The sequence below is a fragment of the Anarhichas minor genome, unplaced genomic scaffold (assembly GCF_050575085.1).
Source record: "Anarhichas minor isolate MPS153535 unplaced genomic scaffold, ASM5057508v1 ptg000018l, whole genome shotgun sequence".
Lineage (NCBI taxonomy): Eukaryota > Metazoa > Chordata > Actinopteri > Perciformes > Anarhichadidae > Anarhichas > Anarhichas minor.
This window is the reverse complement of record NW_027466464.1, coordinates 1613462-1683755: the sequence shown is the minus strand read 5'-3', so window position 1 is coordinate 1683755 and position 70294 is coordinate 1613462.

The window sequence follows — 70294 nt, the reverse complement described above, 5'->3', positions numbered from 1 at the left end:
ACCCATGACGACACATTTTGAAAGTTGGCGCTAGAGTCCCGAAAGTCCGTTTGTGGACTCCTGGCATGCCTTTGCGACCGTTTTAGAAGTTTGGTGGCTTTAGCGGCTTCCTCTGTTCATGGCTGTCATTGACACCCATTGCTTTGGGCTGGCGGCCTCGTGCCGGCCAGGGTTGATCAGGTACCCATGACGACACATTTTGAAAGTTGGCGCTAGAGTCCCGAAAGTCTGTTTGTGCACTCCTGGCATGCCTTCGCACCCGTGTGCGAAGTTTGGTGGCTTTAGCGGCTTCCTCTGGTTATGGCTGTCTAGATACCCATTGCTTTGGGCTGGTGGCCTTGTGCCGGCCAGGGTTGGTCAGGTACCCATGACGACACATTTTGAAAGTTGGCGCTGGAGTCCCGAAAGTCCGTGTGTGCACTCCTGGCATGCCTTCACGCCCGTGTGCGAAGTTTGGTGGCTTTAGCGGCTTCCTCTGGTTATGGCTGTCTAGATACCCATTGCTTTGGGCTGGTGGCCTTGTGCCGGCCAGGGTTGGTCAGGTACCCATGACGACACATTTTGAAAGTTGGCGCTAGAGTCCCGAAAGTCCGTTTGTGGACTCCTGGCATGCCTTTGCGACCGTTTTAGAAGTTTGGTGGCTATAGCGGCTTCCTCTGTTCATGGCTGTCATTGATACCCATTCCTTTGGGCTGGTGGCCTCGTGCTGTCCAGGGTTGATCAGGTACCCATGACGACACATTTTGAAAGTTAGCGCTGGAGTCCCGAAAGTCCGTTTGTGCACTCCTGGCATGCCTTTGCGCCCGTTTTCGAAGTTTGGTGGCTTTAGCGGCTTCCTCTGTTTATGGCTGTCATTGACACCCATTGCTTTGGGCTGGCGGCCTCGGGCCGGCCAGGTTGGTCAGGTACCCATGATGACACATTTTGAAAATAGGCGCTGGAGTCCCGAAAGTCCGTGTGTGGACTCCTGGCATGCCGTTGCGCCCGTTTTCGAAGTTTGGTGGCTTTAGCGGCTTCCTCTGTTTATGGCTGTCATTGATACCCATTGCTTTGGGCTGGGGGCCTCGGGCCGGCCAGGTACCCATGACGACACATTTTGAAAGTTGGCGCTGGAGTCCCGAAAGTCCGTGTGTGCACTCCTGTCATGCCTACATGCCGGTGTGCGAAGTTTGGTAACTTTAGCGGCTTCCTCTGGTTATGGCTGTCATTGACACCCATTGCTTTGGGCTGGTGGCCTCGTGCCGGCCAGGTACCCATGACGACACATTTTGAAAGTTGGCGCTAGAGTCCCGAAAGTCCGTGTGTGGACTCCTGGCATGCCTTCATGACATTGTGCCAAGTTTGGTGGCTTTAGCGGTTTCCTCTGGTTATGGCTGTCATTGACACCCATTGCTTTGGGCTGGTGGCCTCGTGCCGGCCAGGTACCCATGACGACACATTTTGAAAGTTGGCGCTAGAGTCCCGAAAGTCCGTGTGTGGACTCCTGGCATGCCTTCATGACATTGTGCCAAGTTTGGTGGCTTTAGCGGTTTCCTCTGGTTATGGCTGTCATTGACACCCATTGCTTTGGGCTGGTTGCCTTGTGCCGGCCAGGGTTGGTCAGGTACCCATGACGACACATTTTGAAAGTTTGCGCTAGAGTCCCGAAAGTCCGTTTGTGCACTCCTGGCATACCGTCGCGCCCGTTTTCGAAGTTTGGTGGCTTTAGCGGCTTCCTCTGTTTATGGCTGTCATTGATACCCATTGCTTTGGGCTGGGGGCCTCGGGCCGGCCAGGTACCCATGACGACACATTTTGAAAGTTGGCGCTGGAGTCCCGAAAGTCCGTGTGTGCACTCCTGGCATGCCTTCGCGCCCGTGTGCGAAGTTTGGTGGCTTTAGCGGCTTCCTCTGGTTATGGCTGTCATTGATACCCATTGCTTTGGGCTGGTGGCCTTGTGCCGGCCAGGGTTGGTCAGGTACCCATGACGACACATTTTGAAAGTTGGCGCTAGAGTCCCGAAAGTCCGTTTGTGGACTCCTGGCATGCCTTTGCGACCGTTTTAGAAGTTTGGTGGCTTTAGCGGCTTCCTCTGTTCATGGCTGTCATTGACACCCATTGCTTTGGGCTGGCGGCCTCGTGCCGGCCAGGGTTGATCAGGTACCCATGACGACACATTTTGAAAGTTGGCGCTAGAGTCCCGAAAGTCTGTTTGTGCACTCCTGGCATGCCTTCGCACCCGTGTGCGAAGTTTGGTGGCTTTAGCGGCTTCCTCTGGTTATGGCTGTCTAGATACCCATTGCTTTGGGCTGGTGGCCTTGTGCCGGCCAGGGTTGGTCAGGTACCCATGACGACACATTTTGAAAGTTGGCGCTGGAGTCCCGAAAGTCCGTGTGTGCACTCCTGGCATGCCTTCACGCCCGTGTGCGAAGTTTGGTGGCTTTAGCGGCTTCCTCTGGTTATGGCTGTCTAGATACCCATTGCTTTGGGCTGGTGGCCTTGTGCCGGCCAGGGTTGGTCAGGTACCCATGACGACACATTTTGAAAGTTGGCGCTAGAGTCCCGAAAGTCCGTTTGTGGACTCCTGGCATGCCTTTGCGACCGTTTTAGAAGTTTGGTGGCTATAGCGGCTTCCTCTGTTCATGGCTGTCATTGATACCCATTCCTTTGGGCTGGTGGCCTCGTGCTGTCCAGGGTTGATCAGGTACCCATGACGACACATTTTGAAAGTTAGCGCTGGAGTCCCGAAAGTCCGTTTGTGCACTCCTGGCATGCCTTTGCGCCCGTTTTCGAAGTTTGGTGGCTTTAGCGGCTTCCTCTGTTTATGGCTGTCATTGACACCCATTGCTTTGGGCTGGCGGCCTCGGGCCGGCCAGGTTGGTCAGGTACCCATGATGACACATTTTGAAAATAGGCGCTGGAGTCCCGAAAGTCCGTGTGTGGACTCCTGGCATGCCGTTGCGCCCGTTTTCGAAGTTTGGTGGCTTTAGCGGCTTCCTCTGTTTATGGCTGTCATTGATACCCATTGCTTTGGGCTGGGGGCCTCGGGCCGGCCAGGTACCCATGACGACACATTTTGAAAGTTGGCGCTGGAGTCCCGAAAGTCCGTGTGTGCACTCCTGTCATGCCTACATGCCGGTGTGCGAAGTTTGGTAACTTTAGCGGCTTCCTCTGGTTATGGCTGTCATTGACACCCATTGCTTTGGGCTGGTGGCCTCGTGCCGGCCAGGTACCCATGACGACACATTTTGAAAGTTGGCGCTAGAGTCCCGAAAGTCCGTGTGTGGACTCCTGGCATGCCTTCATGACATTGTGCCAAGTTTGGTGGCTTTAGCGGTTTCCTCTGGTTATGGCTGTCATTGACACCCATTGCTTTGGGCTGGTGGCCTCGTGCCGGCCAGGTACCCATGACGACACATTTTGAAAGTTGGCGCTAGAGTCCCGAAAGTCCGTTTGTGCACTCCTGGCATGCCTTCATGACATTGTGCCAAGTTTGGTGGCTTTAGCGGCTTCCTCTGTTTATGGCTGTCATTGACACCCATTGCTTTGGGCTGGCGGCCTCGGGCCGGCCAGGTTGGTCAGGTAACCATGACGACACATTTTGAAAGTTGGCGCTGGAGTCCCGAAAGTCCGTTTGTGGACTCCTGGCATGCCTTTGCGACCGTTTTAGAAGTTTGGTGGCTTTAGCGGCTTCCTCTGGTTATGGCTGTCATTGACACCCATTGCTTTGGGCTGGCGGCCTCGTGCCGGCCAGGGTTGATCAGGTACCCATGACGACATATTTTGAAAGTTGGCGCTAGAGTCCCGAAAGTCCATGTGTGCACTCCTGGCATGCCTTCGCGCCCGTGTGCGAAGTTTGGTGGCTTTAGCGGCTTCCTCTGGTTATGGCTGTCATTGATACCCATTGCTTTGGGCTGGTGGCCTTGTGCCGGCCAGGGTTGGTCAGGTACCCATGACGACACATTTTGAAAGTTGGCGCTAGAGTCCCGAAAGTCCGTTTGTGGACTCCTGGCATGCCTTTGCGACCGTTTTAGAAGTTTGGTGGCTTTAGCGGCTTCCTCTGTTCATGGCTGTCATTGACACCCATTGCTTTGGGCTGGCGGCCTCGTGCCGGCCAGGGTTGATCAGGTACCCATGACGACACATTTTGAAAGTAGGCGCTGGAGTCCCGAAAGTCCGTGTGTGGACTCCTGGCATGCCTTCATGACATTGTGCCAAGTTTGGTGGCTTTAGCGGCTTCCTCTGGTTATGGCTGTCATTGACACCCATTACTTTGGGCTGGTGGCCTCGTGCCGGCCAGGTACCCATGACGACACATTTTGAAAGTTGGCGCTAGAGTCCCGAAAGTCCGTTTGTGCACTCCTGGCATGCCTTCATGACATTGTGCCAAGTTTGGTGGCTTTAGCGGCTTCGTCTGTTCATGGCTGTCATTGATACCCATTGCTTTGGGCTGGTGGCCTCGTGCCGGCCAGGGTTGGTCAGGTACCCATGATGACACATTTTGAAAGTTGGCGCTAGAGTCCCGAAAGTCCGTTTGTGCACTCCTGGCATGCCTTCACGCCCGTTTTCGAAGTTTGGTGGCTTTAGCGGCTTCCTCTGTTTATGGCTGTCATTGACACCCATTGCTTTGGGCTGGCGGCCTCGGGCCGGCCAGGTTGGTCAGGTAACCATGACGACACATTTTGAAAGTTGGTGCTGGAGTCCCGAAAGTCCGTGTGTGCACTCCTGGCATGACTTCGCGCCCGTGTGCAAAGTTTGGTGGCTTTAGCGGCTTCCTCTGGTTATGGCTGTCATTGACACCCATTGCTTTGGGCTGGGGGCCTCGGGCCGGCCAGGTTGGTCAGGTACCCATGACGACACATTTTGAAAGTAGGCGCTGGAGTCCCGAAAGTCCGTGTGTGGACTGCTGGCATGCCTTCATGACATTGTGCCAACTTTGGTGGCTTTAGCGGCTTCCTCTGGTTATGGCTGTCATTGACACCCATTGCTTTGGGCTGGTGGCCTCGTGCCGGCGAGGTACCCATGACGACACATTTTGAAAGTTGGCGCTAGAGTCCCGAAAGTCCGTTTGTGGACTCCTGGCATGCCTTTGCGACCGTTTTAGAAGTTTGGTGGCTTTAGCGGCTTCCTCTGTTCATGGCTGTCATTGACACCCATTGCTTTGGGCTGGCGGCCTCGTGCCGGCCAGGGTTGATCAGGTACCCATGACGACACATTTTGAAAGTTGGCGCTAGAGTCCCGAAAGTCTGTTTGTGCACTCCTGGCATGCCTTCGCACCCGTTTTCAAAGTTTGGTGGCTTTAGCGGCTTCCTCTGTTTATGGCTTTCATTGACACCCATTGCTTTGGGCTGGCGGCCTCGGGCCGGCCAGGTTGGTCAGGTAACCATGACGACACATTTTGAAAGTTGGCGCTGGAGTCCCGAAAGTCCGTGTGTGCACTCCTGGCATGCCTTCACGCCCGTGTGCGAAGTTTGGTGGCTTTAGCGGCTTCCTCTGGTTATGGCTGTCTAGATACCCATTGCTTTGGGCTGGTGGCCTTGTGCCGGCCAGGGTTGGTCAGGTACCCATGACGACACATTTTGAAAGTTGGCGCTAGAGTCCCGAAAGTCCGTTTGTGCACTCCTGGCATGCCTTCACGCCCGTTTTCGAAGTTTGGTGGCTTTAGCGGCTTCCTCTGTTTATGGCTGTCATTGACACCCATTGCTTTGGGCTGGCGGCCTCGGGCCGGCCAGGTTGGTCAGGTAACCATGACGACACATTTTGAAAGTTGGTGCTGGAGTCCCGAAAGTCCGTGTGTGCACTCCTGGCATGACTTCGCGCCCGTGTGCAAAGTTTGGTGGCTTTAGCGGCTTCCTCTGGTTATGGCTGTCATTGACACCCATTGCTTTGGGCTGGGGGCCTCGGGCCGGCCAGGTTGGTCAGGTACCCATGACGACACATTTTGAAAGTAGGCGCTGGAGTCCCGAAAGTCCGTGTGTGGACTCCTGGCATGCCTTCATGACATTGTGCCAACTTTGGTGGCTTTAGCGGCTTCCTCTGGTTATGGCTGTCATTGACACCCATTGCTTTGGGCTGGTGGCCTCGTGCCGGCGAGGTACCCATGACGACACATTTTGAAAGTTGGCGCTAGAGTCCCGAAAGTCCGTTTGTGGACTCCTGGCATGCCTTTGCGACCGTTTTAGAAGTTTGGTGGCTTTAGCGGCTTCCTCTGTTCATGGCTGTCATTGACACCCATTGCTTTGGGCTGGCGGCCTCGTGCCGGCCAGGGTTGATCAGGTACCCATGACGACACATTTTGAAAGTTGGCGCTAGAGTCCCGAAAGTCTGTTTGTGCACTCCTGGCATGCCTTCGCACCCGTTTTCAAAGTTTGGTGGCTTTAGCGGCTTCCTCTGTTTATGGCTTTCATTGACACCTATTGCTTTGGGCTGGCGGCCTCGGGCCGGCCAGATTGGTCAGGTAACCATGACGACACATTTTGAAAGTTGGCGCTGGAGTCCCGAAAGTCCGTGTGTGCACTCCTGGCATGCCTTCACGCCCGTGTGCGAAGTTTGGTGGCTTTAGCGGCTTCCTCTGGTTATGGCTGTCTAGATACCCATTGCTTTGGGCTGGTGGCCTTGTGCCGGCCAGGGTTGGTCAGGTACCCATGACGACACATTTTGAAAGTTGGCGCTAGAGTCCCGAAAGTCCGTTTGTGGACTCCTGGCATGCCTTTGCGACCGTTTTAGAAGTTTGGTGGCTATAGCGGCTTCCTCTGTTCATGGCTGTCATTGACACCCATTGCTTTGGGCTGGCGGCCTCGTGCCGGCCAGGGTTGATCAGGTACCCATGACGACACATTTTGAAAGTTGGCGCTAGAGTCCCGAAAGTCTGTTTGTGCACTCCTGGCATGCCTTCACACCCGTTTTCAAAGTTTGGTGGCTTTAGCGGCTTCCTCTGTTTATGGCTTTCATTGACACCCATTGCTTTGGGCTGGCGGCCTCGGGCCGGCCAGGTTGGTCAGGTAACCATGACGACACATTTTGAAAGTTGGCGCTGGAGTCCCGAAAGTCCGTGTGTGCACTCCTGGCATGCCTTCACGCCCGTGTGCGAAGTTTGGTGGCTTTAGCGGCTTCCTCTGGTTATGGCTGTCTAGATACCCATTGCTTTGGGCTGGTGGCCTTGTGCCGGCCAGGGTTGGTCAGGTACCCATGACGACACATTTTGAAAGTTGGCGCTAGAGTCCCGAAAGTCCGTTTGTGGACTCCTGGCATGCCTTTGCGACCGTTTTAGAAGTTTGGTGGCTTTAGCGGCTTCCTCTGTTCATGGCTGTCATTGACACCCATTGCTTTGGGCTGGGGGCCTCGGGCCGGCCAGGTTCGTCAGGTACCCATGACGACACATTTTGAAAGTAGGCGCTGGAGTCCCGAAAGTCCGTGTGTGGACTCCTGGCATGCCTTCATGACATTGTGCCAACTTTGGTGGCTTTAGCGGCTTCCTCTGGTTATGGCTGTCATTGACACCCATTGCTTTGGGCTGGTGGCCTCGTGCCGGCGAGGTACCCATGACGACACATTTTGAAAGTTGGCGCTAGAGTCCCGAAAGTCCGTTTGTGGACTCCTGGCATGCCTTTGCGACCGTTTTAGAAGTTTGGTGGCTTTAGCGGCTTCCTCTGTTCATGGCTGTCATTGACACCCATTGCTTTGGGCTGGCGGCCTCGTGCCGGCCAGGGTTGATCAGGTACCCATGACGACACATTTTGAAAGTTGGCGCTAGAGTCCCGAAAGTCTGTTTGTGCACTCCTGGCATGCCTTCGCACCCGTTTTCAAAGTTTGGTGGCTTTAGCGGCTTCCTCTGTTAATGGCTTTCATTGACACCCATTGCTTTGGGCTGGCGGCCTCGGGCCGGCCAGGTTGGTCAGGTAACCATGACGACACATTTTGAAAGTTGGCGCTGGAGTCCCGAAAGTCCATGTGTGCACTCCTGGCATGCCTTCGCGCCCGTGTGCGAAGTTTGGTGGCTTTAGCGGCTTCCTCTGGTTATGGCTGTCATTGATACCCATTGCTTTGGGCTGGTGGCCTTGTGCCGGCCAGGGTTGGTCAGGTACCCATGACGACACATTTTGAAAGTTGGCGCTAGAGTCCCGAAAGTCCGTTTGTGGACTCCTGGCATGCCTTCATGACATTGTGCCAAGTTTGGTGGCTTTAGCGGCTTCCTCTGGTTATGGCTGTCATTGACACCCATTACTTTGGGCTGGTGGCCTCGTGCCGGCCAGGTACCCATGACGACACATTTTGAAAGTTGGCGCTAGAGTCCCGAAAGTCCGTTTGTGCACTCCTGGCATGCCTTCATGACATTGTGCCAAGTTTGGTGGCTTTAGCGGCTTCGTCTGTTTATGGCTGTCATTGATACCCATTGCTTTGGGCTGGTGGCCTCGTGCCAGCCAGGGTTGGTCAGGTACCCATGACGACACATTTTGAAAGTTGGCGCTAGAGTCCCGAAAGTCCGTTTGTGCACTCCTGGCATGCCTTCACGCCCGTTTTCGAAGTTTGGTGGCTTTAGCGGCTTCCTCTGTTTATGGCTGTCATTGACACCCATTGCTTTGGGCTGGCGGCCTCGGGCCGGCCAGGTTGGTCAGGTAACCATGACGACACATTTTGAAAGTTGGTGCTGGAGTCCCAAAAGTCCGTGTGTGCACTCCTGGCATGACTTCGCGCCCGTGTGCAAAGTTTGGTGGCTTTAGCGGCTTCCTCTGGTTATGGCTGTCATTGACACCCATTGCTTTGGGCTGGGGGCCTCGGGCCGGCCAGGTTGGTCAGGTACCCATGACGACACATTTTGAAAGTAGGCGCTGGAGTCCCGAAAGTCCGTGTGTGGACTCCTGGCATGCCTTCATGACATTGTGCCAACTTTGGTGGCTTTAGCGGCTTCCTCTGGTTATGGCTGTCATTGACACCCATTGCTTTGGGCTGGTGGCCTCGTGCCGGCCAGGGTTGGTCAGGTACCCATGACGACACATTTTGAAAGTTGGCGCTAGAGTCCCGAAAGTCTGTTTGTGCACTCCTGGCATGCCTTCGCACCCGTGTGCGAAGTTTGGTGGCTTTAGCGGCTTCCTCTGGTTATGGCTGTCTAGATACCCATTGCTTTGGGCTGGTGGCCTTGTGCCGGCCAGGGTTGGTCAGGTACCCATGACGACACATTTTGAAAGTTGGCGCTGGAGTCCCGAAAGTCCGTGTGTGCACTCCTGGCATGCCTTCACGCCCGTGTGCGAAGTTTGGTGGCTTTAGCGGCTTCCTCTGGTTATGGCTGTCTAGATACCCATTGCTTTGGGCTGGTGGCCTTGTGCCGGCCAGGGTTGGTCAGGTACCCATGACGACACATTTTGAAAGTTGGCGCTAGAGTCCCGAAAGTCCGTTTGTGGACTCCTGGCATGCCTTTGCGACCGTTTTAGAAGTTTGGTGGCTATAGCGGCTTCCTCTGTTCATGGCTGTCATTGATACCCATTCCTTTGGGCTGGTGGCCTCGTGCTGTCCAGGGTTGATCAGGTACCCATGACGACACATTTTGAAAGTTAGCGCTGGAGTCCCGAAAGTCCGTTTGTGCACTCCTGGCATGCCTTTGCGCCCGTTTTCGAAGTTTGGTGGCTTTAGCGGCTTCCTCTGTTTATGGCTGTCATTGACACCCATTGCTTTGGGCTGGCGGCCTCGGGCCGGCCAGGTTGGTCAGGTACCCATGATGACACATTTTGAAAGTAGGCGCTGGAGTCCCGAAAGTCCGTGTGTGGACTCCTGGCATGCCGTTGCGCCCGTTTTCGAAGTTTGGTGGCTTTAGCGGCTTCCTCTGTTTATGGCTGTCATTGATACCCATTGCTTTGGGCTGGGGGCCTCGGGCCGGCCAGGTACCCATGACGACACATTTTGAAAGTTGGCGCTGGAGTCCCGAAAGTCCGTGTGTGCACTCCTGGCATGCCTTCGCGCCCGTGTGCGAAGTTTGGTGGCTTTAGCGGCTTCCTCTGGTTATGGCTGTCATTGATACCCATTGCTTTGGGCTGGTTGCCTTGTGCCGGCCAGGGTTGGTCAGGTACCCATGACGACACATTTTGAAAGTTTGCGCTAGAGTCCCGAAAGTCCGTTTGTGCACTCCTGGCATACCGTCGCGCCCGTTTTCGAAGTTTGGTGGCTTTAGCGGCTTCCTCTGTTTATGGCTGTCATTGATACCCATTGCTTTGGGCTGGGGGCCTCGGGCCGGCCAGGTACCCATGACGACACATTTTGAAAGTTGGCGCTGGAGTCCCGAAAGTCCGTGTGTGCACTCCTGGCATGCCTTCGCGCCCGTGTGCGAAGTTTGGTGGCTTTAGCGGCTTCCTCTGGTTATGGCTGTCATTGATACCCATTGCTTTGGGCTGGTGGCCTTGTGCCGGCCAGGGTTGGTCAGGTACCCATGACGACACATTTTGAAAGTTGGCGCTAGAGTCCCGAAAGTCCGTTTGTGGACTCCTGGCATGCCTTTGCGACCGTTTTAGAAGTTTGGTGGCTTTAGCGGCTTCCTCTGTTCATGGCTGTCATTGACACCCATTGCTTTGGGCTGGCGGCCTCGTGCCGGCCAGGGTTGATCAGGTACCCATGACGACACATTTTGAAAGTTGGCGCTAGAGTCCCGAAAGTCTGTTTGTGCACTCCTGGCATGCCTTCGCACCCGTGTGCGAAGTTTGGTGGCTTTAGCGGCTTCCTCTGGTTATGGCTGTCATTGACACCCATTGCTTTGGGCTGGCGGCCTCGGGCCGGCCAGGTTGGTCAGGTACCCATGATGACACATTTTGAAAATAGGCGCTGGAGTCCCGAAAGTCCGTGTGTGGACTCCTGGCATGCCGTTGCGCCCGTTTTCGAAGTTTGGTGGCTTTAGCGGCTTCCTCTGTTTATGGCTGTCATTGATACCCATTGCTTTGGGCTGGGGGCCTCGGGCCGGCCAGGTACCCATGACGACACATTTTGAAAGTTGGCGCTGGAGTCCCGAAAGTCCGTGTGTGCACTCCTGTCATGCCTACATGCCGGTGTGCGAAGTTTGGTAACTTTAGCGGCTTCCTCTGGTTATGGCTGTCATTGACACCCATTGCTTTGGGCTGGTGGCCTCGTGCCGGCGAGGTACCCATGACGACACATTTTGAAAGTTGGCGCTAGAGTCCCGAAAGTCCGTTTGTGGACTCCTGGCATGCCTTTGCGACCGTTTTAGAAGTTTGGTGGCTTTAGCGGCTTCCTCTGTTCATGGCTGTCATTGACACCCATTGCTTTGGGCTGGCGGCCTCGTGCCGGCCAGGGTTGATCAGGTACCCATGACGACACATTTTGAAAGTTGGCGCTAGAGTCCCGAAAGTCCGTGTGTGGACTACTGGCATGCCTTCATGACATTGTGCCAAGTTTGGTGGCTTTAGCGGTTTCCTCTGGTTATGGCTGTCATTGACACCCATTGCTTTGGGCTGGTGGCCTCGTGCCGGCCAGGTACCCATGACGACACATTTTGAAAGTTGGCGCTAGAGTCCCGAAAGTCCGTTTGAGCACTCCTGGCATGCCTTCATGACATTGTGCCAAGTTTGGTGGCTTTAGCGGCTTCCTCTGTTTATGGCTGTCATTGACACCCATTGCTTTGGGCTGGCGGCCTCGGGCCGGCCAGGTTGGTCAGGTAACCATGACGACACATTTTGAAAGTTGGCGCTGGAGTCCCGAAAGTCCGTTTGTGGACTCCTGGCATGCCTTTGCGACCGTTTTAGAAGTTTGGTGGCTTTAGCGGCTTCCTCTGGTTATGGCTGTCATTGACACCCATTGCTTTGGGCTGGCGGCCTCGTGCCGGCCAGGGTTGATCAGGTACCCATGACGACATATTTTGAAAGTTGGCGCTAGAGTCCCGAAAGTCCGTTTGTGCACTCCTGGCATGCCTTCGCACCCGTTTTCAAAGTTTGGTGGCTTTAGCGGCTTCCTCTGTTGATGGCTGTCATTGACACCCATTGCTTTGGGCTGGCGGCCTCGGGCCGGCCAGGTTGGTCAGGTAACCATGACGACACATTTTGAAAGTTGGCGCTGGAGTCCTGAAAGTCCGTTTGTGCACTCCTGGCATGCCTTCATGACATTGTGCCAAGTTTGGTGGCTTTAGCGGCTTCCTCTGTTTATGGCTGTCATTGATACCCATTGCTTTGGGCTGGGGGCCTCGGGCCGGCCAGGTACCCATGACGACACATTTTGAAAGTTGGCGCTGGAGTCCCGAAAGTCCGTGTGTACACTCCTGGCATGCCTTCGCGCCCGTTTTCGAAGTTTGGTGGCTTTAGCGGCTTCCTCTGTTTATGGCTGTCATTGACACCCATTGCTTTGGGCTGGCGGCCTCGGGCCGGCCAGGTTGGTCAGGTAACCATGACGACACATTTTGAAAGTTGGTGCTGGAGTCCCGAAAGTCCGTGTGTGCACTCCTGGCATGACTTCGCGCCCGTGTGCAAAGTTTGGTGGCTTTAGCGGCTTCCTCTGGTTATGGCTGTCATTGACACCCATTGCTTTGGGCTGGGGGCCTCGGGCCGGCCAGGTTGGTCAGGTACCCATGACGACACATTTTGAAAGTAGGCGCTGGAGTCCCGAAAGTCCGTGTGTGGACTGCTGGCATGCCTTCATGACATTGTGCCAACTTTGGTGGCTTTAGCGGCTTCCTCTGGTTATGGCTGTCATTGACACCCATTGCTTTGGGCTGGTGGCCTCGTGCCGGCGAGGTACCCATGACGACACATTTTGAAAGTTGGCGCTAGAGTCCCGAAAGTCCGTTTGTGGACTCCTGGCATGCCTTTGCGACCGTTTTAGAAGTTTGGTGGCTTTAGCGGCTTCCTCTGTTCATGGCTGTCATTGACACCCATTGCTTTGGGCTGGCGGCCTCGTGCCGGCCAGGGTTGATCAGGTACCCATGACGACACATTTTGAAAGTTGGCGCTAGAGTCCCGAAAGTCTGTTTGTGCACTCCTGGCATGCCTTCGCACCCGTTTTCAAAGTTTGGTGGCTTTAGCGGCTTCCTCTGTTTATGGCTTTCATTGACACCCATTGCTTTGGGCTGGCGGCCTCGGGCCGGCCAGGTTGGTCAGGTAACCATGACGACACATTTTGAAAGTTGGCGCTGGAGTCCCGAAAGTCCGTGTGTGCACTCCTGGCATGCCTTCACGCCCGTGTGCGAAGTTTGGTGGCTTTAGCGGCTTCCTCTGGTTATGGCTGTCTAGATACCCATTGCTTTGGGCTGGTGGCCTTGTGCCGGCCAGGGTTGGTCAGGTACCCATGACGACACATTTTGAAAGTTGGCGCTAGAGTCCCGAAAGTCCGTTTGTGGAGTCCTGGCATGCCTTTGCGACCGTTTTAGAAGTTTGGTGGCTTTAGCGGCTTCCTCTGTTCATGGCTGTCATTGACACCCATTGCTTTGGGCTGGCGGCCTCGTGCCGGCCAGGGTTGATCAGGTACCCATGACGACACATTTTGAAAGTAGGCGCTGGAGTCCCGAAAGTCCGTGTGTGGACTCCTGGCATGCCTTCATGACATTGTGCCAAGTTTGGTGGCTTTAGCGGCTTCCTCTGGTTATGGCTGTCATTGACACCCATTACTTTGGGCTGGTGGCCTCGTACCGGCCAGGTACCCATGACGACACATTTTGAAAGTTGGCGCTAGAGTCCCGAAAGTCCGTTTGTGCACTCCTGGCATGCCTTCATGACATTGTGCCAAGTTTGGTGGCTTTAGCGGCTTCGTCTGTTTATGGCTGTCATTGATACCCATTGCTTTGGGCTGGTGGCCTCGTGCCGGCCAGGGTTGGTCAGGTACCCATGACGACACATTTTGAAAGTTGGCGCTAGAGTCCCGAAAGTCCGTTTGTGCACTCCTGGCATGCCTTCACGCCCGTTTTCGAAGTTTGGTGGCTTTAGCGGCTTCCTCTGTTTATGGCTGTCATTGACACCCATTGCTTTGGGCTGGCGGCCTCGGGCCGGCCAGGTTGGTCAGGTAACCATGACGACACATTTTGAAAGTTGGTGCTGGAGTCCCGAAAGTCCGTGTGTGCACTCCTGGCATGACTTCGCGCCCGTGTGCAAAGTTTGGTGGCTTTAGCGGCTTCCTCTGGTTATGGCTGTCATTGACACCCATTGCTTTGGGCTGGGGGCCTCGGGCCGGCCAGGTTGGTCAGGTACCCATGACGACACATTTTGAAAGTAGGCGCTGGAGTCCCGAAAGTCCGTGTGTGGACTCCTGGCATGCCTTCATGACATTGTGCCAACTTTGGTGGCTTTAGCGGCTTCCTCTGGTTATGGCTGTCATTGACACCCATTGCTTTGGGCTGGTGGCCTCGTGCCGGCGAGGTACCCATGACGACACATTTTGAAAGTTGGCGCTAGAGTCCCGAAAGTCCGTTTGTGGACTCCTGGCATGCCTTTGCGACCGTTTTAGAAGTTTGGTGGCTTTAGCGGCTTCCTCTGTTCATGGCTGTCATTGACACCCATTGCTTTGGGCTGGCGGCCTCGTGCCGGCCAGGGTTGATCAGGTACCCATGACGACACATTTTGAAAGTTGGCGCTAGAGTCCCGAAAGTCTGTTTGTGCACTCCTGGCATGCCTTCGCACCCGTTTTCAAAGTTTGGTGGCTTTAGCGGCTTCCTCTGTTTATGGCTTTCATTGACACCCATTGCTTTGGGCTGGCGGCCTCGGGCCGGCCAGATTGGTCAGGTAACCATGACGACACATTTTGAAAGTTGGCGCTGGAGTCCCGAAAGTCCGTGTGTGCACTCCTGGCATGCCTTCACGCCCGTGTGCGAAGTTTGGTGGCTTTAGCGGCTTCCTCTGGTTATGGCTGTCTAGATACCCATTGCTTTGGGCTGGTGGCCTTGTGCCGGCCAGGGTTGGTCAGGTACCCATGACGACACATTTTGAAAGTTGGCGCTAGAGTCCCGAAAGTCCGTTTGTGGACTCCTGGCATGCCTTTGCGACCGTTTTAGAAGTTTGGTGGCTATAGCGGCTTCCTCTGTTCATGGCTGTCATTGACACCCATTGCTTTGGGCTGGCGGCCTCGTGCCGGCCAGGGTTGATCAGGTACCCATGACGACACATTTTGAAAGTTGGCGCTAGAGTCCCGAAAGTCTGTTTGTGCACTCCTGGCATGCCTTCACACCCGTTTTCAAAGTTTGGTGGCTTTAGCGGCTTCCTCTGTTTATGGCTTTCATTGACACCCATTGCTTTGGGCTGGCGGCCTCGGGCCGGCCAGGTTGGTCAGGTAACCATGACGACACATTTTGAAAGTTGGCGCTGGAGTCCCGAAAGTCCGTGTGTGCACTCCTGGCATGCCTTCACGCCCGTGTGCGAAGTTTGGTGGCTTTAGCGGCTTCCTCTGGTTATGGCTGTCTAGATACCCATTGCTTTGGGCTGGTGGCCTTGTGCCGGCCAGGGTTGGTCAGGTACCCATGACGACACATTTTGAAAGTTGGCGCTAGAGTCCCGAAAGTCCGTTTGTGGACTCCTGGCATGCCTTTGCGACCGTTTTAGAAGTTTGGTGGCTTTAGCGGCTTCCTCTGTTCATGGCTGTCATTGACACCCATTGCTTTGGGCTGGCGGCCTCGTGCCGGCCAGGGTTGATCAGGTACCCATGACGACACATTTTGAAAGTAGGCGCTGGAGTCCCGAAAGTCCGTGTGTGGACTCCTGGCATGCCTTCATGACATTGTGCCAAGTTTGGTGGCTTTAGCGGCTTCCTCTGGTTATGGCTGTCATTGACACCCATTACTTTGGGCTGGTGGCCTCGTGCCGGCCAGGTACCCATGACGACACATTTTGAAAGTTGGCGCTAGAGTCCCGAAAGTCCGTTTGTGCACTCCTGGCATGCCTTCATGACATTGTGCCAAGTTTGGTGGCTTTAGCGGCTTCGTCTGTTTATGGCTGTCATTGATACCCATTGCTTTGGGCTGGTGGCCTCGTGCCGGCCAGGGTTGGTCAGGTACCCATGACGACACATTTTGAAAGTTGGCGCTAGAGTCCCGAAAGTCTGTTTGTGCACTCCTGGCATGCCTTCGCACCCGTTTTCAAAGTTTGGTGGCTTTAGCGGCTTCCTCTGTTTATGGCTTTCATTGACACCCATTGCTTTGGGCTGGCGGCCTCGGGCCGGCCAGGTTGGTCAGGTAACCATGACGACACATTTTGAAAGTTGGCGCTGGAGTCCCGAAAGTCCGTGTGTGCACTCCTGGCATGCCTTCACGCCCGTGTGCGAAGTTTGGTGGCTTTAGCGGCTTCCTCTGGTTATGGCTGTCTAGATACCCATTGCTTTGGGCTGGTGGCCTTGTGCCGGCCAGGGTTGGTCAGGTACCCATGACGACACATTTTGAAAGTTGGCGCTAGAGTCCCGAAAGTCCGTTTGTGGACTCCTGGCATGCCTTTGCGACCGTTTTAGAAGTTTGGTGGCTATAGCGGCTTCCTCTGTTCATGGCTGTCATTGATACCCATTCCTTTGGGCTGGTGGCCTCGTGCCGTCCAGGGTTGATCAGGTACCCATGACGACACATTTTGAAAGTTGGCGCTGGAGTCCCGAAAGTCCGTTTGTGCACTCCTGGCATGCCTTCATGACATTGTGCCAAGTTTGGTGGCTTAAGCGGCTTCCTCTGTTCATGGCTGTCATTTACACCCATTGCTTTGGGCTGGCGGCCTCGTGCCGGCCAGGGTTGATCAGGTACCCATGACGACACATTTTGAAAGTAGGCGCTGGAGTCCCGAAAGTCCGTGTGTGGACTCCTGGCATGCCTTCATGACATTGTGCCAAGTTTGGTGGCTTTAGCGGCTTCCTCTGGTTATGGCTGTCATTGACACCCATTACTTTGGGCTGGTGGCCTCGTGCCGGCCAGGTACCCATGACGACACATTTTGAAAGTTGGCGCTAGAGTCCCGAAAGTCCGTTTGTGCACTCCTGGCATGCCTTCATGACATTGTGCCAAGTTTGGTGGCTTTAGCGGCTTCGTCTGTTTATGGCTGTCATTGATACCCATTGCTTTGGGCTGGTGGCCTCGTGCCGGCCAGGGTTGGTCAGGTACCCATGACGACACATTTTGAAAGTTGGCGCTAGAGTCCCGAAAGTCTGTTTGTGCACTCCTGGCATGCCTTCGCACCCGTTTTCAAAGTTTGGTGGCTTTAGCGGCTTCCTCTGTTTATGGCTTTCATTGACACCCATTGCTTTGGGCTGGCGGCCTCGGGCCGGCCAGGTTGGTCAGGTAACCATGACGACACATTTTGAAAGTTGGCGCTGGAGTCCCGAAAGTCCGTGTGTGCACTCCTGGCATGCCTTCACGCCCGTGTGCGAAGTTTGGTGGCTTTAGCGGCTTCCTCTGGTTATGGCTGTCTAGATACCCATTGCTTTGGGCTGGTGGCCTTGTGCCGGCCAGGGTTGGTCAGGTACCCATGACGACACATTTTGAATGTTGGCGCTAGAGTCCCGAAAGTCCGTTTGTGGACTCCTGGCATGCCTTTGCGACCGTTTTAGAAGTTTGGTGGCTATAGCGGCTTCCTCTGTTCATGGCTGTCATTGATACCCATTCCTTTGGGCTGGTGGCCTCGTGCCGTCCAGGGTTGATCAGGTACCCATGACGACACATTTTGAAAGTTGGCGCTGGAGTCCCGAAAGTCCGTTTGTGCACTCCTGGCATGCCTTCATGACATTGTGCCAAGTTTGGTGGCTTTAGCGGCTTCGTCTGTTTATGGCTGTCATTGATACCCATTGCTTTGGGCTGGTGGCCTCGTGCCGGCCAGGGTTGGTCAGGTACCCATGACGACACATTTTGAAAGTTGGCGCTAGAGTCCCGAAAGTCCGTGTGTGGACTCCTGGCATGCCTTCATGACATTGTGCCAAGTTTGGTGGCTTTAGCGGTTTCCTCTGGTTATGGCTGTCATTGACACCCATTGCTTTGGGCTGGTGGCCTCGTGCCGGCCAGGTACCCATGACGACACATTTTGAAAGTTGGCGCTAGAGTCCCGAAAGTCCGTTTGTGCACTCCTGGCATGCCTTCATGACATTGTGCCAAGTTTGGTGGCTTTAGCGGCTTCCTCTGTTTATGGCTGTCATTGACACCCATTGCTTTGGGCTGGCGGCCTCGGGCCGGCCAGGTTGGTCAGGTAACCATGACGACACATTTTGAAAGTTGGCGCTGGAGTCCCGAAAGTCCGTTTGTGGACTCCTGGCATGCCTTTGCGACCGTTTAAGAAGTTTGGTGGCTTTAGCGGCTTCCTCTGGTTATGGCTGTCATTGACACCCATTGCTTTGGGCTGGCGGCCTCGGGCCGGCCAGGTTGGTCAGGTAACCATGACAACACATTTTGAAAGTTGGCGCTGGAGTCCCGAAAGTCCGTGTGTGCACTCCTGGCATGCCTTCACGCCCGTGTGCGAAGTTTGGTGGCTTTAGCGGCTTCCTCTGGTTATGGCTGTCTAGATACCCATTGCTTTGGGCTGGTGGCCTTGTGCCGGCCAGGGTTGGTCAGGTACCCATGACGACACATTTTGAAAGTTGGCGCTAGAGTCCCGAAAGTCCGTTTGTGGACTCCTGGCATGCCTTTGCGACCGTTTTAGAAGTTTGGTGGCTATAGCGGCTTCCTCTGTTCATGGCTGTCATTGATACCCATTCCTTTGGGCTGGTGGCCTCGTGCCGGCCAGGGTTGATCAGGTACCCATGACGACACATTTTGAAAGTTGGCGCTGGAGTCCCGAAAGTCCGTTTGTGCACTCCTGGCATGCCTTCATGACATTGTGCCAAGTTTGGTGGCTTAAGCGGCTTCGTCTGTTTATGGCTGTCATTGATACCCATTGCTTTGGGCTGGTGGCCTCGTGCCGGCCAGGGTTGGTCAGGTACCCATGACGACACATTTTGAAAGTAGGCGCTGGAGTCCCGAAAGTCCGTGTGTGGACTCCTGGCATGCCTTCATGACATTGTGCCAACTTTGGTGGCTTTAGCGGCTTCCTCTGGTTATGGCTGTCATTGACACCCATTACTTTGGGCTGGTGGCCTCGTGCCGGCCAGGTACCCATGACGACACATTTTGAAAGTTGGCGCTAGAGTCCCGAAAGTCCGTTTGTGCACTCCTGGCATGCCTTCATGACATTGTGCCAAGTTTGGTGGCTTTAGCGGCTTCGTCTGTTTATGGCTGTCATTGATACCCATTGCTTTGGGCTGGTGGCCTCGTGCCGGCCAGGGTTGGTCAGGTACCCATGACGACACATTTTGAAAGTTGGCGCTAGAGTCCCGAAAGTCTGTTTGTGCACTCCTGGCATGCCTTCGCACCCGTTTTCAAAGTTTGGTGGCTTTAGCGGCTTCCTCTGTTTATGGCTTTCATTGACACCCATTGCTTTGGGCTGGCGGCCTCGGGCCGGCCAGGTTGGTCAGGTAACCATGACGACACATTTTGAAAGTTGGCGCTGGAGTCCCGAAAGTCCGTGTGTGCACTCCTGGCATGCCTTCACGCCCGTGTGCGAAGTTTGGTGGCTTTAGCGGCTTCCTCTGGTTATGGCTGTCTAGATACCCATTGCTTTGGGCTGGTGGCCTTGTGCCGGCCAGGGTTGGTCAGGTACCCATGACGACACATTTTGAAAGTTGGCGCTAGAGTCCCGAAAGTCCGTTTGTGGACTCCTGGCATGCCTTTGCGACCGTTTTAGAAGTTTGGTGGCTATAGCGGCTTCCTCTGTTCATGGCTGTCATTGATACCCATTCCTTTGGGCTGGTGGCCTCGTGCCGTCCAGGGTTGATCAGGTACCCATGACGACACATTTTGAAAGTTGGCGCTGGAGTCCCGAAAGTCCGTTTGTGCACTCCTGGCATGCCTTCATGACATTGTGCCAAGTTTGGTGGCTTTAGCGGCTTCGTCTGTTTATGGCTGTCATTGATACCCATTGCTTTGGGCTGGTGGCCTCGTGCCGGCCAGGGTTGGTCAGGTACCCATGACGACACATTTTGAAAGTTGGCGCTAGAGTCCCGAAAGTCCGTGTGTGGACTCCTGGCATGCCTTCATGACATTGTGCCAAGTTTGGTGGCTTTAGCGGTTTCCTCTGGTTATGGCTGTCATTGACACCCATTGCTTTGGGCTGGTGGCCTCGTGCCGGCCAGGTACCCATGACGACACATTTTGAAAGTTGGCGCTAGAGTCCCGAAAGTCCGTTTGTGCACTCCTGGCATGCCTTCATGACATTGTGCCAAGTTTGGTGGCTTTAGCGGCTTCCTCTGTTTATGGCTGTCATTGACACCCATTGCTTTGGGCTGGCGGCCTCGGGCCGGCCAGGTTGGTCAGGTAACCATGACGACACATTTTGAAAGTTGGCGCTTGAGTCCCGAAAGTCCGTTTGTGGACTCCTGGCATGCCTTTGCGACCGTTTAAGAAGTTTGGTGGCTTTAGCGGCTTCCTCTGGTTATGGCTGTCATTGACACCCATTGCTTTGGGCTGGCGGCCTCGGGCCGGCCAGGTTGGTCAGGTAACCATGACAACACATTTTGAAAGTTGGCGCTGGAGTCCCGAAAGTCCGTGTGTGCACTCCTGGCATGCCTTCACGCCCGTGTGCGAAGTTTGGTGGCTTTAGCGGCTTCCTCTGGTTATGGCTGTCTAGATACCCATTGCTTTGGGCTGGTGGCCTTGTGCCGGCCAGGGTTGGTCAGGTACCCATGACGACACATTTTGAAAGTTGGCGCTAGAGTCCCGAAAGTCCGTTTGTGGACTCCTGGCATGCCTTTGCGACCGTTTTAGAAGTTTGGTGGCTATAGCGGCTTCCTCTGTTCATGGCTGTCATTGATACCCATTCCTTTGGGCTGGTGGCCTCGTGCCGGCCAGGGTTGATCAGGTACCCATGACGACACATTTTGAAAGTTGGCGCTGGAGTCCCGAAAGTCCGTTTGTGCACTCCTGGCATGCCTTCATGACATTGTGCCAAGTTTGGTGGCTTAAGCGGCTTCGTCTCTTTATGGCTGTCATTGATACCCATTGCTTTGGGCTGGTGGCCTCGTGCCGGCCAGGGTTGGTCAGGTACCCATGACGACACATTTTGAAAGTAGGCGCTGGAGTCCCGAAAGTCCGTGTGTGGACTCCTGGCATGCCTTCATGACATTGTGCCAACTTTGGTGGCTTTAGCGGCTTCCTCTGGTTATGGCTGTCATTGACACCCATTACTTTGGGCTGGTGGCCTCGTGCCGGCCAGGTACCCATGACGACACATTTTGAAAGTTGGCGCTAGAGTCCCGAAAGTCCGTTTGTGCACTCCTGGCATGCCTTCATGACATTGTGCCAAGTTTGGTGGCTTTAGCGGCTTCGTCTGTTTATGGCTGTCATTGATACCCATTGCTTTGGGCTGGTGGCCTCGTGCCGGCCAGGGTTGGTCAGGTACCCATGACGACACATTTTGAAAGTTGGCGCTAGAGTCCCGAAAGTCCGTTTGTGCACTCCTGGCATGCCTTCACGCCCGTTTTCGAAGTTTGGTGGCTTTAGCGGCTTCCTCTGTTTATGGCTGTCATTGACACCCATTGCTTTGGGCTGGCGGCCTCGGGCCGGCCAGGTTGGTCAGGTAACCATGACGACACATTTTGAAAGTTGGTGCTGGAGTCCCGAAAGTCCGTGTGTGCACTCCTGGCATGACTTCGCGCCCGTGTGCAAAGTTTGGTGGCTTTAGCGGCTTCCTCTGTTTATGGCTTTCATTGACACCCATTGCTTTGGGCTGGGGGCCTCGGGCCGGCCAGGTTGGTCAGGTACCCATGACGACACATTTTGAAAGTTGGCGCTGGAGTCCCGAAAGTCCGTGTGTGCACTCCTGGCATGCCTTCACGCCCGTGTGCGAAGTTTGGTGGCTTTAGCGGCTTCCTCTGGTTATGGCTGTCTAAATACCCATTGCTTTGGGCTGGTGGCCTTGTGCCGGCCAGGGTTGGTCAGGTACCCATGACGACACATTTTGAAAGTTGGCGCTAGAGTCCCGAAAGTCCGTTTGTGGACTCCTGGCATGCCTTTGCGACCGTTTTAGAAGTTTGGTGGCTATAGCGGCTTCCTCTGTTCATGGCTGTCATTGATACCCATTCCTTTGGGCTGGTGGCCTCGTGCCGTCCAGGGTTGATCAGGTACCCATGACGACACATTTTGAAAGTTGGCGCTGGAGTCCCGAAAGTCCGTTTGTGCACTCCTGGCATGCCTTCATGACATTGTGCCAAGTTTGGTGGCTTTAGCGGCTTCGTCTGTTTATGGCTGTCATTGATACCCATTGCTTTGGGCTGGTGGCCTCGTGCCGGCCAGGGTTGGTCAGGTACCCATGACGACACATTTTGAAAGTTGGCGCTAGAGTCCCGAAAGTCCGTGTGTGGACTCCTGGCATGCCTTCATGACATTGTGCCAAGTTTGGTGGCTTTAGCGGTTTCCTCTGGTTATGGCTGTCATTGACACCCATTGCTTTGGGCTGGTGGCCTCGTGCCGGCCAGGTACCCATGACGACACATTTTGAAAGTTGGCGCTAGAGTCCCGAAAGTCCGTTTGTGCACTCCTGGCATGCCTTCATGACATTGTGCCAAGTTTGGTGGCTTTAGCGGCTTCGTCTGTTTATGGCTGTCATTGATACCCATTGCTTTGGGCTGGTGGCCTCGTGCCGGCCAGGGTTGGTCAGGTACCCATGACGACACATTTTGAAAGTTGGCGCTAGAGTCCCGAAAGTCCGTTTGTGCACTCCTGGCATGCCTTCACGCCCGTTTTCGAAGTTTGGTGGCTTTAGCGGCTTCCTCTGTTTATGGCTGTCATTGACACCCATTGCTTTGGGCTGGCGGCCTCGGGCCGGCCAGGTTGGTCAGGTAACCATGACGACACATTTTGAAAGTTGGCGCTGGAGTCCCGAAAGTCCGTTTGTGGACTCCTGGCATGCCTTTGCGACCGTTTAAGAAGTTTGGTGGCTTTAGCGGCTTCCTCTGGTTATGGCTGTCATTGACACCCATTGCTTTGGGCTGGCGGCCTCGGGCCGGCCAGGTTGGTCAGGTAACCATGACGACACATTTTGAAAGTTGGCGCTGGAGTCCCGAAAGTCCGTGTGTGCACTCCTGGCATGCCTTCGCGCCCGTGTGCGAAGTTTGGTGGCTTTAGCGGCTTCCTCTGGTTTTGGCTGTCATTGATACCCATTGCTTTGGGCTGGTGGCCTTGTGCCGGCCAGGGTTGGTCAGGTACCCATGACGACACATTTTGAAAGTTGGCGCTAGAGTCCCGAAAGTCCGTTTGTGGACTCCTGGCATGCCTTTGCGACCGTTTTAGAAGTTTGGTGGCTTTAGCGGCTTCCTCTGTTCATGGCTGTCATTGACACCCATTGCTTTGGGCTGGCGGCCTCGTGCCGGCCAGGGTTGATCAGGTACCCATGACGACACATTTTGAAAGTAGGCGCTGGAGTCCCGAAAGTCCGTGTGTGGACTCCTGGCATGCCTTCATGACATTGTGCCAAGTTTGGTGGCTTTAGCGGCTTCCTCTGGTTATGGCTGTCATTGACACCCATTACTTTGGGCTGGTGGCCTCGTGCCGGCCAGGTACCCATGACGACACATTTTGAAAGTTGGCGCTAGAGTCCCGAAAGTCCGTTTGTGCACTCCTGGCATGCCTTCATGACATTGTGCCAAGTTTGGTGGCTTTAGCGGCTTCGTCTGTTTATGGCTGTCATTGATACCCATTGCTTTGGGCTGGTGGCCTCGTGCCAGCCAGGGTTGGTCAGGTACCCATGACGACACATTTTGAAAGTTGGCGCTAGAGTCCCGAAAGTCCGTTTGTGCACTCCTGGCATGCCTTCACGCCCGTTTTCGAAGTTTGGTGGCTTTAGCGGCTTCCTCTGTTTATGGCTGTCATTGACACCCATTGCTTTGGGCTGGCGGCCTCGGGCCGGCCAGGTTGGTCAGGTAACCATGACGACACATTTTGAAAGTTGGTGCTGGAGTCCCAAAAGTCCGTGTGTGCACTCCTGGCATGACTTCGCGCCCGTGTGCAAAGTTTGGTGGCTTTAGCGGCTTCCTCTGGTTATGGCTGTCATTGACACCCATTGCTTTGGGCTGGGGGCCTCGGGCCGGCCAGGTTGGTCAGGTACCCATGACGACACATTTTGAAAGTTGGCGCTAGAGTCCCGAAAGTCCGTTTGTGCACTCCTGGCATGCCTTCACGCCCGTTTTCGAAGTTTGGTGGCTTTAGCGGCTTCCTCTGTTTATGGCTGTCATTGACACCCATTGCTTTGGGCTGGCGGCCTCGGGCCGGCCAGGTTGGTCAGGTAACCATGACGACACATTTTGAAAGTTGGTGCTGGAGTCCCGAAAGTCCGTGTGTGCACTCCTGGCATGACTTCGCGCCCATGTGCAAAGTTTGGTGGCTTTAGCGGCTTCCTCTGGTTATGGCTGTCATTGACACCCATTGCTTTGGGCTGGGGGCCTCGGGCCGGCCAGGTTCGTCAGGTACCCATGACGACACATTTTGAAAGTAGGCGCTGGAGTCCCGAAAGTCCGTGTGTGCACTCCTGGCATGCCTTCATGCCCGTGTGCGAAGTTTGGTGGCTTTAGCGGCTTCCTCTGGTTATGGCTGTCTAGATACCCATTGCTTTGGGCTGGTGGCCTTGTGCCGGCCAGGGTTGGTCAGGTACCCATGACGACACATTTTGAAAGTTGGCGCTAGAGTCCCGAAAGTCCGTTTGTGGACTCCTGGCATGCCTTTGCGACCGTTTTAGAAGTTTGGTGGCTTTAGCGGCTTCCTCTGTTCATGGCTGTCATTGACACCCATTGCTTTGGGCTGGCGGCCTCGTGCCGGCCAGGGTTGATCAGGTACCCATGACGACATATTTTGAAAGTTGGCGCTAGAGTCCCGAAAGTCCATGTGTGCACTCCTGGCATGCCTTCGCGCCCGTGTGCGAAGTTTGGTGGCTTTAGCGGCTTCCTCTGGTTATGGCTGTCATTGATACCCATTGCTTTGGGCTGGTGGCCTTGTGCCGGCCAGGGTTGGTCAGGTACCCATGACGACACATTTTGAAAGTTGGCGCTGGAGTCCCGAAAGTCCGTTTGTGCACTCCTGGCATGCCTTCATGACATTGTGCCAAGTTTGGTGGCTTTAGCGGCTTCGTCTGTTTATGGCTGTCATTGATACCCATTGCTTTGGGCTGGTGGCCTCGTGCCGGCCAGGGTTGGTCAGGTACCCATGACGACACATTTTGAAAGTTGGCGCTAGAGTCCCGAAAGTCCGTGTGTGGACTCCTGGCATGCCTTCATGACATTGTGCCAAGTTTGGTGGCTTTAGCGGTTTCCTCTGGTTATGGCTGTCATTGACACCCATTGCTTTGGGCTGGTGGCCTCGTGCCGGCCAGGTACCCATGACGACACATTTTGAAAGTTGGCGCTAGAGTCCCGAAAGTCCGTTTGTGCACTCCTGGCATGCCTTCATGACATTGTGCCAAGTTTGGTGGCTTTAGCGGCTTCCTCTGTTTATGGCTGTCATTGACACCCATTGCTTTGGGCTGGCGGCCTCGGGCCGGCCAGGTTGGTCAGGTAACCATGACGACACATTTTGAAAGTTGGCGCTTGAGTCCCGAAAGTCCGTTTGTGGACTCCTGGCATGCCTTTGCGACCGTTTAAGAAGTTTGGTGGCTTTAGCGGCTTCCTCTGGTTATGGCTGTCATTGACACCCATTGCTTTGGGCTGGCGGCCTCGGGCCGGCCAGGTTGGTCAGGTAACCATGACAACACATTTTGAAAGTTGGCGCTGGAGTCCCGAAAGTCCGTGTGTGCACTCCTGGCATGCCTTCACGCCCGTGTGCGAAGTTTGGTGGCTTTAGCGGCTTCCTCTGGTTATGGCTGTCTAGATACCCATTGCTTTGGGCTGGTGGCCTTGTGCCGGCCAGGGTTGGTCAGGTACCCATGACGACACATTTTGAAAGTTGGCGCTAGAGTCCCGAAAGTCCGTTTGTGGACTCCTGGCATGCCTTTGCGACCGTTTTAGAAGTTTGGTGGCTATAGCGGCTTCCTCTGTTCATGGCTGTCATTGATACCCATTCCTTTGGGCTGGTGGCCTCGTGCCGGCCAGGGTTGATCAGGTACCCATGACGACACATTTTGAAAGTTGGCGCTGGAGTCCCGAAAGTCCGTTTGTGCACTCCTGGCATGCCTTCATGACATTGTGCCAAGTTTGGTGGCTTAAGCGGCTTCGTCTCTTTATGGCTATCATTGATACCCATTGCTTTGGGCTGGTGGCCTCGTGCCGGCCAGGGTTGGTCAGGTACCCATGACGACACATTTTGAAAGTAGGCGCTGGAGTCCCGAAAGTCCGTGTGTGGACTCCTGGCATGCCTTCATGACATTGTGCCAACTTTGGTGGCTTTAGCGGCTTCCTCTGGTTATGGCTGTCATTGACACCCATTACTTTGGGCTGGTGGCCTCGTGCCGGCCAGGTACCCATGACGACACATTTTGAAAGTTGGCGCTAGAGTCCCGAAAGTCCGTTTGTGCACTCCTGGCATGCCTTCATGACATTGTGCCAAGTTTGGTGGCTTTAGCGGCTTCGTCTGTTTATGGCTGTCATTGATACCCATTGCTTTGGGCTGGTGGCCTCGTGCCGGCCAGGGTTGGTCAGGTACCCATGACGACACATTTTGAAAGTTGGCGCTAGAGTCCCGAAAGTCCGTTTGTGCACTCCTGGCATGCCTTCACGCCCGTTTTCGAAGTTTGGTGGCTTTAGCGGCTTCCTCTGTTTATGGCTGTCATTGACACCCATTGCTTTGGGCTGGCGGCCTCGGGCCGGCCAGGTTGGTCAGGTAACCATGACGACACATTTTGAAAGTTGGTGCTGGAGTCCCGAAAGTCCGTGTGTGCACTCCTGGCATGACTTCGCGCCCGTGTGCAAAGTTTGGTGGCTTTAGCGGCTTCCTCTGTTTATGGCTTTCATTGACACCCATTGCTTTGGGCTGGGGGCCTCGGGCCGGCCAGGTTGGTCAGGTACCCATGACGACACATTTTGAAAGTTGGCGCTGGAGTCCCGAAAGTCCGTGTGTGCACTCCTGGCATGCCTTCACGCCCGTGTGCGAAGTTTGGTGGCTTTAGCGGCTTCCTCTGGTTATGGCTGTCTAAATACCCATTGCTTTGGGCTGGTGGCCTTGTGCCGGCCAGGGTTGGTCAGGTACCCATGACGACACATTTTGAAAGTTGGCGCTAGAGTCCCGAAAGTCCGTTTGTGGACTCCTGGCATGCCTTTGCGACCGTTTTAGAAGTTTGGTGGCTATAGCGGCTTCCTCTGTTCATGGCTGTCATTGATACCCATTCCTTTGGGCTGGTGGCCTCGTGCCGTCCAGGGTTGATCAGGTACCCATGACGACACATTTTGAAAGTTGGCGCTGGAGTCCCGAAAGTCCGTTTGTGCACTCCTGGCATGCCTTCATGACATTGTGCCAAGTTTGGTGGCTTTAGCGGCTTCGTCTGTTTATGGCTGTCATTGATACCCATTGCTTTGGGCTGGTGGCCTCGTGCCGGCCAGGGTTGGTCAGGTACCCATGACGACACATTTTGAAAGTTGGCGCTAGAGTCCCGAAAGTCCGTGTGTGGACTCCTGGCATGCCTTCATGACATTGTGCCAAGTTTGGTGGCTTTAGCGGTTTCCTCTGGTTATGGCTGTCATTGACACCCATTGCTTTGGGCTGGTGGCCTCGTGCCGGCCAGGTACCCATGACGACACATTTTGAAAGTTGGCGCTAGAGTCCCGAAAGTCCGTTTGTGCACTCCTGGCATGCCTTCATGACATTGTGCCAAGTTTGGTGGCTTTAGCGGCTTCGTCTGTTTATGGCTGTCATTGATACCCATTGCTTTGGGCTGGTGGCCTCGTGCCGGCCAGGGTTGGTCAGGTACCCATGACGACACATTTTGAAAGTTGGCGCTAGAGTCCCGAAAGTCCGTTTGTGCACTCCTGGCATGCCTTCACGCCCGTTTTCGAAGTTTGGTGGCTTTAGCGGCTTCCTCTGTTTATGGCTGTCATTGACACCCATTGCTTTGGGCTGGCGGCCTCGGGCCGGCCAGGTTGGTCAGGTAACCATGACGACACATTTTGAAAGTTGGCGCTGGAGTCCCGAAAGTCCGTTTGTGGACTCCTGGCATGCCTTTGCGACCGTTTAAGAAGTTTGGTGGCTTTAGCGGCTTCCTCTGGTTATGGCTGTCATTGACACCCATTGCTTTGGGCTGGCGGCCTCGGGCCGGCCAGGTTGGTCAGGTAACCATGACGACACATTTTGAAAGTTGGCGCTGGAGTCCCGAAAGTCCGTGTGTGCACTCCTGGCATGCCTTCACGCCCGTGTGCGAAGTTTGGTGGCTTTAGCGGCTTCCTCTGGTTATGGCTGTCTAGATACCCATTGCTTTGGGCTGGTGGCCTTGTGCCGGCCAGGGTTGGTCAGGTACCCATGACGACACATTTTGAAAGTTGGCGCTAGAGTCCCGAAAGTCCGTTTGTGGACTCCTGGCATGCCTTTGCGACCGTTTTAGAAGTTTGGTGGCTATAGCGGCTTCCTCTGTTCATGGCTGTCATTGATACCCATTCCTTTGGGCTGGTGGCCTCGTGCCGGCCAGGGTTGATCAGGTACCCATGACGACACATTTTGAAAGTTGGCGCTGGAGTCCCGAAAGTCCGTTTGTGCACTCCTGGCATGCCTTCATGACATTGTGCCAAGTTTGGTGGCTTAAGCGGCTTCGTCTCTTTATGGCTATCATTGATACCCATTGCTTTGGGCTGGTGGCCTCGTGCCGGCCAGGGTTGGTCAGGTACCCATGACGACACATTTTGAAAGTAGGCGCTGGAGTCCCGAAAGTCCGTGTGTGGACTCCTGGCATGCCTTCATGACATTGTGCCAACTTTGGTGGCTTTAGCGGCTTCCTCTGGTTATGGCTGTCATTGACACCCATTACTTTGGGCTGGTGGCCTCGTGCCGGCCAGGTACCCATGACGACACATTTTGAAAGTTGGCGCTAGAGTCCCGAAAGTCCGTTTGTGCACTCCTGGCATGCCTTCATGACATTGTGCCAAGTTTGGTGGCTTTAGCGGCTTCGTCTGTTTATGGCTGTCATTGATACCCATTGCTTTGGGCTGGTGGCCTCGTGCCGGCCAGGGTTGGTCAGGTACCCATGACGACACATTTTGAAAGTTGGCGCTAGAGTCCCGAAAGTCCGTTTGTGCACTCCTGGCATGCCTTCACGCCCGTTTTCGAAGTTTGGTGGCTTTAGCGGCTTCCTCTGTTTATGGCTGTCATTGACACCCATTGCTTTGGGCTGGCGGCCTCGGGCCGGCCAGGTTGGTCAGGTAACCATGACGACACATTTTGAAAGTTGGTGCTGGAGTCCCGAAAGTCCGTGTGTGCACTCCTGGCATGACTTCGCGCCCGTGTGCAAAGTTTGGTGGCTTTAGCGGCTTCCTCTGTTTATGGCTTTCATTGACACCCATTGCTTTGGGCTGGGGGCCTCGGGCCGGCCAGGTTGGTCAGGTACCCATGACGACACATTTTGAAAGTTGGCGCTGGAGTCCCGAAAGTCCGTGTGTGCACTCCTGGCATGCCTTCACGCCCGTGTGCGAAGTTTGGTGGCTTTAGCGGCTTCCTCTGGTTATGGCTGTCTAAATACCCATTGCTTTGGGCTGGTGGCCTTGTGCCGGCCAGGGTTGGTCAGGTACCCATGACGACACATTTTGAAAGTTGGCGCTAGAGTCCCGAAAGTCCGTTTGTGGACTCCTGGCATGCCTTTGCGACCGTTTTAGAAGTTTGGTGGCTATAGCGGCTTCCTCTGTTCATGGCTGTCATTGATACCCATTCCTTTGGGCTGGTGGCCTCGTGCCGTCCAGGGTTGATCAGGTACCCATGACGACACATTTTGAAAGTTGGCGCTGGAGTCCCGAAAGTCCGTTTGTGCACTCCTGGCATGCCTTCATGACATTGTGCCAAGTTTGGTGGCTTTAGCGGCTTCGTCTGTTTATGGCTGTCATTGATACCCATTGCTTTGGGCTGGTGGCCTCGTGCCGGCCAGGGTTGGTCAGGTACCCATGACGACACATTTTGAAAGTTGGCGCTAGAGTCCCGAAAGTCCGTGTGTGGACTCCTGGCATGCCTTCATGACATTGTGCCAAGTTTGGTGGCTTTAGCGGTTTCCTCTGGTTATGGCTGTCATTGACACCCATTGCTTTGGGCTGGTGGCCTCGTGCCGGCCAGGTACCCATGACGACACATTTTGAAAGTTGGCGCTAGAGTCCCGAAAGTCCGTTTGTGCACTCCTGGCATGCCTTCATGACATTGTGCCAAGTTTGGTGGCTTTAGCGGCTTCGTCTGTTTATGGCTGTCATTGATACCCATTGCTTTGGGCTGGTGGCCTCGTGCCGGCCAGGGTTGGTCAGGTACCCATGACGACACATTTTGAAAGTTGGCGCTAGAGTCCCGAAAGTCCGTTTGTGCACTCCTGGCATGCCTTCACGCCCGTTTTCGAAGTTTGGTGGCTTTAGCGGCTTCCTCTGTTTATGGCTGTCATTGACACCCATTGCTTTGGGCTGGCGGCCTCGGGCCGGCCAGGTTGGTCAGGTAACCATGACGACACATTTTGAAAGTTGGCGCTGGAGTCCCGAAAGTCCGTTTGTGGACTCCTGGCATGCCTTTGCGACCGTTTAAGAAGTTTGGTGGCTTTAGCGGCTTCCTCTGGTTATGGCTGTCATTGACACCCATTGCTTTGGGCTGGCGGCCTCGGGCCGGCCAGGTTGGTCAGGTAACCATGACGACACATTTTGAAAGTTGGCGCTGGAGTCCCGAAAGTCCGTGTGTGCACTCCTGGCATGCCTTCGCGCCCGTGTGCGAAGTTTGGTGGCTTTAGCGGCTTCCTCTGGTTTTGGCTGTCATTGATACCCATTGCTTTGGGCTGGTGGCCTTGTGCCGGCCAGGGTTGGTCAGGTACCCATGACGACACATTTTGAAAGTTGGCGCTAGAGTCCCGAAAGTCCGTTTGTGGACTCCTGGCATGCCTTTGCGACCGTTTTAGAAGTTTGGTGGCTTTAGCGGCTTCCTCTGTTCATGGCTGTCATTGACACCCATTGCTTTGGGCTGGCGGCCTCGTGCCGGCCAGGGTTGATCAGGTACCCATGACGACACATTTTGAAAGTAGGCGCTGGAGTCCCGAAAGTCCGTGTGTGGACTCCTGGCATGCCTTCATGACATTGTGCCAAGTTTGGTGGCTTTAGCGGCTTCCTCTGGTTATGGCTGTCATTGACACCCATTACTTTGGGCTGGTGGCCTCGTGCCGGCCAGGTACCCATGACGACACATTTTGAAAGTTGGCGCTAGAGTCCCGAAAGTCCGTTTGTGCACTCCTGGCATGCCTTCATGACATTGTGCCAAGTTTGGTGGCTTTAGCGGCTTCGTCTGTTTATGGCTGTCATTGATACCCATTGCTTTGGGCTGGTGGCCTCGTGCCAGCCAGGGTTGGTCAGGTACCCATGACGACACATTTTGAAAGTTGGCGCTAGAGTCCCGAAAGTCCGTTTGTGCACTCCTGGCATGCCTTCACGCCCGTTTTCGAAGTTTGGTGGCTTTAGCGGCTTCCTCTGTTTATGGCTGTCATTGACACCCATTGCTTTGGGCTGGCGGCCTCGGGCCGGCCAGGTTGGTCAGGTAACCATGACGACACATTTTGAAAGTTGGTGCTGGAGTCCCAAAAGTCCGTGTGTGCACTCCTGGCATGACTTCGCGCCCGTGTGCAAAGTTTGGTGGCTTTAGCGGCTTCCTCTGGTTATGGCTGTCATTGACACCCATTGCTTTGGGCTGGGGGCCTCGGGCCGGCCAGGTTGGTCAGGTACCCATGACGACACATTTTGAAAGTTGGCGCTAGAGTCCCGAAAGTCCGTTTGTGCACTCCTGGCATGCCTTCACGCCCGTTTTCGAAGTTTGGTGGCTTTAGCGGCTTCCTCTGTTTATGGCTGTCATTGACACCCATTGCTTTGGGCTGGCGGCCTCGGGCCGGCCAGGTTGGTCAGGTAACCATGACGACACATTTTGAAAGTTGGTGCTGGAGTCCCGAAAGTCCGTGTGTGCACTCCTGGCATGACTTCGCGCCCATGTGCAAAGTTTGGTGGCTTTAGCGGCTTCCTCTGGTTATGGCTGTCATTGACACCCATTGCTTTGGGCTGGGGGCCTCGGGCCGGCCAGATTCGTCAGGTACCCATGACGACACATTTTGAAAGTAGGCGCTGGAGTCCCGAAAGTCCGTGTGTGCACTCCTGGCATGCCTTCATGCCCGTGTGCGAAGTTTGGTGGCTTTAGCGGCTTCCTCTGGTTATGGCTGTCTAGATACCCATTGCTTTGGGCTGGTGGCCTTGTGCCGGCCAGGGTTGGTCAGGTACCCATGACGACACATTTTGAAAGTTGGCGCTAGAGTCCCGAAAGTCCGTTTGTGGACTCCTGGCATGCCTTTGCGACCGTTTTAGAAGTTTGGTGGCTTTAGCGGCTTCCTCTGTTCATGGCTGTCATTGACACCCATTGCTTTGGGCTGGCGGCCTCGTGCCGGCCAGGGTTGATCAGGTACCCATGACGACATATTTTGAAAGTTGGCGCTAGAGTCCCGAAAGTCCATGTGTGCACTCCTGGCATGCCTTCGCGCCCGTGTGCGAAGTTTGGTGGCTTTAGCGGCTTCCTCTGGTTATGGCTGTCATTGATACCCATTGCTTTGGGCTGGTGGCCTTGTGCCGGCCAGGGTTGGTCAGGTACCCATGACGACACATTTTGAAAGTTGGCGCTAGAGTCCCGAAAGTCCATTTGTGGACTCCTGGCATGCCTTCATGACATTGTGCCAAGTTTGGTGGCTTTAGCGGCTTCCTCTGGTTATGGCTGTCATTGACACCCATTACTTTGGGCTGGTGGCCTCGTGCCGGCCAGGTACCCATGACGACACATTTTGAAAGTTGGCGCTAGAGTCCCGAAAGTCCGTTTGTGCACTCCTGGCATGCCTTCATGACATTGTGCCAAGTTTGGTGGCTTTAGCGGCTTCGTCTGTTTATGGCTGTCATTGATACCCATTGCTTTGGGCTGGTGGCCTCGTGCCAGCCAGGGTTGGTCAGGTACCCATGACGACACATTTTGAAAGTTGGCGCTAGAGTCCCGAAAGTCCGTTTGTGCACTCCTGGCATGCCTTCACGCCCGTTTTCGAAGTTTGGTGGCTTTAGCGGCTTCCTCTGTTTATGGCTGTCATTGACACCCATTGCTTTGGGCTGGCGGCCTCGGGCCGGCCAGGTTGGTCAGGTAACCATGACGACACATTTTGAAAGTTGGTGCTGGAGTCCCAAAAGTCCGTGTGTGCACTCCTGGCATGACTTCGCGCCCGTGTGCAAAGTTTGGTGGCTTTAGCGGCTTCCTCTGGTTATGGCTGTCATTGACACCCATTGCTTTGGGCTGGGGGCCTCGGGCCGGCCAGGTTGGTCAGGTACCCATCACGACACATTTTGAAAGTAGGCGCTGGAGTCCCGAAAGTCCGTGTGTGGACTCCTGGCATGCCTTCATGACATTGTGCCAACTTTGGTGGCTTTAGCGGCTTCCTCTGGTTATGGCTGTCATTGACACCCATTGCTTTGGGCTGGTGGCCTCGTGCCGGCCAGGGTTGGTCAGGTACCCATGACGACACATTTTGAAAGTTGGCGCTGGAGTCCCGAAAGTCCGTTTGTGCACTCCTGGCATGCCTTCATGACATTGTGCCAAGTTTGGTGGCTTAAGCGGCTTCGTCTGTTTATGGCTGTCATTGATACCCATTGCTTTGGGCTGGTGGCCTCGTGCCGGCCAGGGTTGGTCAGGTACCCATGACGACACATTTTGAAAGTTGGCGCTAGAGTCCCGAAAGTCCGTTTGTGCACTCCTGGCATGCCTTCACGCCCGTTTTCGAAGTTTGGTGGCTTTAGCGGCTTCCTCTGTTTATGGCTGTCATTGACACCCATTGCTTTGGGCTGGCGGCCTCGGGCCGGCCAGGTTGGTCAGGTAACCATGACGACACATTTTGAAAGTTGGTGCTGGAGTCCCGAAAGTCCGTGTGTGCACTCCTGGCATGACTTCGCGCCCGTGTGCAAAGTTTGGTGGCTTTAGCGGCTTCCTCTGTTTATGGCTTTCATTGACACCCATTGCTTTGGGCTGGGGGCCTCGGGCCGGCCAGGTTGGTCAGGTACCCATGACGACACATTTTGAAAGTTGGCGCTGGAGTCCCGAAAGTCCGTGTGTGCACTCCTGGCATGCCTTCACGCCCGTGTGCGAAGTTTGGTGGCTTTAGCGGCTTCCTCTGGTTATAGCTGTCTAAATACCCATTGCTTTGGGCTGGTGGCCTTGTGCCGGCCAGGGTTGGTCAGGTACCCATGACGACACATTTTGAAAGTTGGCGCTAGAGTCCCGAAAGTCCGTTTGTGGACTCCTGGCATGCCTTTGCGACCGTTTTAGAAGTTTGGTGGCTTTAGCGGCTTCCTCTGTTCATGGCTGTCATTGACACCCATTGCTTTGGGCTGGCGGCCTCGTGCCGGCCAGGGTTGATCAGGTACCCATGACGACACATTTTGAAAGTAGGCGCTGGAGTCCCGAAAGTCCGTGTGTGGACTCCTGGCATGCCTTCATGACATTGTGCCAAGTTTGGTGGCTTTAGCGGCTTCCTCTGGTTATGGCTGTCATTGACACCCATTACTTTGGGCTGGTGGCCTCGTGCCGGCCAGGTACCCATGACGACACATTTTGAAAGTTGGCGCTAGAGTCCCGAAAGTCCGTTTGTGCACTCCTGGCATGCCTTCATGACATTGTGCCAAGTTTGGTGGCTTTAGCGGCTTCGTCTGTTTATGGCTGTCATTGATACCCATTGCTTTGGGCTGGTGGCCTCGTGCCAGCCAGGGTTGGTCAGGTACCCATGACGACACATTTTGAAAGTTGGCGCTAGAGTCCCGAAAGTCCGTTTGTGCACTCCTGGCATGCCTTCACGCCCGTTTTCGAAGTTTGGTGGCTTTAGCGGCTTCCTCTGTTTATGGCTGTCATTGACACCCATTGCTTTGGGCTGGCGGCCTCGGGCCGGCCAGGTTGGTCAGGTAACCATGACGACACATTTTGAAAGTTGGTGCTGGAGTCCCAAAAGTCTGTGTGTGCACTCCTGGCATGACTTCGCGCCCGTGTGCAAAGTTTGGTGGCTTTAGCGGCTTCCTCTGGTTATGGCTGTCATTGACACCCATTGCTTTGGGCTGGGGGCCTCGGGCCGGCCAGGTTGGTCAGGTACCCATGACGACACATTTTGAAAGTTGGCGCTAGAGTCCCGAAAGTCCGTTTGTGCACTCCTGGCATGCCTTCACGCCCGTTTTCGAAGTTTGGTGGCTTTAGCGGCTTCCTCTGTTTATGGCTGTCATTGACACCCATTGCTTTGGGCTGGCGGCCTCGGGCCGGCCAGGTTGGTCAGGTAACCATGACGACACATTTTGAAAGTTGGTGCTGGAGTCCCGAAAGTCCGTGTGTGCACTCCTGGCATGACTTCGCGCCCATGTGCAAAGTTTGGTGGCTTTAGCGGCTTCCTCTGGTTATGGCTGTCATTGACACCCATTGCTTTGGGCTGGGGGCCTCGGGCCGGCCAGGTTCGTCAGGTACCCATGACGACACATTTTGAAAGTAGGCGCTGGAGTCCCGAAAGTCCGTGTGTGCACTCCTGGCATGCCTTCATGCCCGTGTGCGAAGTTTGGTGGCTTTAGCGGCTTCCTCTGGTTATGGCTGTCTAGATACCCATTGCTTTGGGCTGGTGGCCTTGTGCCGGCCAGGGTTGGTCAGGTACCCATGACGACACATTTTGAAAGTTGGCGCTAGAGTCCCGAAAGTCCGTTTGTGGACTCCTGGCATGCCTTTGCGACCGTTTTAGAAGTTTGGTGGCTTTAGCGGCTTCCTCTGTTCATGGCTGTCATTGACACCCATTGCTTTGGGCTGGCGGCCTCGTGCCGGCCAGGGTTGATCAGGTACCCATGACGACATATTTTGAAAGTTGGCGCTAGAGTCCCGAAAGTCCATGTGTGCACTCCTGGCATGCCTTCGCGCCCGTGTGCGAAGTTTGGTGGCTTTAGCGGCTTCCTCTGGTTATGGCTGTCATTGATACCCATTGCTTTGGGCTGGTGGCCTTGTGCCGGCCAGGGTTGGTCAGGTACCCATGACGACACATTTTGAAAGTTGGCGCTGGAGTCCCGAAAGTCCGTTTGTGCACTCCTGGCATGCCTTCATGACATTGTGCCAAGTTTGGTGGCTTTAGCGGCTTCGTCTGTTTATGGCTGTCATTGATACCCATTGCTTTGGGCTGGTGGCCTCGTGCCGGCCAGGGTTGGTCAGGTACCCATGACGACACATTTTGAAAGTTGGCGCTAGAGTCCCGAAAGTCCGTGTGTGGACTCCTGGCATGCCTTCATGACATTGTGCCAAGTTTGGTGGCTTTAGCGGTTTCCTCTGGTTATGGCTGTCATTGACACCCATTGCTTTGGGCTGGTGGCCTCGTGCCGGCCAGGTACCCATGACGACACATTTTGAAAGTTGGCGCTAGAGTCCCGAAAGTCCGTTTGTGCACTCCTGGCATGCCTTCATGACATTGTGCCAAGTTTGGTGGCTTTAGCGGCTTCCTCTGTTTATGGCTGTCATTGACACCCATTGCTTTGGGCTGGCGGCCTCGGGCCGGCCAGGTTGGTCAGGTAACCATGACGACACATTTTGAAAGTTGGCGCTTGAGTCCCGAAAGTCCGTTTGTGGACTCCTGGCATGCCTTTGCGACCGTTTAAGAAGTTTGGTGGCTTTAGCGGCTTCCTCTGGTTATGGCTGTCATTGACACCCATTGCTTTGGGCTGGCGGCCTCGGGCCGGCCAGGTTGGTCAGGTAACCATGACAACACATTTTGAAAGTTGGCGCTGGAGTCCCGAAAGTCCGTGTGTGCACTCCTGGCATGCCTTCACGCCCGTGTGCGAAGTTTGGTGGCTTTAGCGGCTTCCTCTGGTTATGGCTGTCTAGATACCCATTGCTTTGGGCTGGTGGCCTTGTGCCGGCCAGGGTTGGTCAGGTACCCATGACGACACATTTTGAAAGTTGGCGCTAGAGTCCCGAAAGTCCGTTTGTGGACTCCTGGCATGCCTTTGCGACCGTTTTAGAAGTTTGGTGGCTATAGCGGCTTCCTCTGTTCATGGCTGTCATTGATACCCATTCCTTTGGGCTGGTGGCCTCGTGCCGGCCAGGGTTGATCAGGTACCCATGACGACACATTTTGAAAGTTGGCGCTGGAGTCCCGAAAGTCCGTTTGTGCACTCCTGGCATGCCTTCATGACATTGTGCCAAGTTTGGTGGCTTAAGCGGCTTCGTCTCTTTATGGCTATCATTGATACCCATTGCTTTGGGCTGGTGGCCTCGTGCCGGCCAGGGTTGGTCAGGTACCCATGACGACACATTTTGAAAGTAGGCGCTGGAGTCCCGAAAGTCCGTGTGTGGACTCCTGGCATGCCTTCATGACATTGTGCCAACTTTGGTGGCTTTAGCGGCTTCCTCTGGTTATGGCTGTCATTGACACCCATTACTTTGGGCTGGTGGCCTCGTGCCGGCCAGGTACCCATGACGACACATTTTGAAAGTTGGCGCTAGAGTCCCGAAAGTCCGTTTGTGCACTCCTGGCATGCCTTCATGACATTGTGCCAAGTTTGGTGGCTTTAGCGGCTTCGTCTGTTTATGGCTGTCATTGATACCCATTGCTTTGGGCTGGTGGCCTCGTGCCGGCCAGGGTTGGTCAGGTACCCATGACGACACATTTTGAAAGTTGGCGCTAGAGTCCCGAAAGTCCGTTTGTGCACTCCTGGCATGCCTTCACGCCCGTTTTCGAAGTTTGGTGGCTTTAGCGGCTTCCTCTGTTTATGGCTGTCATTGACACCCATTGCTTTGGGCTGGCGGCCTCGGGCCGGCCAGGTTGGTCAGGTAACCATGACGACACATTTTGAAAGTTGGTGCTGGAGTCCCGAAAGTCCGTGTGTGCACTCCTGGCATGACTTCGCGCCCGTGTGCAAAGTTTGGTGGCTTTAGCGGCTTCCTCTGTTTATGGCTTTCATTGACACCCATTGCTTTGGGCTGGGGGCCTCGGGCCGGCCAGGTTGGTCAGGTACCCATGACGACACATTTTGAAAGTTGGCGCTGGAGTCCCGAAAGTCCGTGTGTGCACTCCTGGCATGCCTTCACGCCCGTGTGCGAAGTTTGGTGGCTTTAGCGGCTTCCTCTGGTTATGGCTGTCTAAATACCCATTGCTTTGGGCTGGTGGCCTTGTGCCGGCCAGGGTTGGTCAGGTACCCATGACGACACATTTTGAAAGTTGGCGCTAGAGTCCCGAAAGTCCGTTTGTGGACTCCTGGCATGCCTTTGCGACCGTTTTAGAAGTTTGGTGGCTATAGCGGCTTCCTCTGGTTATGGCTGTCTAAATACCCATTGCTTTGGGCTGGTGGCCTTGTGCCGGCCAGGGTTGGTCAGGTACCCATGACGACACATTTTGAAAGTTGGCGCTAGAGTCCCGAAAGTCCGTTTGTGCACTCCTGGCATGCCTTCATGACATTGTGCCAAGTTTGGTGGCTTTAGCGGCTTCGTCTGTTTATGGCTGTCATTGATACCCATTGCTTTGGGCTGGTGGCCTCGTGCCGGCCAGGGTTGGTCAGGTACCCATGACGACACATTTTGAAAGTTGGCGCTAGAGTCCCGAAAGTCCGTGTGTGGACTCCTGGCATGCCTTCATGACATTGTGCCAAGTTTGGTGGCTTTAGCGGTTTCCTCTGGTTATGGCTGTCATTGACACCCATTGCTTTGGGCTGGTGGCCTCGTGCCGGCCAGGTACCCATGACGACACATTTTGAAAGTTGGCGCTAGAGTCCCGAAAGTCCGTTTGTGCACTCCTGGCATGCCTTCATGACATTGTGCCAAGTTTGGTGGCTTTAGCGGCTTCGTCTGTTTATGGCTGTCATTGATACCCATTGCTTTGGGCTGGTGGCCTCGTGCCGGCCAGGGTTGGTCAGGTACCCATGACGACACATTTTGAAAGTTGGCGCTGGAGTCCCGAAAGTCCGTTTGTGGACTCCTGGCATGCCTTTGCGACCGTTTAAGAAGTTTGGTGGCTTTAGCGGCTTCCTCTGGTTATGGCTGTCATTGACACCCATTGCTTTGGGCTGGCGGCCTCGGGCCGGCCAGGTTGGTCAGGTAACCATGACGACACATTTTGAAAGTTGGCGCTGGAGTCCCGAAAGTCCGTGTGTGCACTCCTGGCATGCCTTCGCGCCCGTGTGCGAAGTTTGGTGGCTTTAGCGGCTTCCTCTGGTTTTGGCTGTCATTGATACCCATTGCTTTGGGCTGGTGGCCTTGTGCCGGCCAGGGTTGGTCAGGTACCCATGACGACACATTTTGAAAGTAGGCGCTGGAGTCCCGAAAGTCCGTGTGTGGACTCCTGGCATGCCTTCATGACATTGTGCCAAGTTTGGTGGCTTTAGCGGCTTCCTCTGGTTATGGCTGTCATTGACACCCATTACTTTGGGCTGGTGGCCTCGTGCCGGCCAGGTACCCATGACGACACATTTTGAAAGTTGGCGCTAGAGTCCCGAAAGTCCGTTTGTGCACTCCTGGCATGCCTTCATGACATTGTGCCAAGTTTGGTGGCTTTAGCGGCTTCGTCTGTTTATGGCTGTCATTGATACCCATTGCTTTGGGCTGGTGGCCTCGTGCCAGCCAGGGTTGGTCAGGTACCCATGACGACACATTTTGAAAGTTGGCGCTAGAGTCCCGAAAGTCCGTTTGTGCACTCCTGGCATGCCTTCACGCCCGTTTTCGAAGTTTGGTGGCTTTAGCGGCTTCCTCTGTTTATGGCTGTCATTGACACCCATTGCTTTGGGCTGGCGGCCTCGGGCCGGCCAGGTTGGTCAGGTAACCATGACGACACATTTTGAAAGTTGGTGCTGGAGTCCCAAAAGTCCGTGTGTGCACTCCTGGCATGACTTCGCGCCCGTGTGCAAAGTTTGGTGGCTTTAGCGGCTTCCTCTGGTTATGGCTGTCATTGACACCCATTGCTTTGGGCTGGGGGCCTCGGGCCGGCCAGGTTGGTCAGGTACCCATGACGACACATTTTGAAAGTTGGCGCTAGAGTCCCGAAAGTCCGTTTGTGCACTCCTGGCATGCCTTCACGCCCGTTTTCGAAATTTGGTGGCTTTAGCGGCTTCCTCTGTTTATGGCTGTCATTGACACCCATTGCTTTGGGCTGGCGGCCTCGGGCCGGCCAGGTTGGTCAGGTAACCATGACGACACATTTTGAAAGTTGGTGCTGGAGTCCCGAAAGTCCGTGTGTGCACTCCTGGCATGACTTCGCGCCCATGTGCAAAGTTTGGTGGCTTTAGCGGCTTCCTCTGGTTATGGCTGTCATTGACACCCATTGCTTTGGGCTGGGGGCCTCGGGCCGGCCAGGTTCGTCAGGTACCCATGACGACACATTTTGAAAGTAGGCGCTGGAGTCCCGAAAGTCCGTGTGTGCACTCCTGGCATGCCTTCATGCCCGTGTGCGAAGTTTGGTGGCTTTAGCGGCTTCCTCTGGTTATGGCTGTCTAGATACCCATTGCTTTGGGCTGGTGGCCTTGTGCCGGCCAGGGTTGGTCAGGTACCCATGACGACACATTTTGAAAGTTGGCGCTAGAGTCCCGAAAGTCCGTTTGTGGACTCCTGGCATGCCTTTGCGACCGTTTTAGAAGTTTGGTGGCTTTAGCGGCTTCCTCTGTTCATGGCTGTCATTGACACCCATTGCTTTGGGCTGGCGGCCTCGTGCCGGCCAGGGTTGATCAGGTACCCATGACGACATATTTTGAAAGTTGGCGCTAGAGTCCCGAAAGTCCATGTGTGCACTCCTGGCATGCCTTCGCGCCCGTGTGCGAAGTTTGGTGGCTTTAGCGGCTTCCTCTGGTTATGGCTGTCATTGATACCCATTGCTTTGGGCTGGTGGCCTTGTGCCGGCCAGGGTTGGTCAGGTACCCATGACGACACATTTTGAAAGTTGGCGCTAGAGTCCCGAAAGTCCATTTGTGGACTCCTGGCATGCCTTCATGACATTGTGCCAAGTTTGGTGGCTTTAGCGGCTTCCTCTGGTTATGGCTGTCATTGACACCCATTACTTTGGGCTGGTGGCCTCGTGCCGGCCAGGTACCCATGACGACACATTTTGAAAGTTGGCGCTAGAGTCCCGAAAGTCCGTTTGTGCACTCCTGGCATGCCTTCATGACATTGTGCCAAGTTTGGTGGCTTTAGCGGCTTCCTCTGGTTATGGCTGTCATTGACACCCATTGCTTTGGGCTGGTGGCCTCGTGCCGGCCAGGGTTGGTCAGGTACCCATGACGACACATTTTGAAAGTTGGCGCTGGAGTCCCGAAAGTCCGTTTGTGCACTCCTGGCATGCCTTCATGACATTGTGCCAAGTTTGGTGGCTTAAGCGGCTTCGTCTGTTTATGGCTGTCATTGATACCCATTGCTTTGGGCTGGTGGCCTCGTGCCGGCCAGGGTTGGTCAGGTACCCATGACGACACATTTTGAAAGTTGGCGCTAGAGTCCCGAAAGTCCGTTTGTGCACTCCTGGCATGCCTTCACGCCCGTTTTCGAAGTTTGGTGGCTTTAGCGGCTTCCTCTGTTTATGGCTGTCATTGACACCCATTGCTTTGGGCTGGCGGCCTCGGGCCGGCCAGGTTGGTCAGGTAACCATGACGACACATTTTGAAAGTTGGTGCTGGAGTCCCGAAAGTCCGTGTGTGCACTCCTGGCATGACTTCGCGCCCGTGTGCAAAGTTTGGTGGCTTTAGCGGCTTCCTCTGTTTATGGCTTTCATTGACACCCATTGCTTTGGGCTGGGGGCCTCGGGCCGGCCAGGTTGGTCAGGTACCCATGACGACACATTTTGAAAGTTGGCGCTGGAGTCCCGAAAGTCCGTGTGTGCACTCCTGGCATGCCTTCACGCCCGTGTGCGAAGTTTGGTGGCTTTAGCGGCTTCCTCTGGTTATGGCTGTCTAAATACCCATTGCTTTGGGCTGGTGGCCTTGTGCCGGCCAGGGTTGGTCAGGTACCCATGACGACACATTTTGAAAGTTGGCGCTAGAGTCCCGAAAGTCCGTTTGTGGACTCCTGGCATGCCTTTGCGACCGTTTTAGAAGTTTGGTGGCTATAGCGGCTTCCTCTGTTCATGGCTGTCATTGATACCCATTCCTTTGGGCTGGTGGCCTCGTGCCGTCCAGGGTTGATCAGGTACCCATGACGACACATTTTGAAAGTTGGCGCTGGAGTCCCGAAAGTCCGTTTGTGCACTCCTGGCATGCCTTCATGACATTGTGCCAAGTTTGGTGGCTTTAGCGGCTTCGTCTGTTTATGGCTGTCATTGATACCCATTGCTTTGGGCTGGTGGCCTCGTGCCGGCCAGGGTTGGTCAGGTACCCATGACGACACATTTTGAAAGTTGGCGCTAGAGTCCCGAAAGTCCGTGTGTGGACTCCTGGCATGCCTTCATGACATTGTGCCAAGTTTGGTGGCTTTAGCGGTTTCCTCTGGTTATGGCTGTCATTGACACCCATTGCTTTGGGCTGGTGGCCTCGTGCCGGCCAGGTACCCATGACGACACATTTTGAAAGTTGGCGCTAGAGTCCCGAAAGTCCGTTTGTGCACTCCTGGCATGCCTTCATGACATTGTGCCAAGTTTGGTGGCTTTAGCGGCTTCGTCTGTTTATGGCTGTCATTGATACCCATTGCTTTGGGCTGGTGGCCTCGTGCCGGCCAGGGTTGGTCAGGTACCCATGACGACACATTTTGAAAGTTGGCGCTAGAGTCCCGAAAGTCCGTTTGTGCACTCCTGGCATGCCTTCACGCCCGTTTTCGAAGTTTGGTGGCTTTAGCGGCTTCCTCTGTTTATGGCTGTCATTGACACCCATTGCTTTGGGCTGGCGGCCTCGGGCCGGCCAGGTTGGTCAGGTAACCATGACGACACATTTTGAAAGTTGGCGCTGGAGTCCCGAAAGTCCGTTTGTGGACTCCTGGCATGCCTTTGCGACCGTTTAAGAAGTTTGGTGGCTTTAGCGGCTTCCTCTGTTTATGGCTGTCATTGACACCCATTGCTTTGGGCTGGCGGCCTCGGGCCGGCCAGGTTGGTCAGGTAACCATGACGACACATTTTGAAAGTTGGTGCTGGAGTCCCGAAAGTCCGTGTGTGCACTCCTGGCATGACTTCGCGCCCATGTGCAAAGTTTGGTGGCTTTAGCGGCTTCCTCTGGTTATGGCTGTCATTGACACCCATTGCTTTGGGCTGGGGGCCTCGGGCCGGCCAGGTTCGTCAGGTACCCATGACGACACATTTTGAAAGTTGGCGCTGGAGTCCCGAAAGTCCGTGTGTGCACTCCTGGCATGCCTTCGCGCCCGTGTGCGAAGTTTGGTGGCTTTAGCGGCTTCCTCTGGTTTTGGCTGTCATTGATACCCATTGCTTTGGGCTGGTGGCCTTGTGCCGGCCAGGGTTGGTCAGGTACCCATGACGACACATTTTGAAAGTTGGCGCTAGAGTCCCGAAAGTCCGTTTGTGGACTCCTGGCATGCCTTTGCGACCGTTTTAGAAGTTTGGTGGCTTTAGCGGCTTCCTCTGTTTATGGCTGTCATTGACACCCATTGCTTTGGGCTGGCGGCCTCGGGCCGGCCAGGTTGGTCAGGTAACCATGACGACACATTTTGAAATTTGGTGCTGGAGTCCCGAAAGTCCGTGTGTGCACTCCTGGCATGACTTCGCGCCCATGTGCAAAGTTTGGTGGCTTTAGCGGCTTCCTCTGTTTATGGCTGTCATTGACACCCATTGCTTTGGGCTGGCGGCCTCGGGCCGGCCAGGTTGGTCAGGTAACCATGACGACACATTTTGAAAGTTGGCGCTGGAGTCCCGAAAGTCCGTTTGTGGACTCCTGGCATGCCTTTGCGACCGTTTAAGAAGTTTGGTGGCTTTAGCGGCTTCCTCTGGTTATGGCTGTCATTGACACCCATTGCTTTGGGCTGGCGGCCTCGGGCCGGCCAGGTTGGTCAGGTAACCATGACGACACATTTTGAAAGTTGGCGCTGGAGTCCCGAAAGTCCGTGTGTGCACTCCTGGCATGCCTTCGCGCCCGTGTGCGAAGTTTGGTGGCTTTAGCGGCTTCCTCTGGTTTTGGCTGTCATTGATACCCATTGCTTTGGGCTGGTGGCCTTGTGCCGGCCAGGGTTGGTCAGGTACCCATGACGACACATTTTGAAAGTTGGCGCTAGAGTCCCGAAAGTCCGTTTGTGGACTCCTGGCATGCCTTTGCGACCGTTTTAGAAGTTTGGTGGCTTTAGCGGCTTCCTCTGTTCATGGCTGTCATTGACACCCATTGCTTTGGGCTGGCGGCCTCGTGCCGGCCAGGGTTGATCAGGTACCCATGACGACACATTTTGAAAGTTGGCGCTAGAGTCCCGAAAGTCTGTTTGTGCACTCCTGGCATGCCTTCGCACCCGTTTTCAAAGTTTGGTGGCTTTAGCGGCTTCCTCTGTTTATGGCTTTCATTGACACCCATTGCTTTGGGCTGGCGGCCTCGGGCCGGCCAGGTTGGTCAGGTAACCATGACGACACATTTTGAAAGTTGGCGCTGGAGTCCCGAAAGTCCGTGTGTGCACTCCTGGCATGCCTTCATGCCCGTGTGCGAAGTTTGGTGGCTTTAGCGGCTTCCTCTGGTTATGGCTGTCTAGATACCCATTGCTTTGGGCTGGTGGCCTTGTGCCGGCCAGGGTTGGTCAGGTACCCATGACGACACATTTTGAAAGTTGGCGCTAGAGTCCCGAAAGTCCGTTTGTGGACTCCTGGCATGCCTTTGCGACCGTTTTAGAAGTTTGGTGGCTTTAGCGGCTTCCTCTGTTCATGGCTGTCATTGACACCCATTGCTTTGGGCTGGCGGCCTCGTGCCGGCCAGGGTTGATCAGGTACCCATGACGACATATTTTGAAAGTTGGCGCTAGAGTCCCGAAAGTCCATGTGTGCACTCCTGGCATGCCTTCGCGCCCGTGTGCGAAGTTTGGTGGCTTTAGCGGCTTCCTCTGGTTATGGCTGTCATTGATACCCATTGCTTTGGGCTGGTGGCCTTGTGCCGGCCAGGGTTGGTCAGGTACCCATGACGACACATTTTGAAAGTTGGCGCTAGAGTCCCGAAAGTCCGTTTGTGGACTCCTGGCATGCCTTCATGACATTGTGCCAAGTTTGGTGGCTTTAGCGGCTTCCTCTGGTTATGGCTGTCATTGACACCCATTACTTTGGGCTGGTGGCCTCGTGCCGGCCAGGTACCCATGACGACACATTTTGAAAGTTGGCGCTAGAGTCCCGAAAGTCCGTTTGTGCACTCCTGGCATGCCTTCATGACATTGTGCCAAGTTTGGTGGCTTTAGCGGCTTCGTCTGTTTATGGCTGTCATTGATACCCATTGCTTTGGGCTGGTGGCCTCGTGCCAGCCAGGGTTGGTCAGGTACCCATGACGACACATTTTGAAAGTTGGCGCTAGAGTCCCGAAAGTCCGTTTGTGCACTCCTGGCATGCCTTCACGCCCGTTTTCGAAGTTTGGTGGCTTTAGCGGCTTCCTCTGTTTATGGCTGTCATTGACACCCATTGCTTTGGGCTGGCGGCCTCGGGCCGGCCAGGTTGGTCAGGTAACCATGACGACACATTTTGAAAGTTGGTGCTGGAGTCCCAAAAGTCCGTGTGTGCACTCCTGGCATGACTTCGCGCCCGTGTGCAAAGTTTGGTGGCTTTAGCGGCTTCCTCTGGTTATGGCTGTCATTGACACCCATTGCTTTGGGCTGGGGGCCTCGGGCCGGCCAGGTTGGTCAGGTACCCATGACGACACATTTTGAAAGTAGGCGCTGGAGTCCCGAAAGTCCGTGTGTGGACTCCTGGCATGCCTTCATGACATTGTGCCAACTTTGGTGGCTTTAGCGGCTTCCTCTGGTTATGGCTGTCATTGACACCCATTGCTTTGGGCTGGGGGCCTCGGGCCGGCCAGGTTCGTCAGGTACCCATGACGACACATTTTGAAAGTAGGCGCTGGAGTCCCGAAAGTCCGTGTGTGGACTCCTGGCATGCCTTCATGACATTGTGCCAACTTTGGTGGCTTTAGCGGCTTCCTCTGGTTATGGCTGTCATTGACACCCATTGCTTTGGGCTGGTGGCCTCGTGCCGGCGAGGTACCCATGACGACACATTTTGAAAGTTGGCGCTAGAGTCCCGAAAGTCCGTTTGTGGACTCCTGGCATGCCTTTGCGACCGTTTTAGAAGTTTGGTGGCTATAGCGGCTTCCTCTGTTCATGGCTGTCATTGATACCCATTCCTTTGGGCTGGTGGCCTTGTTCCGTCCAGGGTTGATCAGGTACCCATGACGACACATTTTGAAAGTTGGCACTGGAGTCCCGAAAGTCCGTTTGTGCACTCCTGGCATGCCTTCATGACATTGTGCCAAGTTTGGTGGCTTTAGCGGCTTCGTCTGTTTATGGCTGTCATTGATACCCATTGCTTTGGGCTGGTGGCCTCGTGCCGGCCAGGATTGGTCAGGTACCCATGACGACACATTTTGAAAGTTGGCGCTAGAGTCCCGAAAGTCCGTGTGTGGACTCCTGGCATGCCTTCATGACATTGTGCCAACTTTGGTGGCTTTAGCGGCTTCCTCTGGTTATGGCTGTCATTGACACCCATTGCTTTGGGCTGGGGGCCTCGGGCCGGCCAGGTACCCATGACGACAAATTTTGAAAGTAGGCGCTGGAGTCCCGAAAGTCCGTGTGTGGACTCCTGGCATGCCTTCATGACATTGTGCCAAGTTTGGTGGCTTTAGCGGTTTCCTCTGGTTATGGCTGTCATTGACACCCATTGCTTTGGGCTGGTGGCCTCGTGCCGGCCAGGTACCCATGACGACACATTTTGAAAGTTGGCGCTAGAGTCCCGAAAGTCCGTTTGTGCACTCCTGGCATGCCTTCATGACATTGTGCCAAGTTTGGTGGCTTTAGCGGCTTCCTCTGTTTATGGCTGTCATTGACACCCATTGCTTTGGGCTGGCGGCCTCGGGCCGGCCAGGTTGGTCAGGTAACCATGACGACACATTTTGAAAGTTGGCGCTGGAGTCCTGAAAGTCCGTTTGTGGACTCCTGGCATGCCTTTGCGACCGTTTTCGAAGTTTGGTGGCTTTAGCGGCTTCCTCTGTTTATGGCTGTCATTGACACCCATTGCTTTGGGCTGGCGGCCTCGGGCCGGCCAGGTTGGTCAGGTAACCATGACGACACATTTTGAAAGTTGGTGCTGGAGTCCCAAAAGTCCGTGTGTGCACTCCTGGCATGACTTCGCGCCCGTGTGCAAAGTTTGGTGGCTTTAGCGGCTTCCTCTGGTTATGGCTGTCATTGACACCCATTGCTTTGGGCTGGGGGCCTCGGGCCGGCCAGGTTGGTCAGGTACCCATCACGACACATTTTGAAAGTAGGCGCTGGAGTCCCGAAAGTCCGTGTGTGGACTCCTGGCATGCCTTCATGACATTGTGCCAACTTTGGTGGCTTTAGCGGCTTCCTCTGGTTATGGCTGTCATTGACACCCATTGCTTTGGGCTGGTGGCCTCGTGCCGGCCAGGGTTGGTCAGGTACCCATGACGACACATTTTGAAAGTTGGCGCTGGAGTCCCGAAAGTCCGTTTGTGCACTCCTGGCATGCCTTCATGACATTGTGCCAAGTTTGGTGGCTTAAGCGGCTTCGTCTGTTTATGGCTGTCATTGATACCCATTGCTTTGGGCTGGTGGCCTCGTGCCGGCCAGGGTTGGTCAGGTACCCATGACGACACATTTTGAAAGTTGGCGCTAGAGTCCCGAAAGTCCGTTTGTGCACTCCTGGCATGCCTTCACGCCCGTTTTCGAAGTTTGGTGGCTTTAGCGGCTTCCTCTGTTTATGGCTGTCATTGACACCCATTGCTTTGGGCTGGCGGCCTCGGGCCGGCCAGGTTGGTCAGGTAACCATGACGACACATTTTGAAAGTTGGTGCTGGAGTCCCGAAAGTCCGTGTGTGCACTCCTGGCATGACTTCGCGCCCGTGTGCAAAGTTTGGTGGCTTTAGCGGCTTCCTCTGTTTATGGCTTTCATTGACACCCATTGCTTTGGGCTGGGGGCCTCGGGCCGGCCAGGTTGGTCAGGTACCCATGACGACACATTTTGAAAGTTGGCGCTGGAGTCCCGAAAGTCCGTGTGTGCACTCCTGGCATGCCTTCACGCCCGTGTGCGAAGTTTGGTGGCTTTAGCGGCTTCCTCTGGTTATGGCTGTCTAAATACCCATTGCTTTGGGCTGGTGGCCTTGTGCCGGCCAGGGTTGGTCAGGTACCCATGACGACACATTTTGAAAGTTGGCGCTAGAGTCCCGAAAGTCCGTTTGTGGACTCCTGGCATGCCTTTGCGACCGTTTTAGAAGTTTGGTGGCTATAGCGGCTTCCTCTGTTCATGGCTGTCATTGATACCCATTCCTTTGGGCTGGTGGCCTCGTGCCGTCCAGGGTTGATCAGGTACCCATGACGACACATTTTGAAAGTTGGCGCTGGAGTCCCGAAAGTCCGTTTGTGCACTCCTGGCATGCCTTCATGACATTGTGCCAAGTTTGGTGGCTTTAGCGGCTTCGTCTGTTTATGGCTGTCATTGATACCCATTGCTTTGGGCTGGTGGCCTCGTGCCGGCCAGGGTTGGTCAGGTACCCATGACGACACATTTTGAAAGTTGGCGCTAGAGTCCCGAAAGTCCGTGTGTGGACTCCTGGCATGCCTTCATGACATTGTGCCAAGTTTGGTGGCTTTAGCGGTTTCCTCTGGTTATGGCTGTCATTGACACCCATTGCTTTGGGCTGGTGGCCTCGTGCCGGCCAGGTACCCATGACGACACATTTTGAAAGTTGGCGCTAGAGTCCCGAAAGTCCGTTTGTGCACTCCTGGCATGCCTTCATGACATTGTGCCAAGTTTGGTGGCTTTAGCGGCTTCGTCTGTTTATGGCTGTCATTGATACCCATTGCTTTGGGCTGGTGGCCTCGTGCCGGCCAGGGTTGGTCAGGTACCCATGACGACACATTTTGAAAGTTGGCGCTAGAGTCCCGAAAGTCCGTTTGTGCACTCCTGGCATGCCTTCACGCCCGTTTTCGAAGTTTGGTGGCTTTAGCGGCTTCCTCTGTTTATGGCTGTCATTGACACCCATTGCTTTGGGCTGGCGGCCTCGGGCCGGCCAGGTTGGTCAGGTAACCATGACGACACATTTTGAAAGTTGGCGCTGGAGTCCCGAAAGTCCGTTTGTGGACTCCTGGCATGCCTTTGCGACCGTTTAAGAAGTTTGGTGGCTTTAGCGGCTTCCTCTGTTTATGGCTGTCATTGACACCCATTGCTTTGGGCTGGCGGCCTCGGGCCGGCCAGGTTGGTCAGGTAACCATGACGACACATTTTGAAAGTTGGTGCTGGAGTCCCGAAAGTCCGTGTGTGCACTCCTGGCATGACTTCGCGCCCATGTGCAAAGTTTGGTGGCTTTAGCGGCTTCCTCTGGTTATGGCTGTCATTGACACCCATTGCTTTGGGCTGGGGGCCTCGGGCCGGCCAGGTTCGTCAGGTACCCATGACGACACATTTTGAAAGTAGGCGCTGGAGTCCCGAAAGTCCGTGTGTGCACTCCTGGCATGGCTTCATGCCCGTGTGCGAAGTTTGGTGGCTTTAGCGGCTTCCTCTGGTTATGGCTGTCTAGATACCCATTGCTTTGGGCTGGTGGCCTTGTGCCGGCCAGGGTTGGTCAGGTACCCATGACGACACATTTTGAAAGTTGGCGCTAGAGTCCCGAAAGTCCGTTTGTGGACTCCTGGCATGCCTTTGCGACCGTTTTAGAAGTTTGGTGGCTTTAGCGGCTTCCTCTGTTCATGGCTGTCATTGACACCCATTGCTTTGGGCTGGCGGCCTCGTGCCGGCCAGGGTTGATCAGGTACCCATGACGACATATTTTGAAAGTTGGCGCTAGAGTCCCGAAAGTCCATGTGTGCACTCCTGGCATGCCTTCGCGCCCGTGTGCGAAGTTTGGTGGCTTTAGCGGCTTCCTCTGGTTATGGCTGTCATTGATACCCATTGCTTTGGGCTGGTGGCCTTGTGCCGGCCAGGGTTGGTCAGGTACCCATGACGACACATTTTGAAAGTTGGCGCTAGAGTCCCGAAAGTCCATTTGTGGACTCCTGGCATGCCTTCATGACATTGTGCCAAGTTTGGTGGCTTTAGCGGCTTCCTCTGGTTATGGCTGTCATTGACACCCATTACTTTGGGCTGGTGGCCTCGTGCCGGCCAGGTACCCATGACGACACATTTTGAAAGTTGGCGCTGGAGTCCCGAAAGTCCGTTTGTGGACTCCTGGCATGCCTTTGCGACCGTTTAAGAAGTTTGGTGGCTTTAGCGGCTTCCTCTGGTTATGGCTGTCATTGACACCCATTGCTTTGGGCTGGCGGCCTCGGGCCGGCCAGGTTGGTCAGGTAACCATGACGACACATTTTGAAAGTTGGCGCTGGAGTCCCGAAAGTCTGTGTGTGCACTCCTGGCATGCCTTCGCGCCCGTGTGCGAAGTTTGGTGGCTTTAGCGGCTTCCTCTGGTTTTGGCTGTCATTGATACCCATTGCTTTGGGCTGGTGGCCTTGTGCCGGCCAGGGTTGGTCAGGTACCCATGACGACACATTTTGAAAGTTGGCGCTAGAGTCCCGAAAGTCCGTTTGTGGACTCCTGGCATGCCTTTGCGACCGTTTTAGAAGTTTGGTGGCTTTAGCGGCTTCCTCTGTTTATGGCTGTCATTGACACCCATTGCTTTGGGCTGGCGGCCTCGGGCCGGCCAGGTTGGTCAGGTAACCATGACGACACATTTTGAAATTTGGTGCTGGAGTCCCGAAAGTCCGTGTGTGCACTCCTGGCATGACTTCGCGCCCATGTGCAAAGTTTGGTGGCTTTAGCGGCTTCCTCTGTTTATGGCTGTCATTGACACCCATTGCTTTGGGCTGGCGGCCTCGGGCCGGCCAGGTTGGTCAGGTAACCATGACGACACATTTTGAAAGTTGGCGCTGGAGTCCCGAAAGTCCGTTTGTGGACTCCTGGCATGCCTTTGCGACCGTTTAAGAAGTTTGGTGGCTTTAGCGGCTTCCTCTGGTTATGGCTGTCATTGACACCCATTGCTTTGGGCTGGCGGCCTCGGGCCGGCCAGGTTGGTCAGGTAACCATGACGACACATTTTGAAAGTTGGCGCTGGAGTCCCGAAAGTCCGTGTGTGCACTCCTGGCATGCCTTCGCGCCCGTGTGCGAAGTTTGGTGGCTTTAGCGGCTTCCTCTGGTTTTGGCTGTCATTGATACCCATTGCTTTGGGCTGGTGGCCTTGTGCCGGCCAGGGTTGGTCAGGTACCCATGACGACACATTTTGAAAGTTGGCGCTAGAGTCCCGAAAGTCCGTTTGTGGACTCCTGGCATGCCTTTGCGACCGTTTTAGAAGTTTGGTGGCTTTAGCGGCTTCCTCTGTTCATGGCTGTCATTGACACCCATTGCTTTGGGCTGGCGGCCTCGTGCCGGCCAGGGTTGATCAGGTACCCATGACGACACATTTTGAAAGTTGGCGCTAGAGTCCCGAAAGTCTGTTTGTGCACTCCTGGCATGCCTTCGCACCCGTTTTCAAAGTTTGGTGGCTTTAGCGGCTTCCTCTGTTTATGGCTTTCATTGACACCCATTGCTTTGGGCTGGCGGCCTCGGGCCGGCCAGGTTGGTCAGGTAACCATGACGACACATTTTGAAAGTTGGCGCTGGAGTCCCGAAAGTCCGTGTGTGCACTCCTGGCATGCCTTCATGCCCGTGTGCGAAGTTTGGTGGCTTTAGCGGCTTCCTCTGGTTATGGCTGTCTAGATACCCATTGCTTTGGGCTGGTGGCCTTGTGCCGGCCAGGGTTGGTCAGGTACCCATGACGACACATTTTGAAAGTTGGCGCTAGAGTCCCGAAAGTCCGTTTGTGGACTCCTGGCATGCCTTTGCGACCGTTTTAGAAGTTTGGTGGCTTTAGCGGCTTCCTCTGTTCATGGCTGTCATTGACACCCATTGCTTTGGGCTGGCGGCCTCGTGCCGGCCAGGGTTGATCAGGTACCCATGACGACATATTTTGAAAGTTGGCGCTAGAGTCCCGAAAGTCCATGTGTGCACTCCTGGCATGCCTTCGCGCCCGTGTGCGAAGTTTGGTGGCTTTAGCGGCTTCCTCTGGTTATGGCTGTCATTGATACCCATTGCTTTGGGCTGGTGGCCTTGTGCCGGCCAGGGTTGGTCAGGTACCCATGACGACACATTTTGAAAGTTGGCGCTAGAGTCCCGAAAGTCCGTTTGTGGACTCCTGGCATGCCTTCATGACATTGTGCCAAGTTTGGTGGCTTTAGCGGCTTCCTCTGGTTATGGCTGTCATTGACACCCATTACTTTGGGCTGGTGGCCTCGTGCCGGCCAGGTACCCATGACGACACATTTTGAAAGTTGGCGCTAGAGTCCCGAAAGTCCGTTTGTGCACTCCTGGCATGCCTTCATGACATTGTGCCAAGTTTGGTGGCTTTAGCGGCTTCGTCTGTTTATGGCTGTCATTGATACCCATTGCTTTGGGCTGGTGGCCTCGTGCCAGCCAGGGTTGGTCAGGTACCCATGACGACACATTTTGAAAGTTGGCGCTAGAGTCCCGAAAGTCCGTTTGTGCACTCCTGGCATGCCTTCACGCCCGTTTTCGAAGTTTGGTGGCTTTAGCGGCTTCCTCTGTTTATGGCTGTCATTGACACCCATTGCTTTGGGCTGGCGGCCTCGGTCCGGCCAGGTTGGTCAGGTAACCATGACGACACATTTTGAAAGTTGGTGCTGGAGTCCCAAAAGTCCGTGTGTGCACTCCTGGCATGACTTCGCGCCCGTGTGCAAAGTTTGGTGGCTTTAGCGGCTTCCTCTGGTTATGGCTGTCATTGACACCCATTGCTTTGGGCTGGGGGCCTCGGGCCGGCCAGGTTGGTCAGGTACCCATGACGACACATTTTGAAAGTAGGCGCTGGAGTCCCGAAAGTCCGTGTGTGGACTCCTGGCATGCCTTCATGACATTGTGCCAACTTTGGTGGCTTTAGCGGCTTCCTCTGGTTATGGCTGTCATTGACACCCATTGCTTTGGGCTGGGGGCCTCGGGCCGGCCAGGTTCGTCAGGTACCCATGACGACACATTTTGAAAGTAGGCGCTGGAGTCCCGAAAGTCCGTGTGTGGACTCCTGGCATGCCTTCATGACATTGTGCCAACTTTGGTGGCTTTAGCGGCTTCCTCTGGTTATGGCTGTCATTGACACCCATTGCTTTGGGCTGGTGGCCTCGTGCCGGCGAGGTACCCATGACGACACATTTTGAAAGTTGGCGCTAGAGTCCCGAAAGTCCGTTTGTGGACTCCTGGCATGCCTTTGCGACCGTTTTAGAAGTTTGGTGGCTATAGCGGCTTCCTCTGTTCATGGCTGTCATTGATACCCATTCCTTTGGGCTGGTGGCCTTGTTCCGTCCAGGGTTGATCAGGTACCCATGACGACACATTTTGAAAGTTGGCACTGGAGTCCCGAAAGTCCGTTTGTGCACTCCTGGCATGCCTTCATGACATTGTGCCAAGTTTGGTGGCTTTAGCGGCTTCGTCTGTTTATGGCTGTCATTGATACCCATTGCTTTGGGCTGGTGGCCTCGTGCCGGCCAGGATTGGTCAGGTACCCATGACGACACATTTTGAAAGTTGGCGCTAGAGTCCCGAAAGTCCGTGTGTGGACTCCTGGCATGCCTTCATGACATTGTGCCAACTTTGGTGGCTTTAGCGGCTTCCTCTGGTTATGGCTGTCATTGACACCCATTGCTTTGGGCTGGGGGCCTCGGGCCGGCCAGGTACCCATGACGACAAATTTTGAAAGTAGGCGCTGGAGTCCCGAAAGTCCGTGTGTGGACTCCTGGCATGCCTTCATGACATTGTGCCAAGTTTGGTGGCTTTAGCGGTTTCCTCTGGTTATGGCTGTCATTGACACCCATTGCTTTGGGCTGGTGGCCTCGTGCCGGCCAGGTACCCATGACGACACATTTTGAAAGTTGGCGCTAGAGTCCCGAAAGTCCGTTTGTGCACTCCTGGCATGCCTTCATGACATTGTGCCAAGTTTGGTGGCTTTAGCGGCTTCCTCTGTTTATGGCTGTCATTGACACCCATTGCTTTGGGCTGGCGGCCTCGGGCCGGCCAGGTTGGTCAGGTAACCATGACGACACATTTTGAAAGTTGGCGCTGGAGTCCTGAAAGTCCGTTTGTGGACTCCTGGCATGCCTTTGCGACCGTTTTAGAAGTTTGGTGGCTTTAGCGGCTTCCTCTGGTTATGGCTGTCATTGATACCCATTGCTTTGGGCTGGTGGCCTTGTGCCGGCCAGGGTTGGTCAGGTACCCATGACGACACATTTTGAAAGTTGGCGCTAGAGTCCCGAAAGTCCGTTTGTGCACTCCTGGCATGCCTTCGCGCCCGTTTTCGAAATTTGGTGGCTTTAGCGGTTTCCTCTGTTAATGGCTGTCATTGACACCCATTGCTTTGGGCTGGCGGCCTCGGGCCGGCCAGGTTGGTCAGGTAACCATGACGACACATTTTGAAAGTTGGCGCTGGAGTCCCGAAAGTCCGTGTGTGCACTCCTGGCATTCCTTCGCGCCCGTGTGCGAAGTTTGGTGGCTTTAGCGGCTTCCTCTGGTTTTGGCTGTCATTGATACCCATTGCTTTGGGCTGGTGGCCTTGTGCCGGCCAGGGTTGGTCAGGTACCCATGACGACACATTTTGAAAGTTGGCGCTAGAGTCCCGAAAGTCCGTTTGTGGACTCCTGGCATGCCTTTGCGACCGTTTTAGAAGTTTGGTGGCTTTAGCGGCTTCCTCTGTTCATGGCTGTCATTGACACCCATTGCTTTGGGCTGGCGGCCTCGTGCCGGCCAGGGTTGATCAGGTACCCATGACGACACATTTTGAAAGTAGGCGCTGGAGTCCCGAAAGTCCGTGTGTGGACTCCTGGCATGCCTTCATGACATTGTGCCAAGTGTGGTGGCTTTAGCGGCTTCCTCTGGTTATGGCTGTCATTGACACCCATTACTTTGGGCTGGTGGCCTCGTGCCGGCCAGGTACCCATGACGACACATTTTGAAAGTTGGCGCTAGAGTCCCGAAAGTCCGTTTGTGCACTCCTGGCATGCCTTCATGACATTGTGCCAAGTTTGGTGGCTTTAGCGGCTTCGTCTGTTTATGGCTGTCATTGATACCCATTGCTTTGGGCTGGTGGCCTCGTGCCGGCCAGGGTTGGTCAGGTACCCATGACGACACATTTTGAAAGTTGGCGCTAGAGTCCCGAAAGTCCGTTTGTGCACTCCTGGCATGCCTTCACGCCCGTTTTCGAAGTTTGGTGGCTTTAGCGGCTTCCTCTGTTTATGGCTGTCATTGACACCCATTGCTTTGGGCTGGCGGCCTCGGGCCGGCCAGGTTGGTCAGGTAACCATGACGACACATTTTGAAAGTTGGTGCTGGAGTCCCGAAAGTCCGTGTGTGCACTCCTGGCATGACTTCGCGCCCGTGTGCAAAGTTTGGTGGCTTTAGCGGCTTCCTCTGGTTATGGCTGTCATTGACACCCATTGCTTTGGGCTGGGGGCCTCGGGCCGGCCAGGTTGGTCAGGTACCCATGACGACACATTTTGAAAGTTGGCGCTAGAGTCCCGAAAGTCCGTTTGTGGACTCCTGGCATGCCTTTGCGACCGTTTTAGAAGTTTGGTGGCTTTAGCGGCTTCCTCTGTTCATGGCTGTCATTGACACCCATTGCTTTGGGCTGGCGGCCTCGTGCCGGCCAGGGTTGATCAGGTACCCATGACGACACATTTTGAAAGTTGGCGCTAGAGTCCCGAAAGTCCATTTGTGGACTCCTGGCATGCCTTCATGACATTGTGCCAAGTTTGGTGGCTTTAGCGGCTTCCTCTGGTTATGGCTGTCATTGACACCCATTACTTTGGGCTGGTGGCCTCGTGCCGGCCAGGTACCCATGACGACACATTTTGAAAGTTGGCGCTAGAGTCCCGAAAGTCCGTTTGTGCACTCCTGGCATGCCTTCATGACATTGTGCCAAGTTTGGTGGCTTTAGCGGCTTCGTCTGTTTATGGCTGTCATTGATACCCATTGCTTTGGGCTGGTGGCCTCGTGCCAGCCAGGGTTGGTCAGGTACCCATGACGACACATTTTGAAAGTTGGCGCTAGAGTCCCGAAAGTCCGTTTGTGCACTCCTGGCATGCCTTCACACCCGTTTTCGAAGTTTGGTGGCTTCAGCGGCTTCCTCTGTTTATGGCTGTCATTGACACCCATTGCTTTGGGCTGGCGGCCTCGGGCCGGCCAGGTTGGTCAGGTAACCATGACGACACATTTTGAAAGTTGGTGCTGGAGTCCCAAAAGTCCGTGTGTGCACTCCTGGCATGACTTCGCGCCCGTGTGCAAAGTTTGGTGGCTTTAGCGGCTTCCTCTGGTTATGGCTGTCATTGACACCCATTGCTTTGGGCTGGGGGCCTCGGGCCGGCCAGGTTGGTCAGGTACCCATCACGACACATTTTGAAAGTAGGCGCTGGAGTCCCGAAAGTCCGTGTGTGGACTCCTGGCATGCCTTCATGACATTGTGCCAAGTTTGGTGGCTTAAGCGGCTTCGTCTGTTCATGGCTGTCATTGATACCCATTGCTTTGGGCTGGTGGCCTCGTGCCGGCCAGGGTTGGTCAGGTACCCATGACGACACATTTTGAAAGTTGGCGCTAGAGTCCCGAAAGTCCGTTTGTGCACTCCTGGCATGCCTTCACGCCCGTTTTCGAAGTTTGGTGGCTTTAGCGGCTTCCTCTGTTTATGGCTGTCATTGACACCCATTGCTTTGGGCTGGCGGCCTCGGGCCGGCCAGGTTGGTCAGGTAACCATGACGACACATTTTGAAAGTTGGTGCTGGAGTCCCGAAAGTCCGTGTGTGCACTCCTGGCATGACTTCGCGCCCGTGTGCAAAGTTTGGTGGCTTTAGCGGCTTCCTCTGTTTATGGCTTTCATTGACACCCATTGCTTTGGGCTGGGGGCCTCGGGCCGGCCAGGTTGGTCAGGTACCCATGACGACACATTTTGAAAGTTGGCGCTGGAGTCCCGAAAGTCCGTGTGTGCACTCCTGGCATGCCTTCACGCCCGTGTGCGAAGTTTGGTGGCTTTAGCGGCTTCCTCTGGTTATGGCTGTCTAAATACCCATTGCTTTGGGCTGGTGGCCTTGTGCCGGCCAGGGTTGGTCAGGTACCCATGACGACACATTTTGAAAGTTGGCGCTAGAGTCCCGAAAGTCCGTTTGTGGACTCCTGGCATGCCTTTGCGACCGTTTTAGAGGTTTGGTGGCTATAGCGGCTTCCTCTGTTCATGGCTGTCATTGATACCCATTCCTTTGGGCTGGTGGCCTCGTGCCGTCCAGGGTTGATCAGGTACCCATGACGACACATTTTGAAAGTTGGCGCTGGAGTCCCGAAAGTCCGTTTGTGCACTCCTGGCATGCCTTCATGACATTGTGCCAAGTTTGGTGGCTTTAGCGGCTTCGTCTGTTTATGGCTGTCATTGATACCCATTGCTTTGGGCTGGTGGCCTCGTGCCGGCCAGGGTTGGTCAGGTACCCATGACGACACATTTTGAAAGTTGGCGCTAGAGTCCCGAAAGTCCGTGTGTGGACTCCTGGCATGCCTTCATGACATTGTGCCAAGTTTGGTGGCTTTAGCGGTTTCCTCTGGTTATGGCTGTCATTGACACCCATTGCTTTGGGCTGGTGGCCTCGTGCCGGCCAGGTACCCATGACGACACATTTTGAAAGTTGGCGCTAGAGTCCCGAAAGTCCGTTTGTGCACTCCTGGCATGCCTTCATGACATTGTGCCAAGTTTGGTGGCTTTAGCGGCTTCGTCTGTTTATGGCTGTCATTGATACCCATTGCTTTGGGCTGGTGGCCTCGTGCCGGCCAGGGTTGGTCAGGTACCCATGACGACACATTTTGAAAGTTGGCGCTAGAGTCCCGAAAGTCCGTTTGTGCACTCCTGGCATGCCTTCACGCCCGTTTTCGAAGTTTGGTGGCTTTAGCGGCTTCCTCTGTTTATGGCTGTCATTGACACCCATTGCTTTGGGCTGGCGGCCTCGGGCCGGCCAGGTTGGTCAGGTAACCATGACGACACATTTTGAAAGTTGGCGCTGGAGTCCCGAAAGTCCGTTTGTGGACTCCTGGCATGCCTTTGCGACCGTTTAAGAAGTTTGGTGGCTTTAGCGGCTTCCTCTGTTTATGGCTGTCATTGACACCCATTGCTTTGGGCTGGCGGCCTCGGGCCGGCCAGGTTGGTCAGGTAACCATGACGACACATTTTGAAAGTTGGTGCTGGAGTCCCGAAAGTCCGTGTGTGCACTCCTGGCATGACTTCGCGCCCATGTGCAAAGTTTGGTGGCTTTAGCGGCTTCCTCTGGTTATGGCTGTCATTGACACCCATTGCTTTGGGCTGGGGGCCTCGGGCCGGCCAGGTTCGTCAGGTACCCATGACGACACATTTTGAAAGTAGGCGCTGGAGTCCCGAAAGTCCGTGTGTGCACTCCTGGCATGCCTTCATGCCCGTGTGCGAAGTTTGGTGGCTTTAGCGGCTTCCTCTGGTTATGGCTGTCTAGATACCCATTGCTTTGGGCTGGTGGCCTTGTGCCGGCCAGGGTTGGTCAGGTACCCATGACGACACATTTTGAAAGTTGGCGCTAGAGTCCCGAAAGTCCGTTTGTGGACTCCTGGCATGCCTTTGCGACCGTTTTAGAAGTTTGGTGGCTTTAGCGGCTTCCTCTGTTCATGGCTGTCATTGACACCCATTGCTTTGGGCTGGCGGCCTCGTGCCGGCCAGGGTTGATCAGGTACCCATGACGACATATTTTGAAAGTTGGCGCTAGAGTCCCGAAAGTCCATGTGTGCACTCCTGGCATGCCTTCGCGCCCGTGTGCGAAGTTTGGTGGCTTTAGCGGCTTCCTCTGGTTATGGCTGTCATTGACACCCATTACTTTGGGCTGGTGGCCTCGTGCCGGCCAGGTACCCATGACGACACATTTTGAAAGTTGGCGCTGGAGTCCCGAAAGTCCGTTTGTGGACTCCTGGCATGCCTTTGCGACCGTTTAAGAAGTTTGGTGGCTTTAGCGGCTTCCTCTGGTTATGGCTGTCATTGACACCCATTGCTTTGGGCTGGCGGCCTCGGGCCGGCCAGGTTGGTCAGGTAACCATGACGACACATTTTGAAAGTTGGCGCTGGAGTCCCGAAAGTCTGTGTGTGCACTCCTGGCATGCCTTCGCGCCCGTGTGCGAAGTTTGGTGGCTTTAGCGGCTTCCTCTGGTTTTGGCTGTCATTGATACCCATTGCTTTGGGCTGGTGGCCTTGTGCCGGCCAGGGTTGGTCAGGTACCCATGACGACACATTTTGAAAGTTGGCGCTAGAGTCCCGAAAGTCCGTTTGTGGACTCCTGGCATGCCTTTGCGACCGTTTTAGAAGTTTGGTGGCTTTAGCGGCTTCCTCTGTTTATGGCTGTCATTGACACCCATTGCTTTGGGCTGGCGGCCTCGGGCCGGCCAGGTTGGTCAGGTAACCATGACGACACATTTTGAAATTTGGTGCTGGAGTCCCGAAAGTCCGTGTGTGCACTCCTGGCATGACTTCGCGCCCATGTGCAAAGTTTGGTGGCTTTAGCGGCTTCCTCTGTTTATGGCTGTCATTGACACCCATTGCTTTGGGCTGGCGGCCTCGGGCCGGCCAGGTTGGTCAGGTAACCATGACGACACATTTTGAAAGTTGGCGCTGGAGTCCCGAAAGTCCGTTTGTGGACTCCTGGCATGCCTTTGCGACCGTTTAAGAAGTTTGGTGGCTTTAGCGGCTTCCTCTGGTTATGGCTGTCATTGACACCCATTGCTTTGGGCTGGCGGCCTCGGGCCGGCCAGGTTGGTCAGGTAACCATGACGACACATTTTGAAAGTTGGCGCTGGAGTCCCGAAAGTCCGTGTGTGCACTCCTGGCATGCCTTCGCGCCCGTGTGCGAAGTTTGGTGGCTTTAGCGGCTTCCTCTGGTTTTGGCTGTCATTGATACCCATTGCTTTGGGCTGGTGGCCTTGTGCCGGCCAGGGTTGGTCAGGTACCCATGACGACACATTTTGAAAGTTGGCGCTAGAGTCCCGAAAGTCCGTTTGTGGACTCCTGGCATGCCTTTGCGACCGTTTTAGAAGTTTGGTGGCTTTAGCGGCTTCCTCTGTTCATGGCTGTCATTGACACCCATTGCTTTGGGCTGGCGGCCTCGTGCCGGCCAGGGTTGATCAGGTACCCATGACGACACATTTTGAAAGTTGGCGCTAGAGTCCCGAAAGTCTGTTTGTGCACTCCTGGCATGCCTTCGCACCCGTTTTCAAAGTTTGGTGGCTTTAGCGGCTTCCTCTGTTTATGGCTTTCATTGACACCCATTGCTTTGGGCTGGCGGCCTCGGGCCGGCCAGGTTGGTCAGGTAACCATGACGACACATTTTGAAAGTTGGCGCTGGAGTCCCGAAAGTCCGTGTGTGCACTCCTGGCATGCCTTCATGCCCGTGTGCGAAGTTTGGTGGCTTTAGCGGCTTCCTCTGGTTATGGCTGTCTAGATACCCATTGCTTTGGGCTGGTGGCCTTGTGCCGGCCAGGGTTGGTCAGGTACCCATGACGACACATTTTGAAAGTTGGCGCTAGAGTCCCGAAAGTCCGTTTGTGGACTCCTGGCATGCCTTTGCGACCGTTTTAGAAGTTTGGTGGCTTTAGCGGCTTCCTCTGTTCATGGCTGTCATTGACACCCATTGCTTTGGGCTGGCGGCCTCGTGCCGGCCAGGGTTGATCAGGTACCCATGACGACATATTTTGAAAGTTGGCGCTAGAGTCCCGAAAGTCCATGTGTGCACTCCTGGCATGCCTTCGCGCCCGTGTGCGAAGTTTGGTGGCTTTAGCGGCTTCCTCTGGTTATGGCTGTCATTGATACCCATTGCTTTGGGCTGGTGGCCTTGTGCCGGCCAGGGTTGGTCAGGTACCCATGACGACACATTTTGAAAGTTGGCGCTAGAGTCCCGAAAGTCCGTTTGTGGACTCCTGGCATGCCTTCATGACATTGTGCCAAGTTTGGTGGCTTTAGCGGCTTCCTCTGGTTATGGCTGTCATTGACACCCATTACTTTGGGCTGGTGGCCTCGTGCCGGCCAGGTACCCATGACGACACATTTTGAAAGTTGGCGCTAGAGTCCCGAAAGTCCGTTTGTGCACTCCTGGCATGCCTTCATGACATTGTGCCAAGTTTGGTGGCTTTAGCGGCTTCGTCTGTTTATGGCTGTCATTGATACCCATTGCTTTGGGCTGGTGGCCTCGTGCCAGCCAGGGTTGGTCAGGTACCCATGACGACACATTTTGAAAGTTGGCGCTAGAGTCCCGAAAGTCCGTTTGTGCACTCCTGGCATGCCTTCACGCCCGTTTTCGAAGTTTGGTGGCTTTAGCGGCTTCCTCTGTTTATGGCTGTCATTGACACCCATTGCTTTGGGCTGGCGGCCTCGGGCCGGCCAGGTTGGTCAGGTAACCATGACGACACATTTTGAAAGTTGGTGCTGGAGTCCCAAAAGTCCGTGTGTGCACTCCTGGCATGACTTCGCGCCCGTGTGCAAAGTTTGGTGGCTTTAGCGGCTTCCTCTGGTTATGGCTGTCATTGACACCCATTGCTTTGGGCTGGGGGCCTCGGGCCGGCCAGGTTGGTCAGGTACCCATGACGACACATTTTGAAAGTAGGCGCTGGAGTCCCGAAAGTCCGTGTGTGGACTCCTGGCATGCCTTCATGACATTGTGCCAACTTTGGTGGCTTTAGCGGCTTCCTCTGGTTATGGCTGTCATTGACACCCATTGCTTTGGGCTGGGGGCCTCGGGCCGGCCAGGTTCGTCAGGTACCCATGACGACACATTTTGAAAGTAGGCGCTGGAGTCCCGAAAGTCCGTGTGTGGACTCCTGGCATGCCTTCATGACATTGTGCCAACTTTGGTGGCTTTAGCGGCTTCCTCTGGTTATGGCTGTCATTGACACCCATTGCTTTGGGCTGGTGGCCTCGTGCCGGCGAGGTACCCATGACGACACATTTTGAAAGTTGGCGCTAGAGTCCCGAAAGTCCATTTGTGGACTCCTGGCATGCCTTTGCGACCGTTTTAGAAGTTTGGTGGCTATAGCGGCTTCCTCTGTTCATGGCTGTCATTGATACCCATTCCTTTGGGCTGGTGGCCTTGTTCCGTCCAGGGTTGATCAGGTACCCATGACGACACATTTTGAAAGTTGGCACTGGAGTCCCGAAAGTCCGTTTGTGCACTCCTGGCATGCCTTCATGACATTGTGCCAAGTTTGGTGGCTTTAGCGGCTTCGTCTGTTTATGGCTGTCATTGATACCCATTGCTTTGGGCTGGTGGCCTCGTGCCGGCCAGGATTGGTCAGGTACCCATGACGACACATTTTGAAAGTTGGCGCTAGAGTCCCGAAAGTCCGTGTGTGGACTCCTGGCATGCCTTCATGACATTGTGCCAACTTTGGTGGCTTTAGCGGCTTCCTCTGGTTATGGCTGTCATTGACACCCATTGCTTTTGGCTGGGGGCCTCGGGCCGGCCAGGTACCCATGACGACAAATTTTGAAAGTAGGCGCTGGAGTCCCGAAAGTCCGTGTGTGGACTCCTGGCATGCCTGCATGACATTGTGCCAAGTTTGGTGGCTTTAGCGGTTTCCTCTGGTTATGGCTGTCATTGACACCCATTGCTTTGGGCTGGTGGCCTCGTGCCGGCCAGGTACCCATGACGACACATTTTGAAAGTTGGCGCTAGAGTCCCGAAAGTCCGTTTGTGCACTCCTGGCATGCCTTCATGACATTGTGCCAAGTTTGGTGGCTTTAGCGGCTTCCTCTGTTTATGGCTGTCATTGACACCCATTGCTTTGGGCTGGCGGCCTCGGGCCGGCCAGGTTGGTCAGGTAACCATGACGACACATTTTGAAAGTTGGCGCTGGAGTCCTGAAAGTCCGTTTGTGGACTCCTGGCATGCCTTTGCGACCGTTTTAGAAGTTTGGTGGCTTTAGCGGCTTCCTCTGGTTATGGCTGTCATTGATACCCATTGCTTTGGGCTGGTGGCCTTGTGCCGGCCAGGGTTGGTCAGGTACCCATGACGACACATTTTGAAAGTTGGCGCTAGAGTCCCGAAAGTCCGTTTGTGCACTCCTGGCATGCCTTCGCGCCCGTTTTCGAAATTTGGTGGCTTTAGCGGTTTCCTCTGTTAATGGCTGTCATTGACACCCATTGCTTTGGGCTGGCGGCCTCGGGCCGGCCAGGTTGGTCAGGTAACCATGACGACACATTTTGAAAGTTGGCGCTAGAGTCCCGAAAGTCCGTTTGTGCACTCCTGGCATGCCTTCGCGCCCGTTTTCGAAGTTTGGTGGCTTTAGCGGCTTCCTCTGTTTATGGCTGTCATTGACACCCATTGCTTTGGGCTGGCGGCCTCGGGCCGGCCAGGTTGGTCAGGTAACCATGACGACACATTTTGAAAGTTGGTGCTGGAGTCCCGAAAGTCCGTGTGTGCACTCCTGGCATGACTTCGCGCCCGTGTGCAAAGTTTGGTGGCTTTAGCGGCTTCCTCTGGTTATGGCTGTCATTGACACCCATTGCTTTGGGCTGGCGGCCTCGGGCTGGCCAGGTTGGTCAGGTAACCATGACGACACATTTTGAAAGTTGGCGCTAGAGTCCCGAAAGTCCGTTTGTGCACTCCTGGCATGCCTTCGCGCCCGTTTTCGAAGTTTGGTGGCTTTAGCGGCTTCCTCTGTTTATGGCTGTCATTGACACCCATTGCTTTGGGCTGGCGGCCTCGGGCCGGCCAGGTTGGTCAGGTAACCATGACGACACATTTTGAAAGTTGGTGCTGGAGTCCCGAAAGTCCGTGTGTGCACTCCTGGCATGACTTCGCGCCCGTGTGCAAAGTTTGGTGGCTTTAGCGGCTTCCTCTGGTTATGGCTGTCATTGACACCCATTGCTTTGGGCTGGGGGCCTCGGGCCGGCCAGGTTGGTCAGGTACCCATGACGACACATTTTGAAAGTAGGCGCTGGAGTCCCGAAAGTCCGTGTGTGGACTCCTGGCATGCCTTCATGACATTGTGCCAACTTTGGTGGCTTTAGCGGCTTCCTCTGGTTATGGCTGTCATTGACACCCATTGCTTTGGGCTGGTGGCCTCGTGCCGGCCAGGTACCCATGACGACACATTTTGAAAGTTGGCGCTAGAGTCCCGAAAGTCCGTTTGTGGACTCCTGGCATGCCTTTGCGACCGTTTTAGAAGTTTGGTGGCTTTAGCGGCTTCCTCTGTTTATGGCTGTCATTGACACCCATTGCTTTGGGCTGGCGGCCTCGGGCTGGCCAGGTTGGTCAGGTAACCATGACGACACATTTTGAAAGTTAGCGCTGGAGTCCCGAAAGTCCGTGTGTGCACTCCTGGCATGCCTTCACGCCCGTGTGCGAAGTTTGGTGGCTTTAGCGGCTTCCTCTGGTTATGGCTGTCTAGATACCCATTGCTTTGGGCTGGTGGCCTTGTGCCGGCCAGGGTTGGTCAGGTACCCATGACGACACATTTTGAAAGTTGGCGCTAGAGTCCCGAAAGTCCGTTTGTGGACTCCTGGCATGCCTTTGCGACCGTTTTAGAAGTTTGGTGGCTATAGCGGCTTCCTCTGTTCATGGCTGTCATTGATACCCATTCCTTTGGGCTGGTGGCCTTGTTCCGTCCAGGGTTGATCAGGTACCCATGACGACACATTTTGAAAGTTGGCACTGGAGTCCCGAAAGTCCGTTTGTGCACTCCTGGCATGCCTTCATGACATTGTGCCAAGTTTGGTGGCTTTAGCGGCTTCGTCTGTTTATGGCTGTCATTGATACCCATTGCTTTGGGCTGGTGGCCTCGTGCCGGCCAGGATTGGTCAGGTACCCATGACGACACATTTTGAAAGTTGGCGCTAGAGTCCCGAAAGTCCGTGTGTGGACTCCTGGCATGCCTTCATGACATTGTGCCAACTTTGGTGGCTTTAGCGGCTTCCTCTGGTTATGGCTGTCATTGACACCCATTGCTTTGGGCTGGGGGCCTCGGGCCGGCCAGGTACCCATGACGACAAATTTTGAAAGTAGGCGCTGGAGTCCCGAAAGTCCGTGTGTGGACTCCTGGCATGCCTGCATGACATTGTGCCAAGTTTGGTGGCTTTAGCGGTTTCCTCTGGTTATGGCTGTCATTGACACCCATTGCTTTGGGCTGGTGGCCTCGTGCCGGCCAGGTACCCATGACGACACATTTTGAAAGTTGGCGCTAGAGTCCCGAAAGTCCGTTTGTGCACTCCTGGCATGCCTTCATGACATTGTGCCAAGTTTGGTGGCTTTAGCGGCTTCCTCTGTTTATGGCTGTCATTGACACCCATTGCTTTGGGCTGGCGGCCTCGGGCCGGCCAGGTTGGTCAGGTAACCATGACGACACATTTTGAAAGTTGGCGCTGGAGTCCTGAAAGTCCGTTTGTGGACTCCTGGCATGCCTTTGCGACCGTTTTAGAAGTTTGGTGGCTTTAGCGGCTTCCTCTGGTTATGGCTGTCATTGATACCCATTGCTTTGGGCTGGTGGCCTTGTGCCGGCCAGGGTTGGTCAGGTACCCATGACGACACATTTTGAAAGTTGGCGCTAGAGTCCCGAAAGTCCGTTTGTGCACTCCTGGCATGCCTTCGCGCCCGTTTTCGAAGTTTGGTGGCTTTAGCGGCTTCCTCTGTTTATGGCTGTCATTGACACCCATTGCTTTGGGCTGGCGGCCTCGGGCCGGCCAGGTTGGTCAGGTAACCATGACGACACATTTTGAAAGTTGGTGCTGGAGTCCCGAAAGTCCGTGTGTGCACTCCTGGCATGACTTCGCGCCCGTGTGCAAAGTTTGGTGGCTTTAGCGGCTTCCTCTGGTTATGGCTGTCATTGACACCCATTGCTTTGGGCTGGCGGCCTCGGGCTGGCCAGGTTGGTCAGGTAACCATGACGACACATTTTGAAAGTTGGCGCTAGAGTCCCGAAAGTCCGTTTGTGCACTCCTGGCATGCCTTCGCGCCCGTTTTCGAAGTTTGGTGGCTTTAGCGGCTTCCTCTGTTTATGGCTGTCATTGACACCCATTGCTTTGGGCTGGCGGCCTCGGGCCGGCCAGGTTGGTCAGGTAACCATGACGACACATTTTGAAAGTTGGTGCTGGAGTCCCGAAAGTCCGTGTGTGCACTCCTGGCATGACTTCGCGCCCGTGTGCAAAGTTTGGTGGCTTTAGCGGCTTCCTCTGGTTATGGCTGTCATTGACACCCATTGCTTTGGGCTGGGGGCCTCGGGCCGGCCAGGTTGGTCAGGTACCCATGACGACACATTTTGAAAGTAGGCGCTGGAGTCCCGAAAGTCCGTGTGTGGACTCCTGGCATGCCTTCATGACATTGTGCCAACTTTGGTGGCTTTAGCGGCTTCCTCTGGTTATGGCTGTCATTGACACCCATTGCTTTGGGCTGGTGGCCTCGTGCCGGCCAGGTACCCATGACGACACATTTTGAAAGTTGGCGCTAGAGTCCCGAAAGTCCGTTTGTGGACTCCTGGCATGCCTTTGCGACCGTTTTAGAAGTTTGGTGGCTTTAGCGGCTTCCTCTGTTTATGGCTGTCATTGACACCCATTGCTTTGGGCTGGCGGCCTCGGGCTGGCCAGGTTGGTCAGGTAACCATGACGACACATTTTGAAAGTTAGCGCTGGAGTCCCGAAAGTCCGTGTGTGCACTCCTGGCATGCCTTCACGCCCGTGTGCGAAGTTTGGTGGCTTTAGCGGCTTCCTCTGGTTATGGCTGTCTAGATACCCATTGCTTTGGGCTGGTGGCCTTGTGCCGGCCAGGGTTGGTCAGGTACCCATGACGACACATTTTGAAAGTTGGCGCTAGAGTCCCGAAAGTCCGTTTGTGGACTCCTGGCATGCCTTTGCGACCGTTTTAGAAGTTTGGTGGCTATAGCGGCTTCCTCTGTTCATGGCTGTCATTGATACCCATTCCTTTGGGCTGGTGGCCTTGTTCCGTCCAGGGTTGATCAGGTACCCATGACGACACATTTTGAAAGTTGGCACTGGAGTCCCGAAAGTCCGTTTGTGCACTCCTGGCATGCCTTCATGACATTGTGCCAAGTTTGGTGGCTTTAGCGGCTTCGTCTGTTTATGGCTGTCATTGATACCCATTGCTTTGGGCTGGTGGCCTCGTGCCGGCCAGGATTGGTCAGGTACCCATGACGACACATTTTGAAAGTTGGCGCTAGAGTCCCGAAAGTCCGTGTGTGGACTCCTGGCATGCCTTCATGACATTGTGCCAACTTTGGTGGCTTTAGCGGCTTCCTCTGGTTATGGCTGTCATTGACACCCATTGCTTTGGGCTGGGGGCCTCGGGCCGGCCAGGTTGGTCAGGTACCCATGATGACACATTTTGAAAGTAGGCGCTGGAGTCCCGAAAGTCCGTGTGTGGACTCCTGGCATGCCTTCATGACATTGTGCCAACTTTGGTGGCTTTAGCGGCTTCCTCTGGTTATGGCTGTCATTGACACCCATTGCTTTGGGCTGGTGGCCTCGTGCCGGCCAGGTACCCATGACGACACATTTTGAAAGTTGGCGCTAGAGTCCCGAAAGTCCGTTTGTGGACTCCTGGCATGCCTTTGCGACCGTTTTAGAAGTTTGGTGGCTTTAGCGGCTTCCTCTGCTCATGGCTGTCATTGACACCCATTGCTTTGGGCTGGCGGCCTCGTGCCGGCCAGGGTTGATCAGGTACCCATAACGACACATTTTGAAAGTAGGCGCTGGAGTCCCGAAAGTCCGTGTGTGGACTCCTGGCATGCCTTCATGACATTGTGCCAACTTTGGTGGCTTTAGCGGCTTCCTCTGGTTATGGCTGTCATTGACACCCATTGCTTTGGGCTGGTGGCCTCGTGCCGGCCAGGTACCCATGACGACACATTTTGAAAGTTGGCGCTAGAGTCCCGAAAGTCCGTTTGTGGACTCCTGGCATGCCTTTGCGACCGTTTTAGAAGTTTGGTGGCTTTAGCGGCTTCCTCTGCTCATGGCTGTCATTGACACCCATTGCTTTGGGCTGGCGGCCTCGTGCCGGCCAGGGTTGATCAGGTACCCATGACGACACATTTTGAAAGTTGGCGCTAGAGTCCCGAAAGTCCGTTTGTGCACTCTTGGCATGCCTTCGCACCCGTTTTCAAAGTTTGGTGGCTTTAGCGGCTTCCTCTGTTTATGGCTGTCATTGACACCCATTGCTTTGGGCTGGCGGCCTCGGGCTGGCCAGGTTGGTCAGGTAACCATGACGACACATTTTGAAAGTTGGTGCTGGAGTCCCGAAAGTCCGTGTGTGCACTCCTGGCATGCCTTCACGCCCGTGTGCGAAGTTTGGTGGCTTTAGCGGCTTCCTCTGGTTTTGGCTATCATTGATACCCATTGCTTTGGGCTGGTGGCCTTGTGCCGGCCAGGGTTGGTCAGGTACCCATGACGACACATTTTGAAAGTTGGCGCTAGAGTCCCGAAAGTCCGTTTGTGGACTCCTGGCATGCCTTTGCGACCGTTTTAGAAGTTTGGTGGCTTTAGCGGCTTCCTCTGTTCATGGCTGTCATTGACACCCATTGCTTTGGGCTGGCGGCCTCGTGCCGGCCAGGGTTGATCAGGTACCCATGACGACACATTTTGAAAGTTGGCGCTAGAGTCCCGAAAGTCCGTTTGTGCACTCCTGGCATGCCTTCATGACATTGTGCCAAGTTTGGTGGCTTTAGCGGCTTCATCTGTTTATGGCTGTCATTGATACCCATTGCTTTGGGCTGGTGGCCTCGTGCCGGCCAGGGTTGGTCAGGTACCCATGACGACACATTTTGAAAGTTGGCGCTAGAGTCCCGAAAGTCCGTTTGTGCACTCCTGGCATGCCTTCACGCCCGTTTTCGAAGTTTGGTGGCTTTAGCGGCTTCCTCTGTTTATGGCTGTCATTGACACCCATTGCTTTGGGCTGGCGGCCTCGGGCCGGCCAGGTTGGTCAGGTAACCATGACGACACATTTTGAAAGTTGGTGCTGGAGTCCCGAAAGTCCGTGTGTGCACTCCTGGCATGACTTCGCACCCGTGTGCAAAGTTTGGTGGCTTTAGCGGCTTCCTCTGGTTATGGCTGTCATTGACACCCATTGCTTTGGGCTGGGGGCCTCGGGCCGGCCAGGTTGGTCAGGTACCCATGACGACACATTTTGAAAGTAGGCGCTGGAGTCCCGAAAGTCTGTGTGTGGACTCTTGGCATGCCTTCATGACATTGTGCCAACTTTGGTGGCTTTAGCGGCTTCCTCTGGTTATGGCTGTCATTGACACCCATTGCTTTGGGCTGGTGGCCTCGTGCCGGCCAGGTACCCATGACGACACATTTTGAAAGTTGGCGCTAGAGTCCCGAAAGTCCGTTTGTGGACTCCTGGCATGCCTTTGCGACCGTTTTAGAAGTTTGGTGGCTATAGCGGCTTCCTCTGTTCATGGCTGTCATTGATTCCCATTCCTTTGGGCTGGTGGCCTCGTGCCGGCCAGGGTTGATCAGGTACCCATGACGACATATTTTGAAAGTTGGCGCTAGAGTCCCGAAAGTCCGTTTGTGCACTCCTGGCATGCCTTCGCACCCGTTTTCAAAGTTTGGTGGCTTTAGCGGCGTCCTCTGTTCATGGCTGTCATTGACACCCATTGCTTTGGGCTGGCGGCCTCGTGCCGGCCAGGGTTGATCAGGTACCCATGACGACACATTTTGAAAGTTGGCGCTAGAGTCCCGAAAGTCCGTTTGTGCACTCCTGGCATGCCTTCGCACCCGTTTTCAAAGTTTGGTGGCTTTAGCGGCTTCCTCTGTTTATGGCTGTCATTGACACCCATTGCTTTGGGCTGGCGGCCTCGGGCTGGCCAGGTTGGTCAGGTAACCATGACGACACATTTTGAAAGTTGGCGCTGGAGTCCCGAAAGTCCGTGTGTGCACTCCTGGCATGCCTTGACACCCGTGTGCGAAGTTTGGTGGCTTTAGCGGCTTCCTCTGGTTTTGGCTGTCATTGATACCCATTGCTTTGGGCTGGTGGCCTTGTGCCGGCCAG